Below are 72,089 nucleotides of genomic sequence, written 5' to 3' on the forward strand. Positions count from 1 at the left end.
ATGTAATACCCCTCGTGACTCTTCAAATGTGATGTTGTAAAACTCCACCATTCTCTTCTGTAATATCCGCAGGTCCATACAAATATTATTGAACTCATCATATGCCATGTTTGCTCCATGGCCACTGTAAGTTGCTTTAATATGAAAGGGCTGTCCAAGATAGTCTCCTTGTGCCTCGTTAAGCTGAAGCCTCTCTTTCCAAACACTTGAGGCTGATGGTAGAAGTTTGGATTTTATACCCTTTTAAACAAAGATGGATGAGACATACTTTGGATAGCCGAATATCCTCTTTTGCTTACACCAAGTGAATCAAGTGTGCCTTGTATCTCTTTTGCAGGCACTGAGTTCTCTGAAATAAAGCGGTCCACTACATTTCGTTGTAGGACCTTAAACTTCTTGTCATGTACTATATCTGCTGCCAGGCTTCTACTTATAAGTGGCTTTAATCTCTTTCCTATATTGGCTTTGTGGTCAATGTTTTCCTTGTTAGGATAGATTGAATCTCTACATGATGTCAATGCATAAGTAAATAACAGAAAATTTGCTTCACTAACACTATTTAGGCACATGAAAACAATGCATAACAAGAAAAAACAAAAAGATTACTTAACTAAGACAATGTAGCCAACCAAGAAGCATCACCTTAATGCTCGGATTCTTTTCTTGAGACCTCCTGATGCAACCTGCAATGTTTCAAGATTGCGCAATTTCTTCTTTCGGATACGACCACCCAAGATGGTGTCCTTCATTTGACAACTTTGCACCTTTCCTTTCAGTTCTTGTACCTCTGTTTTATGTTGCAAAATGGTAACCTGATCTGTAGAATGTAAATGTGAAAGGCGAACAATCTCACATTGTTGAGCTTGGAGAATGCCCTTGTAAGTTTCAGCTTCTCTTGTAAGAGATTTACAATAACCCAGAAGGCCCTTTTCTCCATCACCAGGAAAGGTCAATAAGCTTGTAGGATTGACAAACGGTGGAGATGCATTAGTCATTGGATTCTTAGGGTAGAGAGAGCCTCTCGTCCAGATATCTATGTGTTTAGCTCCCTGAGCTCTGAGCGTGTCTATGGAAGCGGGACGTATATGTGTGTTTGTTTTACTACGCTTAATCAATGGTTGGTACTCATTGTCCAAATCAATGTGAAGGTGATATTTGGCTCGTTTCTGGGTAACATTTGTGCCATTTGAGGAGTGCGCCATTAGCCAAATGTGCAGGTTTAATGGAAAGTGAATAGCGACTGCGCCTTCGTCCCTCCATGTTAGCATCATTCCCTCCATATTGACGAGGTTCATTCAATGCAACTGAAAAGAGGATTATCCCTCAATCACTACGAACGAATGTTCGGAAGAGTAAGGAATCTACTTAAAGTACACTTTTTGAACTTTTAGTATGAAAGACCCAGCTCTATTATTTTCCATTTTTTTTAGAGAGAGAGTGCAAAAAATACATTTTCTTAGAAGGCCCTCCAAATGAGCTCCGAAATTCCCTAATGGGTCTGCTTTGTGCTTGCTTAGCTACCTTTTTCTTATTTTTTGTGGGTTTTTGTATTTTGATTGCCCATTTTTTGGTTGTATAGATTGGAAGGCGGATGGAGGCCACTATGCTTGTTTACAAAGATTGGGCTACATACGAAATCATCTTGTCTAAGTGAATTGGCTTGTAACTTTAATCGTTTATATATTGGATATTTTATTAAAGATTTTGAAAAGTTTTAAGGTGTTGTACTTGATTTTGTACCTGAGTTTTAAGGTGGTGTAAATTTATTTTTTAAATACATATTTTTTATTTTTTTCGAGATGGAATATGTCTATATAAGGGGGACCACCTCCTCATTTCACCATTTTCATCCCAGCATTGCAGAGAGACCTAGCATACCCAATCACGCAAAGAGAAGAAATGGCTGCTACTAGTGCTTTAGATGCATTCCTTACTGAGGTTGGGCATGAAAATTGCCTTGAGCTTCAAGCATTTTTCACAACCCAACCCGATTTGGAAACCACCTTGACTCTCCACTCTCAATCTCTTGAGCACATTACTTCATACATTTCCACGTGCATGGGGAGATTCATTGTTGAGTTACCAAACCGGCCAAGGCAATGGGTCCCTGAAGGCCTTCTCCACCACATCTACCAAGGGGACAGGCCATTTCATCAGCGGCTTGCACGCTTTGCCACCATAGCACAACCCGTCGAATGATATGTGTGGCTTGAAGCTGTTGATGTGCGAGCGATGCGTAAGGGAAGGATCGGAAACACTTTTTTGTCTGTTCAGGCCATAATGATCTTCCTCCTTTACGAGTGCCCAGCAGGCCCTGACGTAGTGCTACCACACTTGCACATCGGTGGGGTACTGGCTGATGTGAAGTACCCCAAGCCACGGCCATTGACTCATCCGCAGAGGAGAGGACACTTGCCTTGACCTACCCTGTAGGGATTCAAGGCCTCTTGGAGGCCTCTCCATCTGTTGGTTCATCCTCGAGAACGCCAGAAGGAACCACCACTCGGGATGCCATCCCTAAGGTAGAGATTACCCGCTTCTCCTCCATTGTGGTGGGTGGGGAGGAGTTTGTGTTTATGCACAATCTAGAGAAATCCTTTGAGCTTCGCATGGATGAGTGTTTCGCCATCCTCGATGCCCATGGAAAGTTTGAGGTTGATACCACCACCTCCCATGACGATGATCTCCTAGTGCCCATGGGGAATACTTTGGCGGACACAGTGGCGATCACACAAGCCGAGGTGGGAGCAACCGAGCAGGCCAAGGTCTCTGAGGAGGAGTTTGTGGCTGTGCAAGCCATGTGTTTGGCTAAATGCGCAAGAGTGGATTCACCACCACCTGCTGCAACACCTGTTTTGCTTGATCCAAAGGGGAAGTCAAGTGTGGATCTTTACTTGCACCCGGATGCCGATGAGGAGGATTGTAGACAAGAGGTATAGATGCTCACTTACATTTGATTGTTACAAATGATTTTGTTAATGTTATATCATAATTCTATGCCATATCTCAGAAAACCTATGTTTTGCAGGATGTTCTGGAGGTTGGCGCCTGGGCGCAACGGTCAAGGGGGAGGAGGACGCCGTTCGGACCTCAAGCGGCACTTGCTCACTACCTCCACACACTTCCCACTGGTGTTGTGGTGTTTGTCCATGCTGATTACTCTCCCAATGGTCGCTACAATATTTTTTCTCTCCTTTCACTCTCCAAGGCGTTGTGTTTAACAACACTTGCCCAAACGGCCAACCTTGTAGTGCTTGTAAAGAAAGATTTTGCAATATCCACTTTCGGTGTTAACTTTCGCAGGCGCCTTATTGCCCATGTCGGCATGAACCAAGCTGTAGGGGTTAATGACACCCAAGAAATCACAACCACTTTACTTAACAGGGAGCCACCCCAAAAGGCCAAGCGCCAGAAAATTGTAATTCGAAAGATCCTAAAGCAAAAGCCGGATATCATGTAAAGCATTGATTTCTTTAATGAAACTACTTTTTGCTGTCTATGACTCTCTTTCTTGCAAGGTTTTGAATTTCTTATATGTTGGGCTTCCATTGTGTATGAGAAGCACCATAATTTCTGTTATGACTACTAAAGGGTTTGGCAGGCATTAAAATTAATAAAATGCATACTTTGTTATATCTAGGATTCCAAAGCTAAGGATGTGCCTAGTAAAGGGCTTGGAAGTCCCTAAAATATGTTGCCACAAGGGCGCGCATTGGGGCCTTCCAACAGCAGATGAAGTGTGCAAATGCGCGCCCTTGTGGAAGATGATTTTGGACCCATCTAGGAGCATAGCCTGGTGCAAAACAAAGTGACAAGACATTAATACCCAGTTGCAAAACAGAAAGACATGCATACCCAGGTAACCTTAAGCCCATCTTGCCCCAGATACCTAAAGTTGTATTAACAAACCACAAGAAGTGTGCAAATGCGCGCCCTTGTGGCAGCCAGTTTGGGGGCATTCCAAGCCATTTTCAACACTTTGTAAATGCTTTTGCCATGCAATAGTGAGTCACATAGCATGGATACATCAGGAAGTGCATGCCCCACTTAGCCAAGGTGCTAAACGTAGGCAATTTTTCACAATAACAAGCTAATGGCTACATACATACAATAGAAGGTAGACAAAACTTGGACCAATGCTACATCGCATGGTACAAAATTAAAACAATACAATGCGCAGTGGGGTATACAATAAAAGACGCTTATATTCAAATTATTCCCAATACAATGCACAGAGTGGGGTATACAATCAAAAGACACTTGTATTCAAATTCTTCCCAATCTTGGAGTTCCGTAAATACAAAAAGGTTTGATGCCTAATTACAAGCTACTCCTCATGGCTCAAACGGCGAGCAAGCTGCATATCCTTGGGCATAATGGTTACACGCTTTGCATGGATGGAACAAAGGTTAGAATCCTCGAATATGCTAGTTAAATATTGCTCTGCTGCCTCTTGGACTGCCTCTATGGTCACGGCACCCATCCGAAACTGAGTGTTGTACAATTGCAAAACCTCCCTGCATATCCTTGCAAAAGGGGCCCTCCGAATCAAGAGCTCGGTGCTCTTTTGATAGTGTCGAATCTCCGCAAAAGCACGGCTGTGCTTTCATACCTTCTGAGGTCGACGTGGAGGTGCATTTTTGGCACGAGTTGGAACAGCTTGCTTCCTCTTCTTGTAGGCAATGCTCTTTCTCTTTTTTTTTCTGCATAGGCACTTCCAACACCTCATAATCTGATTCCACCCACTCTCCATCTGATTCGTGCTCTTCACTATTGAGCGGATGTGATGGTGTAGGTCCACTCCCTGTAGGAAGTGTCTTACCCCCAATAGACATGTGAGCCTGATAAGTTTGTATTTGGACGCCAACCCATGGGGCATATTCATCCGTTTGCGTCTCTTCGGAGACTTCTCATGGTTGATTTTGGCTGTTTGTTTCTTTGCCTTGGTCGCTCTCATCCTCCTTGTTTCCATCAGAATCATTGGAGTCCAATAAATAGACAACAAGGCAATGCTTCTTTCTCTCTTTTGCAGCTGTAGAGGACTGGCCATGCTGATTTGAAGCGCCAGCTTCTTCTGTGTGGATTTCACCTTGAGCTTGTGAAGTTCTAGCTTCTGTTGCTGTACCTTTGAGTCGTTGGCCATCTGGCCCCTCTGGATATGCAATCCTAGCCGTTTTTTTTGTTCTTGCTATGGTAGCACCTAGCAGGGAAAAGGACAAAATGAGCGCCTTCAACCTTTAAATAGGTTTTTTTTGAGATTTGGGTCCTTTCACACTATGCGGCCAATTGAGTGAAACTCAAAAAAATCAATTGAATTTAACAACTAGCCCTGGATCATGCGGACGGCTGACGCGATGCCCAAACGCTGCCTTTTTTATACTTAGTTGCACGCCAAGCTTCATGGCCCAAGGACGCTCGCGAGCGTTTCCACTTCTCGGATGCTGCAGTACGGAAGACGTTGCGTAACTTCTTTGCTAACATCGACTCTCTCGCTTTCTCAATAGTACGAGTTCTCCCAAAGGTGTGCCTAAAAAACCAGTTAAACATCTCTTGGAGGTAGTTGGAGTGTGACCTACCACCACCATTCCGAGTATTTTTGAAGTAGACTCCTTTTGCTCGATAGTGGAACTTCTCCATGCCTTGTGTACTCCATATATCAAGCGAACCATAGCGGTCCATGAAGTATGCACCATGCGCATAGAGAATGTGCTAAAACAACAAAAAAGGAGATAAGCCAATAGAAAAGTTGCATTTTCAAACATTGCATATGTATTAAGTCCGTTAAAACAAACCATGTAGTGTGTAATCTTGCTTTCAAACCATCTGTCCTTAGTGGCCTTTGTGAATTCATAAAGCACCTTCTTGAACTCCTCTCGTTGCTCAACGGTGGTGCTTGAAAGATTCATCAATTGCACAACCTTTTGAAAGGATGACCATACTAGCTTGCGTTGGTTAGCAACCTCCACATTGGGATCTTTGTCCGTCGTGCATGAACACAAATCTTTCCACAACTCCCACCGCTTCTCACTTGCTAGATCGACACTTGCCTTGGATACCTGCATTGGAGACTTTGACATCTTCTTGAAAAATCGACGTGCCTTGGCTCCATTCATGGAAACCTTCTGTGCCACCTCATATATCTTCTCCCTACAAGTCTCTGCTACAATGTTCACCCTTGATCGGTGACATCAAATCTCATTAAGGAGCGTCTCCACCCCTTGAAAGGAGTCTTTTGACCGTTGAAGGGGCTTCATTGTGAAAGCATAATCAATGTGATGCTTTATGATCCTATCAAATATTCGTATAAACACATGCAATGTACAAAAGTGAACATTGTTGAGGGAGAAGGGAATTATGGGGTTCCACCCAGAATCTTTGCTATCCCTATTGGGCACTAGCAGCATATCACATGAAAGAACCGAAGTTTTCCACTCCCTATTTATATGGTCATCATTATCTTCGTCTTGACCTTCCACTTGAGTTGCTCGACTTGTCTTGTGCCCTTTCGTACAGAATGGAATGGGAAGTAAAGAATTTGCACCTTGTTTGCATCCAAGCATGCACTTTATGGTCTTTAGATCACCACCTAAATGCCATTCAACATCAAACTCCCTACGTCCTGGAACCATGAGCTTCTCACCGTTTATTTGAGCTTTAATGACCTCTGTGACCCATGGGATTCTACTGTAAATCCATGCAAGGACTTCATGTGTCTCTTTCGGAACTTCAATTGCACCAAGCCACCATATATCCTTCTCTGATTGCACACTAAAAGAGGGCTTTGTTGCTTCACTCAAACTGCAAGATTGCTTGGCATAAGCTAGGGCTTCATTCATAAGCGTGCTGCTCATTCTCTCCAACTTTCTCCCTTTAACAATTACAAACTCATCCAACTTCAGCACGAACACAAGCTTGCCTTCAAGAACTGCCAACAATATAAAGCCTCATAATGCATGTTATGACACATCATAGAGCATGTAGGCATCTCTAAACTAACCTGCATCACTCAAATTGTAGAAAACAGCCATGGATTGCTGCAATCGTATCAAGTCCACAAAGATATTGCTGAATTTGGTGTAAACAAACCCTTCGGTCCGCAACACACTATTAGAAACAGCACCGCTTCCCTTCCCGCGGCCCTTCCTTCCTTATGATTTGCTACGGAGCGGCTGAAGAGGCATCGTGTCTTCAGTATACAATTAGTCCCCTAATTGGTGAACAACATCTTCATTTGACACCTTCTTGGCAATCGCCACTCTGTGAGGAAGTGGGAATAGGTTTTTCGTGACTCCTCGAGTTCTTAATGCATCTTTTAACACTTGATGTATTGCTTGATAGCCCTTCGTAGTAATCCCAACAGCATCACAAATATCTTGAACATCTAGATCAGTGACAATATTAGAAAAATCACTAAGAACTCTCTTAGTGATTGCATCTTTCAAGTATTTTGCCTCTGGAGCATGAAGCATCCCAATAAAATCCTCTTTGTTGAAACAAGAATGAAGTAAAGTAGCCCTAGCTGACGCATTCTCGCCGCCGCACGTTTCTTGGATGAAGTTCCTATTGCCCAAAACAACAATGATGAGCGGTATTAGACTTAAACAACATGAGGGATAGAACATGTTACCTTATAGGTGTTGAAGCGGTCCGGGGCGGGCAACAAGAAGAGTGGCCTCTAGACACCCTTCAAGGCTCCCGTGCTGCTCAATGGGGCTGGGGCACAACACAACACAAACCAAAACAACAAACCCACCGCCAAATCCCAACTACACAAGGGGCACCACCTAGTTTAAGAGCGAACTAGGACGCAAAAGAGGAGAATCGTTAGAGCAACCCACAAACAAGCAAAGAATTTACACTAACCCTAACACCAATGGAATACTCTCACACACTAAAACACGAGAGAGAGAGAGATAGAGAGAGAGAGAGAGAGAGAGATAGTGCTCGGGCTGCTTTGAAACGTATCGGCAATGATCAAGCAAACACAACTATATATTTAAGAAAGAGAGAGAAAGGGGGAGGGGGTGCTTGTTGCATTAATACCTTCTTACAAATCTATCATGACAAATCAAAGTGAGATTAGTACTTGTTCAACATAGCTTGCGTAAATTTCACCACAACACATCACTAGAAAAGCCACCCCAATCACTGTCTTAAGGCCAGGGGAGTCCTCTCCACCCTGTCGCCCTCTTACAGTATGTGGGATTTATGGCTAGATTGATGACAACACCAGAGACAAGCTATCAAGAACTTAACAAAAAAAAACACCAAGACACTTACGCATCATTGTTGTCCATTACTTCACGTTGGAAGGGAGACAAAGTATCCAAGCTTAGTCCAAATCCACCCTCCTTGATTCAGCGAATGTTGGGCTTACACTAGTAGGAGAAATGATAGATTTCCTACTCTCAATTGAATGATCACTCTCTCTCTTACAATGGCATAGATTTCCCTTGCTAATCCCCTATTACAACATATGCACATGCATAAGACAATGAGCTTCCACTCAAGAGCTCCTTCTAGAGAGGTTGAGCTTGGCTTCTCAAGCTATAGCATAGTGCTCTTGCTTATGGCTCCCCCCTTCTTATGCTAGCTACACCCTCCTTTTATAGCAATTTTGAAGGCTAGGGTTACTCCTCTAACCATGGTTGGGTTAGATTTTCAGCAATTTATCTAATTTCTTTTGCTTGGGATTATCAAGAAGTTGGTGGGGAAAGAGAGAGGAGAGAAATGGAGGTGATAGGACTTTTCATAGTGGGTTAGTGTTAGTAGAGTTAGTATTAATTTACAAATGGAATTGGATATTTACAATGGGAGTATCCATGTAGGATACAAATAAGGAAGAAAAACTCTTAAGAGGTAAGAAAAGGTGGATTTCTTACAAGGTTGATGCTCCAAGTGTCTTGAGTAGGGCCAATTTTGACGCTTGTTGACGGTCCACTAGCTTTGACGGTACATTTTTTCTCCACTCTTGACCTTCCTTGAGAGACAAGGTAATTGAAGCTGAGTAATCAACCACCATGATGCTGTCTTTTAAGAGAAGAAGCTGAATTCTGGGGTTTTTTGATAGATATGGGTAATTTGGAGGAGGAAAAATGAGACTAGGTGGTCAATTTTGGAATGGAATTGTGTGTGGGAGGTATGAGTTCACCATGGTTTCTCTTATTCTTCAAGGTTGAGGAGAAGGTGAGTAGTGTGCAGAGAGGAGTGGTGAGAGAGATGGGGATGATGAGTGGAGAAGTGTGTGTGAAAGAGGAAAATGATAAAGTGGAAGAGAGAGTGTGGCTGCATAGCATGGGAAAACTGGGGTCCACTAAAAACATCATAGCTCACAGCTGGTAGCTCCAAAAATCATGAAAAAATTTGGGGTGATTATTCAGAGCGTGGGCTACAGTTTCTCTTTTGACCACCGCTCCAAATTCGGAGTGGAGATAGGTGCCAAAATTCTCACCAAAAAGCCTGTTTTTTATGCCTGCAAAAGTCTTTTAGTGGTCCCCTCCTTTGTTGAATTTGTACAATGCATCCAAGAGTGAGCCCCTCCTTTGTCATATTATAATACAAAGCATTCAAGTTGCCCTTGACCCATGCATGGAGGAGGATTATTGGTGAAATAAGAAATATATACATGGTGGGACTAGCGTATGGATTATTCATGGACTTTAGCTCAATGAGCACATGGTGTTAGAATAATGAGTAAAAATAATAATAAAAATATGGAGGAGTTATGGATATGAAAAGAGATTGGAATCATATGATATGGTCCCTCCTTGAATTATTTTGGGTGAAAGAGGAAAAGCTATGCAAGTAAATAATATAATAAAAGTAACCAATGAGTAGAAATCAATTTTTTGTTTTCACGAGGGTGAGGGTGAAAATGTGGGAGTGATTTGTATAAAGGAAAAATATGAGGTTAGAGTATGTACATATTGGCAAAAAAATAAAATTATGGTGTAAGAGGATGAAAGAAGGTGTACATAGGTTTAATAAAACACACACCTAAGTAGAAATATTTAAATAAAATACCAAAATAATTATAAAAAATCCCTATATTTAGGCCATATATACAATGAAATATTTACACACAAAGAGGCCATAATATACTATTATTTTTTTATTTTTTTTATTTTTTTTGGCTCACCTAGCCGAGTGACTAGCTAGCTGAGGGTTTTTAAGAAGATATGGGAAAAGTCCCGTGACTCACGCACGCCTATGTACAGTGAAATGGTAGGGATAGCCACAGTGTTTGGGTGATTTTTGTAGGGTGAGGTAACTCACTGTGGCAATTACAAAGAGCCGAAAAAACGGCTATCATTAGCCCTCCCCCTGGATGATGGTATATTCATGTACCATCATAGAGCATCTTTTCCAAAGAGAGTGCTTCAGAGTCCTTGACGAGATCTTCATTGTTTAGCCCCTCAGAATTTTGGCTGGAGTTACACTCATGCTTCATGTAACAATACTTACATAAGACAGCGGCCTTTGGACAGATCTTTGGTAGATCCTTTGGTAGAAGGCGACTCAAATAGGGCTTCAAGCGATACCCGTTTACTTTCCTGGAGTGCTCTTTACCATTCAAGTCCATAAGCTGATAGTAACTTGAATTGAAAGCCTTCTTGACTATGTATGGCCCTTGCCATCTTGTTTCAAACTTGGCATCAAAACGATTGTCAAGTCGATTGTCATACCTTAGCACAAGCTCTCCTTTCTTGATGCCTTTGTCCTTCAGTTTCTTGTCGTGCGTTTCTTTCGCTTGTGTGGCTTTCCTCTTGTAGCACTCATATGCTGCTTCTCTTTTCCACTCAAGCTCCACTAACGTAAGAAGTCGATCCATCCATACCTCTTGATCATCTTGTGCTCCTTTGCAATGAAGTCGCATTGTTGGAATGTTGAGCTCGATAGGCTGCAAAGCCTCTTGACCATAGACCAAGTGAAATGGTGTGAACTCCGTGGCTTCCCTATATGTGGTTCGATATGCCCACAAGGCACCATCCAAGAAGTCATCCCATAATTTTGTCTTGTTTTGCACCATCTTTCTAATGATTCCTGCAATGACACCATTAGCCTTCTCCACCAAACCATTTGACTGTGGGTAGTATGGTGTGCTATGACGATGTAGAATGTGAAGCTCTTCACAAACTTCTGTGAGCAATCCTTTTCTAAACCCTGGACCATTATCAGAAACAATCTCCAAAGGTGTGCCAAATCTACAACAAATGTGAGTGTAGACGAATTTGCTCACTGTCTTCTCATTTACCTTTGCCACACTTTGTGCTTCCACCCACCTAGTCATATAGTCTACAGCCACTAGAATGTAGAGTTTACCATTTTTTGTCCTAGGCAGAGGACCCATAGCATCAATGCCCCACTTTTCAAAGGGTCCATTTGCAAGCACTATTTGCCTCGGGCCATGCACCAACCTTGTATTTCCATTTATCTGACAAGTGTGACAACTTTTACACCAATGTTGAACATCCACATGCAAACTTGGCCAAACATACCCCGAAAGCAAAATCTTCTTCACAGTTAATTCTTGGGCAAAATGACCACCACATGCCTCTTCATGCAAACCTTTTAGAATGGCTGGAATTTCCTTGATAGTTGGTACTCGTCTGCACACTTGATCCTTCCCTCTTTGATAGAGGGAGCCTTCTAGGAAGAGATATACGCTTGCCTTCTTCATGAGTCTCCTCTTCTGAGCTTTTGTGAAGTCTGGTGGAAACTCACCCTCCAAAATGTAGCCAATGATGGGAGCCAATGACTCCAATCCCTGGTACCTCGGTTGCTTCACAGCAGCCGCCACCATGATGACCTGCACTTCTTTCTTTACACATGCAACGGCTTGTTGTGCAAGTAAATCAGCATCTTCATTCTGTTTCCTAGGAATATGATATAGTTGCACTTCTTCAAATTGATTAAACAATCTACGAATGGCATGAACTTTTGTCCGTAAGCTCTCATTCTTGCATGCCCAAATGCCTAAAATCTGTTTAACAATGAGAAGTGCATCTCCCTTTACCATGAGGCGTTGTATCCCTTGGCCAATGCACATCTTCAAACCTTGAAGTAGAGTGTCATATTCTGCTTCATTGTTGCTAGCTGAACTTGGTAGATTGAACTTCTCTTTCATGACCACCTCTCCACTTGGGTTGAGCAACACTAGCCCTCCCCCTGCTTTTCCTGTGGCTCGACGAAAAGCTCCATCAAAGAACAAAGTAAAAGCATTAGGAATACTTTTTGGTGGTGGCAATGGTAGGGTCTTTACTTCAGGCACCTTAATCTCCTTTTCCTGCACCCTATAAGTGAGAATCCCTGCCAATTGTGCACGCACACTATCTTCTACCTTGAAAGAGTATTGAAACTCATGCAACTCCATAATCCACTTTGAGATCCTAGTACTAAGATTCATTTGAGATGACACCCAAGGGAACAAATTTTCTGCAGTGAGAATTACAAAAGGTTTTGGTAGCAGGTAGGATCTAAACTTTCTCACCGCAAACATGAGAGAAAGCATCATGAGTTCTGCTTCTGTGTAGTCTCTCTCCAAAGCATTCATGACCCTACTAGCAAAGTAGATGGGTCGCATCCTTGTACTGTGGGGATCTTGTTGTAGCAACACAGCACCAATTGTCTCTTTCCCAGCACTAGAGCTAACAAAGAATGTGTACTCCCAACAAGGAGGCATGAGTGTTGGTAGCTCTGACAAAATGACTTTAATGTTACAAAAGTACTCTTCAAGCTCATCAAACCATGCAAATTCTACTTGTTGTGTCAACTTTTGCAAAGGGTGAAGTAACTCCGAGGCTAAGTGAATGAAGCGTGACATATACTTCACCTTTTGAATGAATGAGATGACCTCCTTAAGACTCTTGGGTGATGGTAGCTCAATAAGAGCCTTTGCCTTCGAAGGATCCACTTCAATGCCTTTGTAAGAAACTTTATGACCAAGCAAGATTACTTCATCCTCACCTATATGGCACTTGTCGGGGTTGAGTTGACCTCCCATGTCGTAGAGCTTCTTTAAACCTTCTTCTACCCTTTGTAGATGCAATGATTTTGAGCTATAAATACAGAAATCATCAATGAACACCCTAATTGACTTTCCAAAGAATGCTTGAAACACCATATTCATGAAACGTTGGAATGTTGCAGGAGCATTTGTTAGACCAAATGGCATGACTCTAAAAGCATAACAACCCCAAGGAGTGATAAAGGTTGTTTCTCAATTGATCCTCCAGTGCAATCCCTATTTGAAAGTAACCTGAGTAACCATCGCACATAGTGTACTTCTCATGACCAACTACCTCATTTAGTATCTCATCCTGGAATGGGAGGGGAAAGTGATCTCTCTTTGTTGCCTCATTGAGGGGACGGTAATCCACACACACCCTTCACTTGCCGTTCTTCTTAGGAGTGACAACAACAGGAGAGACCCACTCTGAATTCTCCACTGGATAAATGAACCCTGCTGCTAGAAGCTTTCTTACCTCCTTGAGTAGAGCCTGCTCTTTAATGACTCCTAGCCTTCGTAGCTTTTGAGCCTTAGGTGTGGCCTCTGGCTTCAACTCAATCTTGTGTTGAACAACATCTACTCCATGCACGTCGGTGTAGTCTTTCGCAAAAAGCCTAGGAAACTTCCTTAGCACACATTTGAACTCCTCTCTTTCATCCTTTGTAAGTGTTGTTGATAGCATACCTTCCAACATCCCTTCATCTTGATCACCTTCGTTCTCTTGAGGACCTACCTCCTCCAAGCCTTGACAAGAGGTCTCTTGGTTGCTTGGCTTAAACCTTACCCCCATGACTTCGATGGAAGACTCCTCTTCAGTAATGTTGCCGCTACTTTCTTCTTCTGAAGTGCTATCGGTCCAACCTTCTTCCGTCTCACTTTGAGATGATTCTTCATGGAGCTCCTCTTGGCGTTGCTCCTTCATGTCAAAGACAACCTTCTTGTGATTGTCATTCCTGCAAATTAGCTTTCCACTCTCCCAATCCTGCAAAGCTCGCATTTTCATTAGCCATGGTCTTCCTAGGATAAATGGGTAACCATTTCCCTTGGTAGACATGACATAGAAATCCACTGCCTTCTTAATGCCAAAGGCCTCCACAAAAACATTTTTACAAATGCCTACGCACCTAGCCTTGCTATTGTTTGCCATCTTGACCCTAATTTCAGGTGTCTCATGGATGTGCATGCGTAGTTTTTGCATGAGTCCCTCTGTCATGATGCAAATTTGTGCACCCCCATCCACTAGACCTTTCCTAACCAATCTCCCTTTGATGTAACAGTCTAGCACCGGTGTAATGTCCTCATTCATTTCAGCTTGTGCAATTTTTACAACAGGCACACTCTCTTTTACCTTTCTCCTAGTGCTAACTGCCCTTGTTAAATCCCTCCTAACTTGTGGACATAATGCAAGAAATTGAGGCCATGAAATATCAGGACCCTTACCTCTCATGTCTTCCAACAAGTTGTACGGAGCCATACCATGTCCAAGAGGGAAGTCTTGGAGATTGATACGACGTCGAGTCCTCTTAGCTTCCTTGGTCTCTTTTGCCTTCTTGCCTTGTCCATGGTCACTTTGTGATGTGACTCCTTCTTTCTCTTTACCTTTTCCTCGGCCACGCTTAATTCCATTGGCTTCCATGTCAACCTCATTTGAATTTGTCACCTCTACCACATGCACATTTGGATCTGGCAAAGGTGGAACTCCTTCTACCCCTTGTGGAGGTGGTCTTGGTCCATTTGGCCTTTGTAGAAGCCTTGGTTGTTGACCAGTTCCTTCACCTGCATTCATCACTGGGTAATTCAAGTTAGGCCTCCCTGGCTCCCCACGGGGCCAAGGACAATTATACATCCCATGTCCAGACTCTCCGCAATTCCAACATTGCAAGACTCTCCTAGGTCGTGGATCTCGCTCTTCAGACTTCTTTGCTTGTCCCTTTGGACCTACAGCTTGTGCAAGGTGAATTGACAGGCTGCTTAAAGATTCGTTTAACTTCTCAATTACTTCCGCCGTTACCTCAGGAAGCTCCCTCGATGTTGATGCTTGTGACTTACCTTTGGGTCTAAGACCTTCTATTGGAACCTCTCCCCTTAAGCACTTGAGTTTCCTATACTTCTCAGCAGCCCTAGTTTCAGCTGCATCAAAAGTAGCAGGTGCACCCGCCTCAACTTTTACCTTAAGGTCAGGAAAGAGTCCGGCTATGAACCTCTCCTTCTTTAAAAATTCTGCACCATCACCAGGGTTAGCAACATTTCGTATCCATAGAGCCCAAAGACGTAGAAACTCTTGCTTGTACAAGTAGTAGTCATCTAAGTCTTTTTGCTTATGAGAAACAATGTCTTGCCATAGTTTTTGAGTGTTTTGGGGATCAAAGAAGTATCTCTTAAAACGATTCAAAACTTCTGTGTAATTCCCCTTAACTTCCTCAGGCAAAGAGTCAAACCAAGTACTAGCATCTTTCCTAAGGACCACCTCAAACATTTCTACACGTTCTTGATCGTTACTATCCTCTTGATACGGCAAGACATCTTGAAATTTGCTAAAAATAATTCTGCATCCTCTCCAGGCTCTCCAAAGAAAAGAGGATATCCAGACATTTGGCGTTGGCTCTCCATTATTATGAAAGATTACAACACGAGTTACAATAAGGGATACAATAGAGATCTAGAACCACTCGCCTGCAAATGAAGAAGTGAGAAAATACCACTCTAGGTTTTCTTCTTCAGCTATCCAAGCTTCAATAAGGTCTCGATTTGTTTGATCAAAACAAAAGGGTAGACTATTGATGAGCTCTAAGAAGGGTTGAAATTCTTCAAAGCTAAGGCGATAAACAGAAATCTCTAGAACTTCATTTTTGGATCCAAAAGAGCAACCACGTCCCAAGTGATAAATTGCACTTGCTCTACAATTCCCAATGCACAAGCGGTTTGTATAAAAACTAGATCTTCATGCTCGTCGAAGGCCGTGAGAAAGTAGCAATTGACTAGGAGCTCCTTTCCTTCGAGTTCCACACAGTCGGAGTGAGGCAACCTTCTCACAATTTCATAAAGAACATCCTCATCAAGTCCAATCAAGTTTGCAAGATTTAAAGACTCCACTTGTGCTACAAAATTCCTGGACAAAAACTCCTTAGGATTATGGTTAAATCATTCAAAAGCATAAAGAGATTTACAATGTCTCTATGAACAAAGTGTCATAGAAAGTAGAGAAGGATGAGAATTTATACAAATTTGCAATCTTCTCTATGCTCTCTTTATTAAGACAAGCTCTGAATAGCTCCCTATCTCCTTTGTTGAAAGCGAAAGGAAGACTATTAATAAGACGCAAATGAGGGAAAAATTCACCAAATGTGAGTCTATGAAGCATGAACTCTGGCCGCAAGTTTCCTGAAGAGTCTTCCTCAATGGTGAAATGCACTCGCCAAACACCAAATTTCACTCTATTTACCAATCTTAGGGCACACGCTAGTTGGATGAATGCGCGGTCTTCCTTAGTGCCCAACAACAAGAGGAAAATGGAATCAACGTGTAGGACCTTCCGTCTTAACTTCACCACCCTCTTGTTATGAGGGAGACGCCTTACTACTTGCTCCTGCAACTCAATTGGTAATAGAGCTAGATCTCTAAGGATTGAACTTTCACTGCACACACATTCCCAGTTAGAACAAATGATCGTTTTTTTGTTTCTTGTAACAACTTGGACAAAGAAAAAACAAACATACACACTACTTTGCCGGGCTGCACTTCATTTTAAAATAAAATCAACACATGTACATCAAAAGAAGTGTGGTAGTTGATGAGAGGTAGAATGACAGGGTTTGGTGATGCAAGAATTTCTCCTGCTCTTTGGGCACCAAACATGAACACCATTCGTTGTTGAAAATGGATCTTTCTACTAATTACAACGTTTATTCTAATGTGTGGAGTAAAATGAAAGGGAAAAACCTCTATTCCTGGGCCATTATCCATGGCCTATGCATGTCCTAATGCTTAAAACAAAACAAAAATATAGACGTCCAAACTAAGGTCGTACCTAATGAGAGGCAAAATAAAAGGATTTACTGAAGCGTTTATCTCGGCCAACCTAAGAGGACCTAAAATTCTACGAATGACACGTTGAAATTGCAACTTAGTACTAACAATTATGTGTACCTTTTGCCTTGCAATGGGAATGAAGGGATCATACAAAGCTTCGTGATTCATGCAAACTACTTGACTATGCTAAAGGTTGATTCTACACAAAAATACACAAGCCGTCCTCAGTGGGGGCACCAATTTGAGGCGGTCCGGGGCGGGCAACAAGAAGAGTGGCCTCTAGACACCCTTCAAGGCTCCCGTGCTGCTCAATGGGGCTGGGGCACAACACAACACAAACCAAAACAACAAACCCACCGCCAAATCCCAACTACACAATGGGCACCACCTAGTTTAAGAGCGAACTAGGACGCAAAAGAGGAGAATCGTTAGAGCAACCCACAAACAAGCAAGGAATTACACTAACCCTAACACCAATGGAATACTCTCACACACTAAAACACGAGAGAGAGAGATAGAGAGAGAGAGAGAGAGAGAGAGAGAGAGAGTGCTCGGGCTACTTTGAAACGTATCGGCAATGATCAAGCAAACACAACTATATATTTAAGAAAGAGAGAGAAAGGGGGAGGGGGTGCTTGTTGCATTAATACCTTCTTACAAATCTATCATGACAAATCAAAGTGAGATTAGTACTTGTTCAACATAGCTTGCGTAAATTTCACCACAACACATCACAAGAAAAGCCACCCCAATCACTGTCTTAAGGCCAGGGGAGTCCTCTCCACCCTGTCGCCCTCTTACAGTATGTGGGATTTATGGCTAGATTGATGAACAACACCAGAGACAAGCTATCAAGAACTTAAAAAAAAAACACCAAGACACTTACGCATCATTGTTGTCCATTAATTCACGTTGGAAGGGAGACAAAATATCCAAGCTTAGTCCAAATCCACCCTCCTTGATTCAGCGAATGTTGGGCTTACACTAGTAGGAGAAATGATAGATTTCCTACTCTCAATTGAATGATCACTCTCTCTCTTACAATGGCATAGAATCCCTTGCTAATCCCCTATTACAACATGCACATGCATAAGACAATGAGCTTCCACTCAAGAGCTCCTTCTAGAGAGGTTGAGCTTGGCTTCTCAAGCTATAGCATAGTGCTCTTGCTTATGGCTCCCCCCTTCTTATGCTAGCTACACCCTCCTTTTATAGCAATTTTGAAGGCTAGGGTTACTCCTCTAACCATGGTTGGGTTAGATTTTCAGCAATTTATCTAATTTCTTTTGCTTGGGATTATCAAGAAGTTGGTGGGGAAAGAGAGAGGAGAGAAATGGAGGTGATAGGACTTTTCATAGTGGGTTAGTGTTAGTAGAGTTAGTATTAATTTACAAATGGAATTGGATATTTACAATGGGAGTATCCATGTAGGATACAAATAAGGAAGAAAAACTCTTAAGAGGTAAGAAAAGGTGGATTTCTTACAAGGTTGATGCTCCAAGTGTCTTGAGTAGGGCCAATTTTGACGCTTGTTGACGGTCCACTAGCTTTGACGGTACATTTTTTCTCCACTCTTGACCTTCCTTGAGAGACAAGGTAATTGAAGCTGAGTAATCAACCACCATGATGCTGTCTTTTAAGAGAAGAGGCTGAATTTTGGGGTTTTTTGATAGATATGGGTAATTTGGAAGAGGAAAAATGAGACTAGGTGGTCAATTTTGGAATGGAATTGTGTGTGGGAGGTATGAGTTCACCATGGTTTCTCTTATTCTTCAAGGTTGAGGAGAAGGTGAGTAGTGTGCAGAGAGGAGTTGTGAGAGAGATGGGGATGATGAGTGGAGAAGTGTGTGTGAAAGAGGAAAATGATAAAGTGGAAGAGAGAGTGTGGCTGCATAGCATGGGAAAACTGGGGTCCACTAAAAAATCATAGCTCACAGCTGGTAGCTCCAAAAATCATGAAAACATTTGGGGTGATTATTCAGAGCGTGGGCTACATTTTCTCTTTTGACCACCGCTCCAAATTCGGAGTGGAGATAGGTGCCAAAATTCTCACCAAAAAGCCTGTTTTTTTAGGCTGCAAAAGTCTTTTAGTGGTCCCCTCCTTTGTTGAATTTGTACAATGCATCCAAGAGTGAGCCCCTCCTTTGTCATATTATAATACAAAGCATTCAAGTTGCCCTTGACCCATGCATGGAGGAGGATTATTGGTGAAATAAGAAATATAACATGGTGGGACTAGTGTATGGACTATTCATGGACTTTAGCTCAATGAGCACATGGTGTTAGAATAATGAGTAAAAATAATAATAAAAATATGGAGGAGTTATGGATATGAAAAGATATTGGAATCATATGATATGGTCCCTCCTTGAATTATTTTGGGTGAAAGAGGAAAAGGTATGCAAGTAAATAATATAATAAAAGTAACCAATGAGTAGAAATCAATTTTTTGTTTTCACGAGGGTGAGGGTGAAAATGTGGGAGTGATTTGTATAAAGGAAAAATATGAGGTTAGAGTATGTACATATTGGCAAAAAAATAAAATTATGGTGTAAGAGGATGAAAGAAGGTGTACATAGGTTTAATAAAACACACACCTAAGTAGAAATATTTAAATAAAATACCAAAATAATTATAAAAAATCCCTATATTTAGGCCATATATACAATGAAATATTTACACACAAAGAGGCCATAATATACTTTTATTTTTTTATTTTTTTTATTTTTTTATGGCTCACCTAGCCCAGTGACTAGCTAGCTGAGGGTTTTTAAGAAGATATGGGAAAAGTCCCGTGACTCACGCACGCCTATGTACAGTGAAATGGTAGGGATAGCCACAGTGTTTGGGTGATTTTTGTAGGGTGAGGTAACTTACTGTGGCAATTACAAAGAGCCGAAAAAACGGCTATCAGTGTCACCCTTTGTTTTTCTTGCACCATGTGACATTTGAGCTTCCTGAGAATCTCGCTTACCTCAAACGCACCAAGCCACCATATGTTAGATTCTGATTGAACACTAAAATATAAAGATCCTCACTGGACACTTTGAGAGGGCTCTATTCATTAAAGTAATAGTAAACACACTCTAGCTTTTTCTCTTTAACAAGCTCACACTCATCCAGTTTTAATACAAAATGTAATACCCCTCGTGACTCTTCAAATGTGATGTTGTAAAACTCCACCATTCTCTTCTGTAATATCCGCAGTCCATACAAATATTATTGAACTCATCATATGCCATGTTTGCTCCATGGCCACTGTAAGTTGCTTTAATATGAAAGGGCTGTCCAAGATAGTCTCCTTGTGCCTCGTTAAGCTGAAGCCTCTCTTTCAAACACTTGAGGCTGATGGTAGAAGTTTGATTTTATACCCTTTTAAACAAAGATGGATGAGACATACTTTGGATGGCGAATATCCTCTTTTGCTTACACCAAGTGAATCAAGTGTGCCTTGTATCTCTTTTGCAGGCACTGAGTTCTCTGAAATAAAGCAGTCCACTACATTTCGTTGTAGGACCTTAAACTTCTTGTCATGTACTATATCTGCTGCCCAGAGGCTTCTACTTATAAGTGGCTTTAATCTCTTTCCTATATTGGCTTTGTGTCAATGTTTTTCCTTGTTAGGATAGATTGAATCTCTACATGATGTCAATGCATAAGTAAATAACAGAAAATTTGCTTCACTAACACTATTTAGGCACATGAAAACAATGCATAACAAGAAAAAAACAAAAAGATTACTTAACTAAGACAATGTAGCCAACCAAGAAGCATCACCTTAATGCTCGGATTCTTTTCTTGAGACCTCCTTGATGCAACCTGCAATGTTTCAAAGATTGCGCAATTTCTTCTTTCGGGATACGACCACCCAGGATGGTGTCCTTCATTTGACAACTACTTTTCAAATGGTTTACCCCCCCCTTCCTACTTTTTAATGGTTACCCCTCCCCTTCCCCTACTTTTTAGGGGTCAAAGGTGGAGGAGACCCTACCAAAATAGCACCATTCAAAGCCTTTGTCCCCATTAATCTTGGCAGGCTTCCTTGAAATTAGGGATTCTTACAAGGCCCATGGAGAGTCCATTTTTTTTCCTAATGTGAGGTGCCATGAGGAGATGAAATCTCCTCTAGGGTGAGCTCCCAACACACGGTTGATAGCAGATCCGATGGCTCTAAGGTGATTGTGATAATATAAGGGGAGGTTGGGAAACTCCACCCATACAGGAAAGGTGGTCAATGCATCTCGCTCGGGATTGTAGTTTTTATTCGATTTGAGCACATTCAAGGGGGACATCCGAATGAGCCATTGCCCTAAACTACAGACCTTGAAGGCCATCTCCTAGGCCTTGAAGATGATTACATATTGGTTCTTAGACAACACTTGGAGTGTCTCAACTTCTACTCCAATGCTACCCTAATGGTTTCTTATCCAGTCTTTAAGGAATTCTACTAGCCGCCTGGGCTAGCTATCATTCCAATGACGGCCCGTCGACTTTCAAGATTTGACTGCGTTTTCTTGATTTGTACACATGGCAGAATAACAGTGAGCTTACCTCTTTCATCTGGTTGATGCCTTTAATTCCTTGACTCGAAGAACCTCCGCAACCTCCGTGTTGATCACTCCGGGGAGGACTAGTAGAAAATCCAGCGGGAGACTCTTGATGGTATTCATGATCCATTGTTCGGTAGTCTAAGATGGGTGGTTGCTCGAAGAAAAAGCCTGCTCTGTATCGAAGAGCCGTGGCTCCTTCTATGTGAGCAATGACTTCTTCTAGGAGCGCCTGCAGTGCGTCTTGAAAGAGGTCTTCGGGGCTTCGTTGTAGGAACTACAAGGGGAAAGGTCCAATGTCTCCCGCGGGGAAGTTATTGTTATTCTAAACTAATTAAGATCATTGAGGAGGAAAACTTGAATGCGAGCGGTTAGGGGGAGGTGACGTGAGGTCTGGCACAAGAGCTTGGGAGGGTGGCGGAGTGGACATCTCACTCGTTGGGGCTAGGAGTGGTCATTACAGAGTAGCGGGAGTAATGGCGAGCACTAGAAGAGGAGATGGGTGTTGTCAAATTGCCATAGCTAGGGTTTCTCTAAGTCTCTCTCATGTCTTCCATGAGAATAGCTTTTTTTTTAAATTTACCAGCAAAGCAGAGATTTGTATTCATAGAAATCCAAAGAAAAAAGTACAGAGTTATAGACCATTGAGTGTCACAAACAGGGGACGTGGCGTGCCCACAGTACACACACAACACACCTGTCCCCGACAGCAGATTGGGCTCCTAGAAATTCTGACCGACTGCTGACGTGTCACTGTCGTACGGACATCACCAAAAAATGTGGCGCTTTTTGCGGAATTGTATGGACAGATGACGTGGCACCAACGTTCGGAACTTTTTCTTTTTGGCTACGTATGGCAAGGCTAAAATCCTACGTAAATTAAGGGGCAGCTTTTGGGAATAAGATGCTTTATTTTAAAAAGCTTTTATTTTTCAAGCTTTTGGGCTGTGCTTTTGGCATCCCTTGTAAACTCTTTAAATATGTGGGTAGGCTTCCCACTTCTCAGAGCATCTGGATGCAGAGTCTGAGAGTGAGAGCTTGCCTACTGCTTGGAGATGATTTACAAGAAGGAGAGAGGTCTATTTATAGGTTGAATACTCCTCATTATGGTTATTGATAACCTTATTTACACGCTAATCTAATCAAGATTAGGATTTCTTTTGAATAACAAAGCATTGCGGCCCTTCTTTGTCTGCTTGAGTCATGGATGTGGGCTACAGAGAAAGGAATTATTAATGATAGATAAATGAAATTAGAGTGTTAAGGAAGGAAAGAGAGAGAGAGAGAGAGAGAGAGAGAGAGAGAGAGAGAGTGAGAGAGAGAGATTTTACTATGTACATGTCTTGAGGTGAGGTTCCTTTTATGGTTAGGTCAATGGCTATTTTTTGTTAGTAGGTTAGTGATTCGTGTTAGTAATCACTAAAATCTTTCACAGCAACTAACTCTAAGCAGTGATCGGGAGACTCTCCCATACAACATACCATTCGACATAGTTACAAATGAGATAAATAAGATAAATACAAGAACAAACACCTATCCCACCCCAAGAAGAGTGTCGACCATGTCCTGCAATTTTTCCATAAAATCTCCCCCCTTGGATACCACTGCATATGGTTCTTTGATAGCTTCACTTTAAGTCAAAAACTTCTTCAAGCTTCACAATCACAAGGATTTCCTCACTTCATTCAACCATCCACCTCATTCTACTCATTGTAAATATAACATTAACTTTCTAGTGATTACTAACACTAACCACGAACATACTAACACAAAATAGCCATTGACTAACCATAAAAGACACCTCACCTCAATACATGTGTAGAGTAACTCTCTCTCTCTCTCTCTCTCTCTCTCTCTCTCTCTCGTTACTTAGAACTCTACTTTCACCTTATCTACCATCAATAATTCTCTCTTTTGAGCCCACATCCATTACTCAAGCAGACAAAGAAGGCCCGCAATGTTTTGATATTCAAAAAAAATCATAATCCTGATTTGTTAGCTTGTAATTGAGGATTTCCAATAATCTTAATGAGGGGTCTCCAACCTATAAATAGGCCCCTCTCCTTCTTGTAAAACAACCTGCAATATCTCACACAACACCCCAACACCCCATGCGTGAGGAGAGACTTAGACGTAGCAACCACTTTTGAGCTTCACTCTTGGTGTGAGAGAAGCTTTTCAAGCTACAAATTGCAAGTGAGAGAGTGTGAGTTCAAAATCTCAAAACCACTATTTTATATGTTCCTCCATCAGTTAATGATACATGTACAATGGGTAGAATGAGGTGGATGGTTGAAGGAATATGAGTAAATGAAGCAAGGGAGTGCTTGTTACGGTGAAGCTTTGAAGAAGTTTGAACTTACTTGTTTAGGTTCTCAAATATGACTAACAATCCTCTTCTTCTTCTTCTCTTCTTACGTTGTGAGTGGGAGGAAAACACACACAGTGCCTCTATAATGACCCGACACACACTCTTGGAATGATACACACACACACACTAGGGGGCACCACTCGGCTAACACAACACACCTGGCCGAGACAGGGAACACACCTATGGAGTGAGAGGAGAGAGACGATTCGTTTACCCACTCCACACAGAGAGATACACACACACACACACACCCAAAAAACTCAGATCAAAAGGGGAGAATTTCTGATGTTTAGATACAAATGAGCTTGGGCCAACACCAATGGGGCAAACAGCTCACACAATATGGGTAAATTAAGCCAGATACAATCACAAACTAGAGAAGAAGCTTCGCTCATAGAAGAAACTTACACGGCCAAAACAGTAAAAAAACAGTGAGGAATTTGGAAAAATGGACAGCGCCATCACGTCCGGAACGGCCCAAAACCCCAATCTACAATGTTAAAGTGCTCAAATCCGACCTCAGATGAGCAGTTTACGGCCAAAACAGGCTCCAAAAACCCCAAAAACATAGTTGCGGCTGTTGCTCCTCTTCTCTCCATGTTTTTTCAGGTCTTCTCTCAGTTTTTTCAGTTCCCACACTTAGCTTTATTAGTTGGGCACCCTTGGCCTTTCAGATGACCTCAAACGGACCCCGAACAGGCCAAAAACTAACCTCGCAGTGCATAGTTGTCACCTTTTTGCATCATCCACACACCTGGCACTCAGTTTTTCCCAATAATGCATCCCGCAACCATGTGACGTGGCCCCAAAAAGTGGTCCTCATGATGAACTTTCTGCATAAGTATCACAAGAAAACACCCACGTCGTGTTCGTACTTCTCTGTGTGCAAGTATTGACCCCGTTCGACCTCCTGACGCCACTCGATGCCATCTGGCAAACCTGCTTACCTCATGTTGTCGGCCTGCGGATAGCTTCCTCGAGAAGTTTTACGCGCTACCAACTCCTCCTTATTGTAGAAAAAACACACTAGTACTGATAATAGTGAAAATCGTTGCACTATGTACACCCTGTCCTACCTGTACACACATGGGCCCCACGTAACCCCCTGGCTATGGAAATTGGGCAATCCTTTATTCGATGCACCATGCATGTGTATGTACATATGCGCAATCCCCTACTCCAAAAAACTCCTGACATAATTTGCCCATCCCCTAGCCTGCTAGATCATTCATGATCAGCAGCAGCAAAAAGCGATATGAGACTCACAGCGTCACAAGTCTCCTCATCCTTCACCAACACTCCTTGATCCACATCCAGCTCATCTTGCTCGACCATCATCAACCTGGCATGATACAATTTAAGACGCAAGCCATTTACCCTTGACTTATGTAGAAACCCATCCAGGTTAGCCAACTGATATGTACCATTCGGGAAACACTCCACTACCTTGAAAGGGCCTTCCCACTTAATTTGAAACTTACTGTTGTAGCGCAAAACCAAGTCATTCTTCTTGATACCCTTACTTTTGACCTTTTCATTTATCTTTGCCAAAGCCCTATCTTGCATCTGCCCATAATGTTCCAATGCACTCATCCTATCCAGCTAAACCTCTTGTAGCTGTAAGAGCCTCTCTTCGAATGCATCACTAGGTGGCCCAAGCAACTTCTCTAACATCTTGACCGCAGGCAACTCTACTTCCACAGGCAATAGTGCTTCTTTTCCATACACCAAATGAAATGGAGTAAACCCTGTACCTGTCTTCACCGAAGTACGGTAAGCCCATAATGCACTAGGCAATTCCAAATCCCAATTCTTTCCTTGGTGCTCTGTCACTTTCGAAAGAATCTGTACCAACTCACCATTGAATCTTTCATTTAAGCCATTACACTGTGGGTAATAAGGAGTGGTATGCTGGTGCCTAATCTTCATCTTTGCACATAAAAAATCTAGCAGTTTAGCTCTAAAGCCAGGCCCCTTATCTGAAAGTAGCTCCATTGGCACCCCAAACTTGCAACATATTTCATCATACAAAAATTTTTCCACATCCTTTGCAGTGATCTGTTTTATTGCTATAGGCTTTGCCCATCTAGAGAGATAGTCCACTGCAGTCAAAATATAGCTTTTGCCCCTGCTTGTGATAGGTAACGGGCCTATTGCATCAATCCCCCACTTTTCAAACACATCAAACGCCATAATGGTTTTTCGTAGCTCTGGCTTCAACACTCTCTTCCCAAATGCTTGACACCTATTGCAAGACCTACACCAATGGTGAACATCCTTGTGCAAACTAGGCCATACATACCCCTCTTGTAAATTCTTATGCAAGGTGATCTTTAGAGCAAAATGTCCACCACATGCGCCTTCATGATTCTCTTCCAACACTCTATAAAGCTCCTCCCGCCAAGGTACACGTCTCAACAAGAGATCAGCCCCTTTCATGTATAAGACATCACCAATCAATTTGTACCTGTATGCTCTACGCACAAAACCATACTTCTTAGACTTCTGAATCTCCTTTGGAATGATTTCTGTTAGCAAAAACTCCTCTTCTTGAGCCAAACTTTCCCGGCCATGATAAAGAGGTAAAGTGGTCCTCAACACAAATAGCTCCCCAATCATGCCTTGAGCTGCTTCATGTGCCTCTCTATTTAGAGCACGTTCAATGTGTCTGATGCTCCATGCTTCGAAATTTTTTAACAGGCCTTTAATTCTGAAGCACATTTCCTTCAATGAGGTGTTCTTGGATTCCACACACCCAGCACTTGCTTCACCACTAACAAGGCATCACCTTTTATGCTCAACCTTCGAACCCCATGCTTCAAACAAATGTGTAATCCGGCTTCCAGAGTAGCATATTCAGCCTCATTGTTACTATGAGCATCCAATTTGAACCCTGTCTTGCATACTAGCTTCCCCTCTGGATCATAAAGTACTATACCCCCTGAAGCTGCATCATGGCTCTTTCTGTATGAACCATCAAAGAACAACACATGTGCATTGCTGATCTGTGGCACTTCTTCAACTACCTTTCTCACCACCTCTTCCTTAACAATAAGGGGATTCTCCTTGTAGGTCAACAAATCAGCTAGGGTAGCCCTTGTACTATCTTCCACTAGAAAAGAGAACTCAAACTCTTGTAGCTCAATTACCCATTTCTTCACCACATTTGACATGTTAGTGCCATTAATTAACTGAGGCAAAAAGGCATAACTCGTCAAGAAAACAAAAGGTCGTGGTAGCAAGTAATGACGAAATCATCGACAAGCAAATATTACACTAGCCATCACTAGCTCTACTTCCGAGAACTTTCTCTCCGCTACCAACTTCACTCGGCTTGCACAATACACTGGCCTCATATAATGGCTGCCCTTCCTCTTTTGCAATATCATGGCTCCAATGGCATCATCCCCTACTGAGGGATTTACATAAAAAACTTTCTCCCAATCAGGAGCCTGCATGGCTGACAACCCCCCTAACACCTCTTTCACCTCTTGAAACACTTCTTCGCACTTTTCATCCCATTGCAATGGATCATGCTTTGCCACTTGTTGTAATGGATAAAGAATCTGAGAAGACAATGGAATAAACCTTTCCATGTACTTCACTTTGTGTATAAAGGTTGACAATTGCTTCGTACTCGTAGGTGATGGAAGAAGAATAATAGACTTAACCTTGTATGGATCAGCCTCAATGCCATTTTCTGACACCATGAGGCCCAATAACTTCACCCTTGGCTGTGCTAGATGACATTTCTTTGGATTTAGTTGTCCTCCACATTCATCATATCGAGCCAATACCATCTGCAGCTTCTCATGGTGTTCAGCCCTACTGCTATAAACACAGAAGTCATCCATAAAAGCTTTAACACAACTACCAATGAATGGTTCCAACACCCAATTTGCTCTCTCTTAATAGAAGGAAGGTCCATTTGACAACCGAAATGGCAATACTGTGTAGCAAAAGTAGCCCCATGGCATAATAAAAGTGGTCTTTGTGCGGTCTTTAAGAGCAATCTTCAATTGAAAATAGCCTGAAAAAGCATCACACACACTGTACCTCTCACAACCTGCCACTGAATCCAAGATCTGATCGTTGAATGGAAGAGGATATGGGTTCTTCTTAGTGGCTGCGTTTAAGGGTTTAAAATCTACACAACTTCTCCACTTCCCATCCTTCTTTGGGCTGACTACAACTGGACTCACCCATTCTGTGGTCTCCACAGGGACTATGAACCCTGCCTTCAATAACTTGTCCACCTCTTCTCGCAAGGCTTCTTAGCCTTTGCCGCACTGGCTTAGCACCTTCTTTCAGCTTTATATGCATCTCTTCGCCCTTGAACCCTCTGATCTTTTCATATGAAGTAATGAACAAATCAGGAAAACTAGCGAGCATGTGCAAATATATATCCTTCTTCATAGCTAAGAGGTCTCCACTGATCATTTGTGTCATCAATTCCTGCTTCTTTGACAACTCAACCTTGGTTTGCATCAGCCCTTCAATCACTTCATAAGGCCCTTCACTTTCATCTTCAACCTCATTCGCAAATGCAACTAAACCAAACTCCTGGATTTCTTTGTCCATCAAAAGAAATGCAACATCAGCATCCTCATCACGGCTGGTAGTGCTATCACTGTCCTCATCTGTCACCGTGGAAGTGTCTTCATCACTAGACTCATCCTCATCTTCATAAATCTCTTCTAATCGTTTCCTTGTGTCCATATAAGAGAGAAGGGTAATGGTGAAGAGGGTGAGAGAAGCCATGGAGATTGCAGGTTTGAGTGAGGGAAGGAGAGGGAGGGATGTGTAAGAGTGAGTAGGTGTGTGGAAGGGTGAGAGAAGACTAAGGGCTACTTGTGAGAAAAGTGGGCAGACTGGGGTCCACTCAAAAAATCATAGCTCACCGCTGGTAGCTCCAAACATCATGAAAAAGTTTGAGGTGATTATTCTGAGTGTGGGCTACATTTTCTCTTTTGACCACTGCTCCAAATTCGGAGTGGAGATAGGTGCCAAAATTCTCACCAAAAAGCCTGTTTTTTATGCTGTAAAAGTCTTTTAGTGGCCCCCTCCTTTGTTGAATTTGTACAATGCATCCAAGAGTGAGCCCCTCCTTTGTCATATTATAATACAAAGCATCCAAGTTGCCCTTGACCCATGCATGGAGGAGGATTATTGGTGAATAAAGAAATATATACATGGTGGGACTAGTGTATGGACTATTCATGGACTTTAGCTCAATGAGCACATGGTGTTAGAATAATGAGTAAAAATAATAATAAAAATATGGAGGAGTTATGGATATGGAAAGATATTGGAATCATATGATATGGTCCCTCCTTGAATTATTTTGGGTGAAAGAGGAAAAGGTATGCAAGTAAATAATATAATAAAAGTAACCAATGAGTAGAAATCAATTTTTTGTTTTCACGAGTGTGAGGGTGAAAATGTGGGAGTGATTTGTATAAAGGAAAAATATGAGGTTAGAGTATGTACAATATTGGCAAAAAATATAATTATGGTGTAAGAGAATGAAAGAAGGTGTACATAGGTTTAATAAAACTCACACCTAAGTAGAATATTTAAATAAAATACCAAAATAATTATAAAAAATCCCTATATTTAGGCCATATATACAATGAAATATTTACACGCAAAGAGGCCATAATATACCTTTTTTTTTTTTTGGGCTCAACTAGCCCAGTGACTAGCTAGCTGAGGGTTTTTAAGAAGATATGGGAAAAGCTCCCTAACTCACACACGCCTATGTACAGTGAAATGGTAGGGATAGCCATAGCGTTTGTGTGAATTTGGTAGGGTGGAGTAACTTACTATGGCAATTATGGAGAGCCTAAAAACGGCTATCATTAGCCCTCTCCCCAGGATGATGGTATATTCATGTACCATCATAGAGCATCTTTTCCAAAGAGAGTGCTTCAGAGTCCTTGACGAGATCTTCATTGTTTGGCCCCTCAGAATTTTGGTTTGTGTTACACTCATGCTTCATGGAACAGTACTTACATGAGATAGTTGCCTTTTGCTCTGGTAGATCCTTTGGTAGAAGGCGACTCAAGTAAGGCTTCAAGCGATAGCCGTTTACCTTCCTGGAGTGCTCTTTCCCATTCAAGTCCATAAGTTGATAGTAACTTGAATTGAAAGCCTTCTTGACTATGTATGGCCCCTGCCATCTTATTTCAAATTTGGCATCAAAACGATTATCGAGTCGATTGTCATACCTTAGCACAAGATCTCCTTCATTGATGCCTTTGTCCTTCAGTTTCTTGTCAAGCTTCTCCTTTGTCTGTGTGGCTTTCCTCTTATAGCACTCGTATGTTGCTTCTCATTTCCACTCAAGCTCAGCTAAGGTAAGAAGTCGATCCATCCATGCTTCTTGATCATCTTGTGATGATTTGCCATGAAGTCGCATTGTTGGAATGTTTAGCTCAATTGGCTGTAAAGCCTCTTGACCATAGACCAAGTGAAATGGTGTGAACTCCGTGGCTTCCCTATATGTGGTTCGATACGCCCACAAGGCACCATCCAAGAAGTCATCCCACAACTTTGTCTTGTTTTTCACCATCTTTCTAATGATGCCTGCAATGACACCATTAGCTTTTTCTACCAAACCATTTGATTGGGGATAGTAGGGTGTACTGTGACGATGTAGAATGTGAAGTTCTTCACAGACTTCTGTGAGCAATCCCTTTCTAAACCCTGGACCATTATCAGAAACAATCTCCAAAGGTGTGCCAAATCTACAACAAATGTGAGTGTAGACGAATTTGCTCACTGTCCTCTCATTTACCTTTGCCACACTTTGTGCTTCCACCCACCTAGTCATATAGTCTACAGCCACTAGAATGTAGAGTTTACCATTTTTTGTCCTAGGCAGAGGACCCATAGCATCAATGCCCCACTTTTCAAAGGGTCCATTTGCAAGCACGATTTGCCTTGGACCATAAATCAATCTTCTCTTCCCATTTACCTGACAATTGTGACAGCTTTTACACCAATGTTGAACATCCACATGCAAGCTTGGCCAAACATACCCCGCAAGCAAAATCTTCTTCACAGTTGATTCTTGGGCAAAATGACCACCACATGCCTCTTCATGAAAACCTTTTAGAATGGCTGGAATTTCCTCGATAGTTGGTACTCTTCTGCACACTTGATCTTTCCCTCTTTGATAGAGGGAGCCTTCTAGGAAGAGATAGAAACTTGCCTTCTTCATGAGTCTCCTTTTCTGAGCCTTCGTGAAGTCTTGTGGAAACTCACCCTCCAAAATGTAGCCAATAATGGGAGCCAATGACTCCAATCCCTAGTATCTCGGTTGCTTGACAGCTGCTGCCACCATGATGACCTGCACTTCTCTCTCAACACATGTAACTGCCTGTTGTGCAAGTAAATCGGCATCTTCATTTTGTTTCCTCGGAATATGATATAGTTGCACTTCTTCAAACTGATTAAACATCCTACGAATGGCATGAACTTTTGTCCTTAAGCTTTCTTTCTTGCATGCCCAAATGCCTAAAATCTGTTTAACAATGAGAAGTGCATCTCCTTTTACCATGAGACGTTTTATCCCTTGGCCAATGCACATCTTCAAACCATGAAGTAGTGTGTCCTATTCTCCTTCATTGTTGCTAGTTGAACCTGGTAGATTGACCTTCTCTTTCATGACCACCTCTCCACTTGCGTTGAGCCACACTAGCCCTCCCCCTGCTTTCCCTGTGGTTCGTCGAAAAGCTCCATCAAAGAGCAAGGTAAAAGCATTGGGAATACTTTTTGGTGGTGGCAATGGTAGGGTCTTTACTTGAGGCACCTTAATTTCCTTCTCATGTACCCTATAAGTGAGAATGCCTACCAATTGTGCACGCACACTATCTTCTACCTTGAAAGAGTATTGGAACTCTTGCAAATCCATATTCCACTTTGAGATCCTATTACTAAGATTCATTTGAGATGACACCCAAGGAACAAATTTTCTGCAGTGAGAATTACAAAAGGTTTTGGTAGTAGGTACGATCTAAACTTTCTCACCGCAAACATGAGAGAAAGCATCATGAGTTCTGCTTCTGTGTAGTCTCTCTCCAAAGCATTCATGACCCTACTAACAAAGTAGATGCGTCGCATCCTTGTACTGTGGGGATCTTGTTGTAGCAACACAGCACCAATTGTTTCTTTCCCAGCACTAGAGCTAACAAAGAATGTGTACTCCCAACAAGGAGGCATGAGTGTTGGTAGCTCTGACAAAATGGCTTTAATGTTACAAAAGTACTCTTCAAGCTCATCAGACCATGCAAATTCTACTTGTTGTGTCAACTTTTGCAAAGGATGAAGCAACTCCGAGGCTAAGTGAATGAAGTGTGACATATACTTCACCTTCTTAATGAAAGAGATGACCTCCTTAAGACTCTTCGGTGATGGGAGCTCAATAAGAGCCTTTGCCTTTGAAGGATCCACCTCAATGCCTTTATAGGAAACCTTGTGACCGAGCAAGATCACTTCATCCTCACCTATGTGGCACTTTTCGGGGTTGAGTTGACCTCCCATGTCATAGAGCTTCTTTAAACCTTCTTCTACCATTTGTAGATGCAATGATTTTGAGCTATAAATACAGAAATCATCAATGAATACCCTAATTGACTTTCCAAAGAATGCTTGAAACACCATATTCATGAAACGTTGGAATGTTGCAGGAGCATTTGTCAGACCAAATGGCATGACTCTAAAAGCATAACAACCCCAAGGAGTGATAAAGGTTGTTTTCAATTGATCCTCCAATGCAATCCCTATTTGAAAGTAACCTGAGTAACCATCGCACACAGTTTACTTCTCATGACCAGCTACCTCATTTAGTATCTCATCCTGGAATGGGAGGGGAAAGTGATCTCTTTTTGTTGCCTCATTGAGGGGACGTTAATCCACACACACCCTCCACTTGCCATTTTTCTTAGGAGTGACAACAACGGGAGAGACCCACTCTGAATTCTCCACTGGATAAATGAAACCTGCTGCTAGAAGCTTTCTTACCTCCTTGAGTAAAGCCTGCTCCTTGATGACTCCTAGCCTTCGTAGCTTCTGAGCCTTAGGTGTGGCCTCTGGCTTCCACTCAATTTTGTGTTGAACAGCATCTTCTAGCATTCTTTCATCTTCCACTTTTTGGTTCTCTTGGGAACCTACCTCCTCCAAACCTTGACAAGAGGTCTCTTGGTTGGTTGGCTTAAACCTTACCCCCATGACTTCGATGGAAGACTCCTCTTCAGTAATGCTGCCGCTACTTTCTTCTTCTGAAGTGTTATCGGTCCAACCTTCTTCCGTCTCACTTTGCGATGATTCTTCATGGAGCTCCTCTTGGCGTTGCTCCTTCATGTCAAAGACAACCTTCTTATGATTGTCGTTCCTGCAAATTAGCTTTCCACTCTCCCAATCCTGCAAAGCTCGCATTTTCATTAGCCATGGTCTCCCTAGGATAAATGGGTAACCATTTCCTTTGGTAGACATGACATAGAAATCCACTGCCTTCTTAATGCCAAAGGCCTCCACAAAAACATTTTTACAAATGCCTACGCACCTAGCCTTGCTATTGTTTGCCATCTTGACCTTAATTTCAAGTGTCTCATGGATGTGCATGCCTAGTTTTTGCATGAGTCCCTCTGTCATGATGCAAATTTGTGCACCCCCATCCACTAGACCTTTCCTAACCAATCTCCCTTTTATGTAACAATCTAGCACAGGTGTAATGTCCTCATTCATTTCAGCTTGTGCAATTTTTACAACAGGCACACTCTCTTTTACCTTTCTCCTAGTGCTAACAGCCCTTGTTAAATCCCTCTTAACTTGTGGACATAATGCAAGAAATTGAGGCCATGAGATATCAGGAACCTTACCTCTCATGTCTTCCAATAGGTTGTATGGAGCCATTCCATGTCCAAGAGGAAAGTCTTGGAGGTTGATATGACGTCGAGTCCTCTTAGCTTCCTTGGTCTCCTTTGCCTTCTTTTCTCGTCCATGGTCACTTTGTGATGTAACTCCTTCTTTCTCCTTACCTTTCCCTTGGCCACGCTTAATGCCATTTTCTTCCATGTCAACCTCATTTGAGTTTGTCACCTCTACCACATGCACGTTTGGGTCTGGCAAAGGTGGAACTCCTTCCACTCCTTGTGGAGGTGGTCTTGCTCCATTTGGCCTTTGTATAAGCCGTGGTTGCTGACTAGTTTCTTCACCTGCATTCATCACTGGGTAATTCAAGTTAGGTCTCCCTGGCTCCCCACTTGGCCAAGGACAATTATACATCCCATGTTTAGACTCACCGCAATTCCAACATTGCAAGACTCTCCTAGGTCGTGGGTCTCGCTCTTCAGACTTCTTTGCTTGTCCCTTTGGACCTACGGCTTGTGCAAGGTGAATTGACAAGCTGCTTAAAGATTCATTTAACTTCTCAATCACTTCTGCCGTTACCTCAGGAAGCTCCTTAGATGTTGATGCTTGTGACTTACCTTTGGGTCTAAGACCTTCTATTGGAACCTCCCCCCTTAAGCACTTGAGTTTCCTATATTTCTCAGCAGCCCTAGTTTCAGCTGCATCAAAGGTAGCAGGTGCACCCGCCTCAACTTTTACCTTAAGGTCAGGAAAGAGTCCGGCTATGAACCTCTCCTTCTTTAGAAATTCTGCACCATCACCAGGGTTAGCAACATTTCGTATCCATAGAGCCCAAAGACGTAGGAACTCTTGCTTGTACAAGTAGTAGTCATCTAAGTCTTTTTGCTTATGAGAAACAATGTCTTGCCATAATTTCTGAGTGTTTTGGGGATCAAAGAAGTATTTCTTGAAACGATTCAAAACTTCCGTGTAATTCCCTTTAACTTCCTCAGGGAAAGAGTCAAACCAAGTGCTAGCATCTTTTCTAAGGACCACCTCAAACATTTCTACACGTTCTTGATCAGTTACTATCCTCTTGATACGGCAAGACATCTTGAAATTCGCTAGAAATAATTCTGCATCCTCTCCAGGCTCTCCAAAGAAAAGAGGATATCCAGACATTTGGCGTTGGCTCTCCATTGAATTGATTTCAAAGTGACGCGTTTTTGTTTTTTCTTTCTTTAAAAGATTTACACAATAATATTTTCTAAATTGCAATCTATTCTACAACAAAATAAAAATATTCACATCAAATGACCTATGATAATCAATAAGAGGTAGAATGACAGGGTTTGGTGATGCGAGAATTTCTCCTACTCTTTGGGCACCAAACATGAATACCATACGTTGTTGAAAATGGATTTTTCTACTAATTGCAATGTTTACTCTAATGTGTGGAGTGAAATGAAAGGGAAAAACCTGTATTCCTGGGCCATTATCCATGGTCTATGCATGACCTAATTCTTAAAACAAAACAAAAATATAGACGTCCAAACTAAGGTCGTACCTAATGAGAGGAAAAATAAAAGGATTTACTGATGCGTTTATCTCTACCAACCTAAGAGGACCTAAAATTCTACGAATTACTCGCTGAAATTGCAACTTAGTACTAACAATTATTTGTACCTTTCGCCTTGCAATGGGAATGAAGGGATCATACCAAATTCTCGTGATTCATGCAAGCTACTTGATTATGCTAAAGGTTGAGCCTTCACAAAACATACACAAGCCTGTCCTCCGTGGGGGCACCAAAATTGAGGCGGTCCGGGGTGGGCAACAAGAAGAGCAACTTCTAGACACCCTTCAAGGCTCCCGTGCTGCTCAATGGGGCTGGGGCACAACACAACACAAACCAAAACAACAAACCCACAGCCAAATCCCAACTACACAAGGGGCACCACTTAGTTTAAGAGCGAACTAGGACGCAAAAGAGGAGAATCGTTAGAGCAACCCACAAACAAGCAAGGAATTTACACTAACCCTAACACCAATGGAACACTCTCACACACTAAAACACGAGAGAGAGAGAGAGAGAGAGAGAGAGAGAGAGAGAGAGAGATGGTGTACAACTTAGCTTCAACTTTATATTTTTTACAAAAAGGAACTTAGAGCTTGCGGAATCAAGTGACAAGATTTGGTTATAGCATCACTAGCACATTGTCTTAGGGTTATGGGAGCCCTCTCACCATCCACCCTCTTACAATGGTAGCCAAACAATAGCCAATGAATCACAAGCAACAAAACAACAACCTTCAATGAAACAAGTCACCTTATGAAGCTGAATGAGTTTGCCAAGCCAAATTGGAGGAGAAGCGTGAGCCTTTGGACATGAATTGCACCCAAAACTACCAATTCATTGATGTTGGGGTAGATACAACAATGGTAGTGATGCATGGTTTTTAGGACCCCTTCTGAAGATGCAATAAAGGCACAGTCAGTTGTTGGGGAGATGAGGATGCTCTAGTCCAAGGGATCTCGAAAGAGAAGAAAAATCTACTTCACAAGCACCAAAGAGTAAAAAGTGCCATGGACAGAAGATACGTGGGAACGAGCTCTTCTGCATGCCTACAACCTATATCTTACAGAATAGCCTATTCTAGGTGTGAATTTCTAGTGAAATTTACATGAGGATGTTCGTGTGGACTCACAGCACAGCATACTCCGTTTTCACTTTTTTACCGACAGTAAATATTTTTTACTACAGTAAATATTTTTTACCTACAGTAAATATTTTTCACCTACATGGTAAATACAAATCACTTTTTACCTACAGTAACTTTTTTTACCCATGGTAATATTTTTTACTGCACCATAAGTATTTGGTAAGTAACAGTTCACTGTTACTAGAAGCAGTGATTGGGCATCAACAATGCAGTTACAGGAGGAGAAAAGGGGAAAATCTTATGGTAAAGGTGAGTCAACAGGGATAAAGACTTTTGAGTTGAAAAGAGACATGCTGATTTTTTCAAAGAACACATGTCAAAAGAAGCCATGGTTGAGGATTTTTTGAGAATTTGATATTCAGGAGGACCCACCTGCCACCTCCCCCCCGCAGGTCCCCCCCTGACATGTGCAGAACCTCCAGTTTCAACAGCCACCTTACCTGCTCTTAAATGCTGGTCAAGGCCTTATCCCCATGTGTCACAATCAGAAAAATCAGCATTTACCCTCCCCTCTCACATCACTCTAGAGAATATCTTGATGGTGACATATCAGGTGACCTCAATCTGTTGACCACCCTAAGCAAAAAGTAACCCCAATCAGCGGATTTAAGCATGTTTATCCCTAATCCTAAACCCTCTCAGAAACCTATATAAGGAGGCCTTCTCTCACTCAAAACCAACACTTCACCCACTTCACCAAGCAACGAAGCTATGACGACATTGCTCACAACGAGGAGCTATGGATGGAGCTCTACTCTCTCTCCCTCTCTCTCTCTCTCCCTCTAGTATGCTACATTACTGGCCCTAAAACCTAAATAAGGAGTCTTCTCTCATGCTCCATGGCCACCATCCTCGCCATCATTCTCTAAGGTATTGATGTGTTGCTAGTAGGATCATACCTACTTGCTGGGTTGATTGTTTTTGACAAGGGATTATGCCATCCTTGGCTTGCTTCTCTATATCCTTGTTATGTATGATCAGATGCCGTTGTATTATTAAACTGATGTCTTGTGTATATATATGCTACATAAGGTCCCTAAGCTTCATTTCTATGTGTTTTGCCATATGTTTTGATGCCATCATAATGCCATAAGTCTCACTTGCCTATGTGCACTATGTGTGAGGTCCCTAAACCTCTTAATTTAGGGTGGTGCCCCCTTTGTTTTGTTCTTTGCTTGTTTGCATGAGGCGTGGTTTGTGGAGTGTGCATGAGTACAGAGGCCACCCGATTGCACTTCTCTTTTTCCCGCTATCATTTTGGTGCCCCCACGGAGGAGGGCTACACAGACCTTCAGTCCACAAGCAATGAAGATGTGCAATCTACAACATGGACGAATGGCGTGAGGAGTTTGCAAATTGGATAACAGAAGAGGAGCAAGCTTTAGAGGCCTTAAAAGCTTTCATCGAGGTCTTGTTACCAGGTTGCAGTGTCATTGAAATTCAAGAAGTAAGTTCTTCTACATGCCTTGTTCGTGATCGTCGCCAACGAAGGAGAGTAAGAAGAAGAGCTTGCTATACCTCTCCTCTCAACCTATGAGTGCTCTAGAAACCTCCAACGCACACGAGCTTGAAATATTCTACATCAACATACACGAAGGTACTGTGACACACATTAAGGGAAGAGAAAGAATCACCAGACCTCTCTTTCCTGAGGAGCCGACTAAGAGGAGGAAGATCACCTCTACACCTAAGTGGTCCAAGGCCGCAGCGAGTGCTCAAGTGTAAGGTAACATTTGGCTTAATCTCATTAATAAGGGATTACATGACCACTACAGGCAAGAAAAAGGCTAGTGAGCAACCAACTTCAACCTCCAACTTGCAACCACGACTCTCACCCCTAAATCCTCCTGAAGCAAAGAGGCGAAGGCTTGCCTACAAGATTGTCGCCCGTCTGCGAGTGCTCCCAGTGCACTTTGTGAATCCAGACACCACCAATCCCAAGCCAACCTCCTATCCGCGTGAAGATCACTTTGGATATTGTCCAAAGTGCTTTGGAGACCGGGTGAAAAGCCTCCCTGCCCTACCTTTGCTGCTAATTTTCAAGAAGTTATCTCAATCTAAGGAAACTATCTTAGTTGATGATGTGTTGCACATTAATGGTGTCACTTTCATTCGTCATGCTGATTATGGTAATAGCATCCAATTGTTGCTTGCTAAAAGGCTCAGCATTGTACAAAGTGTTGCCATCACACCTTACGTCTTCACAGATGCATCAGGAAGAGTCGAAGTGATCCGAGGTGCTGACCTTCTGTGGCTGATCAGGCTCATTGGTCCCAAGGTGGTGCAACTAAGCTAGGCTCTTGTGTGTATGTATGGATGCCAATAATGAGAATGATGATCCCCGCATGTTTCCTTTCCATTTTGTGCGTCATATCCGTGTGAATATTTGTATTGATAGAAAAATCTTTTATCAGCAAAGAATAGCCCTGTTGTTTGGAGCCGAGAGACTTGGGGAAATCTTGCGCTCTCCTCATCCTGTCATTCTACCCTTACTAGACTATTACCATTCCTTTGATGTGTCGATCTTCATCCTATTTTGAGCTAAGTTGTGCTAAAGCTCCAAATTGTAATTACCATACTCTATTTTAAAATAAATTGGAGCTGTTTGTGTAATTGTTTACTCTCTCACTTATGGCCTTCCCTAATTTTTATGGTAAGCCTGGGGAGGTTGCTCCAGACTTTTTGGATAATTTGGAAATGGCCTTTCTGGTATCGGGAAGGGATGACGAAGCTACTAAGTTAAGGGCCTTTCCTTTGGTCTTGAGGGAAGGTGCAAAATTATGGTATCAAACTTTGGCACCTGAAGAAAGAAGAGAGTGGGAGTCCTTAAAGATGGCCTTCATCGAAGAATTTCGCCGCCATGAGCCTCCATAGGAGATATGGAGACAGCTCTTAGAGCTACGCCAAACATCACCCAATGACTATAGAAGCTATGAAGGAAAGTTTTCCAACCTGTGGGAGAAATGGTGTGCATCACTAGGTGAAGGAGAAAGGGCGCCAGAATGCCTAAAGAAGGACTGTTTCCTAGCAAGGATTTACCCCATCCTTCGAGAAAAGGTAAAAGGTAAATTCCCAGATACCTTTGATAAAGCTATGACTTATGCAAGGGAGAAGGATAGGAAGTTAAAATTCCAAGCTCAACTACAAGGGGGAATGGAGCCTCCATCGCTAGCTCAACCTACAGCAAGGGTAGTAGCAGGGACAGGAGCAATAGACCAAGAGTCCTCTCAACAAGAATTACTTCAACAAATCACCAATCAACTAAAGAGCCTGTCCATCAATCTGGTTCAAGGTGTAAGTGCTCCCCAGCCAGGAAATGAATGAAATAGACAAGAAGGACAAAGGCAAGCACATGAGTACATTTGCTACAACTGTGGAGAGGTAGATCACGGCATGTATTATTGCCCCCATCCACGACGCTATCAAGGAAATGGTAATCAAAGATGGCCTCCTCACCAGCAAGTCACTCCTCCTCGAGCTAGGCCACTAAATGGACAAAATGCACACGTGGCTCCACCAATACAAATATTGAGACCCCCTCCTCCACCACCACAAGCTCCAGCAGAGATCCTTCCACTACCATCGGGAGGGGAGGACAGGGCTGTCTCTGTCATAAGTCTTGACAATGGTAAGGATAAAGGGAAAGAAAAAATGGAGGAAGCTTTTGCCATGCCAATAAAGAGATTTAGGAGACAAAGAACTGATGAAATGGAAGCTTCAGAGCCGGATAAAGGGAATGAGGGTTCCTCCCAAGTGATAGGAGACAAGAAAAGGAAGAGTAGGTCAAGGAGGCACATAGGAGTAGAAGACTTTCCACTTGGGGTAGGATCCATACCTTACGACCTGGTAGCAGATGTGAGTAAGCAAGGACCAAAGATTTCATGGCAGAAACTCCTCCACCTTTCCCCAAAGATGCATAGAACCTAGTCTAAGATGGTCAGCACCAAGAGGGCTAAGGCAAAGTCAGTTGGGTCTATTAGTGCAAGAGGCATGAAGGATATCGTGCCAGTCATTGATGCAGAGATTAAGAGTCAGCGAGTCTCCAATGTGTACGTAGATGGTGGAGCCGAGATTTGTGTTATGACAGAGAAATTAATTCACAGGTTGGGTTTGGAAGTAAACGAGCAAAATTCCTTACAAGCTAAGATGGCAAATAATGTAAGGGTGGCTTGTGTGGGAAAGGTTAATGGAGTGAAGGTTTCAGCTTTTGGTGTGGCAATCTCAATTGATGCTTATGTGATCCCAACTAAGGGGGAGGGCTATCCGCTAATCCGTGGAAGACCTTGGCTTATGGCAATGAAAGCTAGGCAAGATTGGGAGACAGGTTCCCTTGAGTTGCGACCAGATCATAAGGTAGGTGGCAAGCAACAAAAAATTGTGTATGACATGAAGCAGGGTAGACAACAAGACCTAGAGATGGAGACTTCTATGGATGAATGGAACACAAGCAGCTGCTCTTCATCTGAGGATGAGTCATCTGAGGAGGATGCTAGCTCTTTGGAAGTCATGGGTATAATACTGCGAAACCTAGAAGGAGAAGGTGGTCAAGACTCTCTAAACAAGGAAGAAGCCACAGGCCTAGAGGAGATGCTAGCTAAGGACCTACTAGAAGAAGAGAGACAACCCTATTTGCAAGTACTAAAGAAGCATGCTGGCCTCTTTATAACTGATTACGAGCACATTAAAGGAGTGACGGTAACCCAACACCATATCCAATTAAAGGAAGGTGCCAAACCAGTGGTGCAAAGGCTAAGGAGATTAGGGCTAGTGCAACAAGATGCACTCTTAAAAGAAGTAAAAAGATTACTCAAGGCAGGATTTATCTACCCAGTGGAAGATTCTGAGTGGGTGTCTCCAGTTGTGGTAGCACCAAAGAAAAATGGGAAGTGGAGGGTATGTGTGGATTACAAGCCTCTAAACGCAGCCACAAAAAGGGACCATTTTCCTTTGCCTTTTCAAGATGAAATACTAAATGAAGTGGCTGGTCATGAAAGGTACACAGTGTGTGATGGGTACTCAGGCTACTTCCAAATCAGAATTGCAGATGAAGACCAAAGAAAGACTACCTTCATAACACCTTGGGGGTGTTTTGCTTATAGAGTTATGCCTTTTGGTTTAACTAATGCCCCAGCTACTTTCCAGAGGTTTATGAACTTGGTGTTTCAACCTTACTTTGGTAAGTCCATATGAGTCTTCATTGATGATTTTTGCATTTACAGCTCTAGGGAAGTACATCTGTCCAAGGTTGATGAAGGTTTCACCCGTCTGGCCCAATTGGGCGGGCAATTGAATAAAGAAAAGTGCCACATAGGTGAGAGGAAGGTCACTCTACTGGGCCATGTTGTGTCTCAAGATGATATTGAGGCTGACCCTGAAAAGGTAAAGACATTGTTAGCTTTACCTACTCCTTCAAACGTGAAGCAACTAGTCTCCTTCATTCAAAAGGTTCTCTACATGGGACGATTCATACATCTCCTTTCGCAGGCAATCTATCCTTTGCAGCAGCTCACTAAACACACTACATTGACACGGAGTGAGGAGGGTGAAAGGTGCTTTCAAGAAGTTAAAACCATTTTGAGCTCATTTCCTGTCGTCCTACAACCCACATGGGGTGAATTATTCTATGTAAATCCTAGTGTATGTCCAGAAGCTCTAGGAGCTGTCTTGATGCAAAAAGACCCAAAGACATCTCTCATGAAACCAGTCTACTTCTCTAGTAGAGTGATGACAGCTGCTGAAAAGGGTTTCAGCGCAACTGAGCAATTGGTGCTAGCTCTTAAGTTTGCAGTGGAGAAGTTTCGGGCTTACTTACTTCCGAGACAATTTGTGGTGATCACAACTGAGGAGGTTTTTCCATATACCCTACAACACATGGAATTGTCTCAAAGAATAGCAAAGTGGGTGGTGCAGCTTCAAGAGTTTGACTACACACTACAAGTAGAGGATTCCACCCGTGCTTGTTTGGCAGATGTCCTCACACAAAGGTGTTATGAGAAGGCCAAGAAAGAGGCACCTAGTAAGGTACTGCCTATCCCGGAGCCTGAAGTTCTACTGGGAGCACACAGTTTGTATTTTGATGGGGCTTACAAGAGGACCAAAGACAAGGCATCAGCAGGCATAGTAATATTAGGTCTAGAGAAGGAGAAGATATTTACAAAAGGGTTTCATCTAAAAGAGGTTCATTCTAACAATGAGGCTGAGTACCATGCCCTTGTTTTAGGGTTGCAATGTTGTCTTTCTCAGGGCATCACAAAGCTAAATGTTTTTGGTGACTCCATGTTGATTGTTAAGCAAATGGTTGGTGTATGGGCCTGTAAAAATGACAAATTGTCTGTTAAGATGAGGGAAGCAAAGGCCTTGTTGAAGGGTTTTAAAGAAGTTCGAGTGCACTTTGTACCTAGAGATCAAAATCGAGAAGCAGATGCCTTAGCAGGTGAAGAACTACAAACTCTCATAGTAGGTGCTATCCTTGTGAAAAGTCCTTTATACGAGGGAAAGGAGGAGCTGCATGATTTACTTTACTTTCTTGAGCATTGTGAAGCACCCTCTGGTATGAGTAAAAGTGAACGTAGGTGGTTGGCAAAAAAGGCTACCAGCTATAGCTTAGTGAATGAGGACTTGTATTGTAGAGGGAAAGATGCTGTCTTAAGGAGAGTTCCTGCATCCCAAGAGATAAAGGATATTTTGTTTAGTTGTCATGAAGGTGTGTGTGGTGGCCACTTTGCACAAGAGATTACTAGCAGAAAGATTTTACAAGCAGGGTTCACGTGGCCAAGCCTCCATCGAGATGTACAACATTGGTGCCGCACATGTGAGGTTTGCCAAAAAGCTGGACCAAGGCGTCTTACCCATGAAAATCAGCATCCAATCAAAACCTATGGGCCATTTGAAAAATGGGGGATAGATGCAATAGGGCCACTACCTTGCACTCAATCAGGGAAGGAATTTATCATTATGGGGGTGGAGTACATGACCAGATGGGCAGAAGCTCGTCCCACAAAGCGCATCACAGCCAAGGACGTGAGTGATTTCATTTTTGAATGCCTTTGTTGCCGTTTTGGCACACCTTTGGAGATTCTCTCGGATAGGGGACCGGGATTTCGAGCTGATTTAGTCAGGCAATTGATGAGCAAGTTAAAAATCAAGCGCAGGCACTCTACACCATACTACCCTCAGTGCAATGGTCTTGTGGAAAAGGTAAATGGGCTTATATGTAAAATCATCACTAAGCAAGTGCATTTACATACTAAGGCATGGGACAAACACCTAGATGCAGCACTTTGGGCCTACAGAACATCCTTTAAAACATCCTTGGGGTATACACCTTTTCACTTGGTTTACGGGCAAGAGGCACTATTGCCTATAGAAGTGGAGATAGCGAGCCTCCGAGTTCTAAAAGCACATCAAGAGGATAGTCAAGAGAAGCAGGTCGAAGGAAGAATCATCGATTTGGAGAGGTTAGGGCTAGATCGAGAGTCAGCAGTGAAGTACTATGCAGCCCAGGCAGAGAAGAAACGAAAGAAGTTCAATCGCAACCTTGTCAAGAAAGGTATCAAGGAAGGTTCTTTAGTGCTCAGATACGACAATCGCTTTGATCGCAGGAAGGATGGTAAGTTCTTGCTTAAGTGGGAAGGCCCTTTTGTAGTGATACAGAGGTTCTCAAATGGTAGTTACCAACTAGGTGACCTAGATGGTAAGGTACATCAGACCCCGGTAAATGGTTGGCGATTGAAGGCTTACCAATGTCGTCTTTCACATCCATATGCTGGTGAAATCAATGCTAAGGATGGTTCAGAGGAGAGCTCATCATATTCGAGCTCCAACTAAGGTAACAATCATGTACATAGTCGTTTCAAAAAAAAAAAAAAGAGAAGACAAAAAAAAAAAAAGGAAAAAAAGAGAAGAAAAAAAGAAACAAAGAGAATGCTACCAGTGAAAACGGATATTGACAATGGATGGGGTATGGCTTTCAAGGGTCTAGGAGACCAGTTGTTAGTCATGTATGGATACAATTATTCATCAGAAAGGACTAAACAGGGTGCATCAGCCAAGAAAGCAGTAACATGGTCAATAACTTGTCCACCTCTTCTCGCAAGGCTTCTTAGCCTTTGCCGCACTGGCTTAGCACCTTCTTTCAGCTTTATATGCATCTCTTCGCCCTTGAACCCTCTGATCTTTTCATATGAAGTAATGAACAAATCAGGAAAACTAGCCAGCATGTGCAAATATATATCCTTCTTCATAGCTGAGAGGTCTCCACTGATCATTTGTGTCATCAATTCCTGCTTCTTTGACAACTCAACCTTGGTTTGCATCAGCCCTTCAATCACTTCATAAGGCCCTTCACTTTCATCTTCAACCTCATTCGCAAATGCAACTAAACCAAACTCCTGGATTTCTTTGTCCATCAAAAGAAATGCAACATCAGCATCCTCATCACTGCTGGTAGTGCTATCACTGTCCTCATCTGTCACCGTGGAAGAGTCTTCATCACTAGACTCATCCTCATCTTCATAAATCTCTTCTAATCGTTTCCTTGTGTCCATATTATAAATCTTCTTGGTACCTGTCTTTCCATAGAGGATAATCGTACCATGTCGCCAATCTTGATCAGCTCCCACTGCACGTAACCATGGTCTGCCCATTATAATAGGATATGCTCCCAACCCTGCTGGCATCACATGAAAATCAACCACTGCCTTTGCATCATATGCCTCCACTTCTAAGCTCTTTACAACACCCAAGCATTTTACTTTTTGATGGTTTGCCAATCTGATCCGAAAACCTGACACCCCAGCCACTGTGAGACCCATCTTCTCAACGCATGAGTGTGTTATGACGCATATTTGGGCTCCGCCATCCACATAACCTTGTCCCAAATTTTTCCTTTTATGCCACACATCTACTATTGGACAAATGTTTGGTAGCTCATCCATTGCCAACACCTTTACTGAACCTCTCTCTGGCTCTTTCTCCATTGGGTTAACCATCCTCTTCCACTGTCGCTTTAGCTTAGGCACCATCTCTATAAGCTTCCCAAAAGTAACATCTGCCTTCGTGCTCATCAGATCCTCCTTCAAGTCATAGCTTAATTGCCCATCCCCTAGTGGAAAATATGAAACATGAAGCTTTTGACGAGCTCTCCTTTTCCTCTTGGCCTTGACATCCTCGCCTTCATGGCTCTTTTCGTTCTTCTTACTAGGACCTGGGGCACTTCTTCCTTCCTTATCCTCTATGGTCCTCTTCCCAATAGGCATCACTAATGTATCCTCTAGCTTTGATGCCTTCTCCAAGGTGACTACACTTAGCACTTTTGTCTTTCCCTTTTCCTCTTGGGTTAATCCATTGGTTCCTTCATCTCCCTTATTTTCAATGCCATAATCATTTGACCTAGTTAACACCTGTCTTGGCAATGGATACATGTCTCCCCCCATCCTTGGTGGCTTATCACATTGCGGGCTGATGTGATCCAACTCTCCACAATTGTAACATGTGGGCGTCTCCCTCCAAAACCTACCATTGCTTTGTCCAACACCATTCCTAGGTCTTTCTTCACCTCCTGGCTGATTTGCATACCTCCCTCGACCTCGATTATTTCCCACTTGACCTAGCATGTTTAGGCTGAGATTCTTCATTAAATCTACCACTTGCCTCATGTCTTGCCTTAGCCCATCATCTTGCACTACTGTAGTGACCACTGCTGGCATAACTTGAGGAGTAACAGAAACCACTGGTTCATGATGAACCCCTGGCATGCGTCCTTGCGAAGAATCCATAGGCTAGAATTCAGACCTCATGGGCAAAGACTCCACCCCTAACTGGCTCATTTTCCTCAGCTGCCACTCTTTGTTCCTTGCTACCTCTAGTGCATCTTCATATGTCCTAGGCTTCTTTAGCTCCACTCTCCAACGTATATTCTCCCAAAGACCAGCCAAGAACCTATCCTTCTTCATCATCTCAGGCGAGGGTACCTGTGGTGCTAAGGCCTTGCACATTCGCTCCCATGCCAATGAAAACTTACGTATGTACGGATCTACTGGCTCACCTTCCTTTTGCACCAAAGCCTGTACTTCTTGCCACACTTTGTCAGGATCTTCTATCTTCACAAACTCCACTTCCAACCCATGTCGTAGATTGTCCCAACTCAACCTTACAGGTGGATCAGCCACACGCAACTCCTCTTCAAATGCTTTACACCAAACTCGTGCATCACTCTTCAAACAAATTTGGAGAAGGTGTAACATTTGCGCAGGGTCATGAATCTGGTTGCTAATGCAGGCAATCTCCATCTTTTTCAAAAATTATTTCACATCTTCATCACTTCTTCCATGCAACTCCGGATAAGAGAAAGCCTTGGTTACCCAAGTTATAATGCTTTGAGAACCCCTTCGAATACACGTGCAAGAACCCAAAACTTCCTACTACCCAATCCCCAGAAACTTCAATGGAGCTCAACTTTAGATAAGGACAAACACATGCACATCAAATGAGTTTTTATAGTGAGGCGATCTGGGGCGGGCAACAAGAAGAGCAACCTCTAGACACCCTTCAAGGCTCCCGTGCTGCTCAATGGGGCTGGGGCACAACACAACACAAACTAAAACAACAAACCCACAGCCAAATCCCAACTACACAAGGGGCACCACCTAGTTTAAGAGCGAACTAGGACGCAAAAGAGAAGAATCGTTAGAGCAACCCACAAACAAGCAAGGAATTTACACTAACCCTAACACCAATGGAACACTCTCACACACTAAAACACGAGAGAGAGAGAGAGAGAGAGAGAGAGAGAGAGAGAGAGAGAGAGAGAGAGAGAGATGGTGTACAACTTAGCTTCAACTTTATATTTTGCACAAAAAGGAACTTAGAGCTTGCGGAATCAAGTGACAAGATTTGGTTATAGCATCACTAGCACATTGTCTTAGGGTTATGGGCGCCCTCTCACCATCCACCCTCTTACAATGGTAGCCAAACAATAGCCAATGAATCACAAGCAACAAAACAACCACCTTCAATGAAACAAGTCACCTTATGAAGCTGAATGAGTTTGCCAAGCCAAATTGGAGGAGAAGCGTGAGCCTTTGGACATGAATTGCACCCAAAACTACCAATTCATTGATGTTGGGGTAGATACAATAATGGTAGGAAGAATATCTTCTACTCGCACTCACTCAAACTAGCTCAAGCTTTTCTATGCACCAAGGTGATGGTGTATAGAAAGCTTACTCTCTCTTTACAACCAAGATAGAACTGGCGTGTGGTACGCTCAATCTAGTGTGCAATGGTATAGTGATGTCTTTTACAAGGAGTAATGGGTTCTATTTATAGGTTTTAGGAGCCTTGATTAGGATTAAGCCTAATCAATTTTATTAGGAAAGATCAAGGATTATGAATTTTTATGAATTTCAAATGAGAATGGGGTCTCTCTTTTCTCTTGAGTCACATGGATGTGGGCTCAAGTAAGAGAATTATTGATGTGGTGAAAGGAGAGAAATTTCCATGGGAGTGAGTGAATTTGTTTTACTTGTGCGGTTGCCTACTCCATATGTTGATAGTGTGGGTGCATTTTTACAAGAGAAGTTAGTTGTTAGTGGTAATAAACACTAGAATTGTTAGTGATACATTTACAATGGGTAGGATGAGTTGATTTGATGAAGGAAGAGGGGTGAATTTAAAGAGAATCATTGAGATGGTGAAGCTTTGAAGAAGCTTGAACTCACCCTTGTGTAGATTGTGGAAAAAATGACCGCTGGTCTTCTTCTTCTTCTTCGCTTCTTTACGCCACCGCCACGGTTGACCACCACGATGAAAAGAGGATTTGTTGATGCTGAATTTTAGATATTTTTAGGAGAGGTAAATGAAATTGTAACATAGAAGCAATAGAGAGAGACATGGAGAGGGTGTATGTATGTAGAGGTTCATAAAAGAACTTTAGGGATGAGAGAGAAGGGTAATGGTGAAGAGGGTGGGAGAAGCCATGGAAATTGTAGGTTTGAGTGAGGGAAGGAGAGGGAGGGATGTGTAAGAGTGAGTAGGTGTGTGGAAGGGTGAGAGAAGACTAAGGGCTACTTGTGAGAAAAGTGGGCAGACTGGGGTCCACTCAAAAAATCATAGCTCACCGCTGGTAGCTCCAGAAATCATGAAAAAATTTGAGGTGATTATTATGAGTGTGGGCTACATTTTCTCTTTTGACCACTGCTCCAAATTTGGAGTGGAGATAGGTGCCAAAATTCTCACCAAAAAGCCTGTTTTTTATGCCTGCAAAAGTCTTTTAGTGGCCCCCTCCTTTGTTGAATTTGTACAATGCATCCAAGAGTGAGCCCCTCCTTTGTCATATTATAATACAAAGCATCCAAGTTGCCCTTGACCCATGCATGAAGGAGGATTATTGGTGAATACAAAAATATATACATGGTGGGACTAGTGTATGGACTATTCATGGACTTTAGCTCAATGAGCACATGGTGTTAGAATAATGAGTAAAAATAATAATAAAAATATGGAGGAGTTATGGATATGGAAAGATATTGGAATCATATGATATGGTCACTCCTTGAATTATTTTGGGTGAAAGAGGAAAAGGTATGCAAGTAAATAATATAATAAAAGTAACCAATAAGTAGAAATCAATTTTTTGTTTTCACGAGGGTGAGGGTGAAAATGTGGGAGTGATTTGTATAAAGGAAAAATATGAGATTAGAGTATGTACAATATTGGCAAAAAATATAATTATGGTGTAAGAGAATGAAAGAAGGTGTACATAGGTTTAATAAAACACACACCTAAGTAGAATATTTAAATAAAATACCAAAATAATTATAAAAAATCCCTATATTTAGGCCATATATACAATGAAATATTTACACACAAAGAGGCCATAATATACTTTTTTTTTTTTGGCTCAACTAGCCCAGTGACTAGCTAGCTGAGGGTTTTTAAGAAGATATGGGAAAAGCCCCCTAACTCACACACGCCTATGTACAGTGAAATGGTAGGGATAGCCATAGCGTTTGGGTGAATTTGGTAGGGTGGAGTAACTTACTATGGCAATTATGGAGAGCCGAAAAACGGCTATCAATAGTTAATCATCGGAATGACAACAGGCAAAGGACATTCCAGGATCTCTCGTAATCTTCTTGGCCCGAACATAAAGACTATGCGCTGCTGGAAAAAAATCTTCCTAGACACATGAACATTTATCTGGATTCTTTGAGTTTAATGAAAAGGAGTGAATTGAGGGCCATTTTGATCATCCATTAAAGCCAACCATGAAGCTCCCAAGAAGGCACACCTGACTTAACCTCTGATTTTGCCAAAATTTCAGCAGCATAATAGCATAAATGGCTCAAAAGACCAAGAGACCAGCCATCATAACTTGGAAAAATTTTGACAGAGTTTCCCCAAAAGTAGAGCAGTAGAAACCCAAAATATAGACTGTATATATATGCATAAACTGTCAACAATAGAACCCGAGCATCAAAAAGGACCCACTAGTACATATCCTATGGCGAGGTCACAAAAAGGGTGCTCCAGCTACCTGTATCACCGAAAGGATCGCCACATTTGAGAATCCCCCAGCTCAATAAAACCTCACGCTATCGACCCTCACACGAAGGCTAATAGAAATCGCATATAGTCAAGTCTCAAAAATGACTATCTTCCAGACCAAGTCTCAGAAATGGCTGGGACTGCCAAATAAAACCCAAGTATGGCTCCACAAAGGCGTACAATGGCAGTTTCCACAAGTAACGTACAATCCAACAGGCAATGCGCTCAAACAGGCGCCAAGTGATGCATACCCACAACAACTGCAAGTGACACCACTGCTAGTATATCACTATACTCCAGCTACCTGTACCTGTCCCTGTAACCTGTAACCTATAACCTGTAGTCTGCAACCTGTAATCCCGAATCTCAAAGCTTGAAGCTCAAAGCAGAAGGTACTCGAAGAAGATCCTCAGTGGGGGCACCAAAAGAATGTGAGCGGGAGAAAAACACACACAGCGCCTCTATAATGACCCAACACACACTCTTGGAATGATACACACACACACACTAGGGGGCACCACTCGGCTTACACAACACACCTGGCCGACACAGGGAACACACCTATGGAGTGAGAGGAGAGAGACGATTCGTTTACCCACTCCACACACAGAGATACACACACACACACACCCAAAAAACTCAGATCAAAAGGGGATAATTTATGATGTTTAGATACAAATGAGCTTGGGCCAACACCAATGGGGCAAATAACTCACACAATATGGGTAAAATAAGCCAGATACAATCACAAACTGGAGAAGAAGCTTCGCTCATAGGAGAAACTTACACAGCCAAAACAGAAAAAAAACAATGAGGAATTTGGCAAAATGGATAGCGCCATCGCGTCCGGAACGGCCCAAAACCCCAGTCTACAATGTCAAAGTGCTCAAATCCGACCTCAGATGAGCAGTTTACGACCAAAACAGGCTCCAAAAACCCCAAAAACACAGTTGCGGTTGTTCCTCCTCTCCTCTCCACATTTTTTCTAGTCTTCTCTCAGTTTTTTCAGTTCCCACACTTAGCTTTATTAGTTGGGCACCCTTGGCTTTTTAGATGACCTCAAACGGACCCCGAACAGGCCAAAAACTGACCTCACAGTGCATAGTTGTCACCTTTTTGCATCATCCGCACACCTGGCACTCAGTTTTTCCCAATAATGCATCCCGCAACCACGTGAAGTGGCCCCAAACATTGGTCCTCATGATGACCTTTCTGCATAATTATCACAAGAAAACACCCACGTTGTGTCCATACTTCTCCGCGTGCAAGTATTGACCCCATTCGACCTCCTGACGCCACTCGATGCCATCTGACGCACCTACTTACCTCATGTCGTCGGCCCGCGGATAGCTTCCTCGAGAAGTTTTACGCGCTACCAACTCCTCCTTATTGTAGAAAAAACACACTGGTACTGATAATAGTGAAAATCGTTGCACTATGTACACCCTGTCCTACCTGTACACACGTGGGGCCCACGTAACCACCTAGCTATGGAAATTGGGCAATCCTTTATTCAATGCACCATGCATGTGTATGTACATATGTGCAATCCCTTGCTCCAAAAAACTCCTGACAACGTCATCACCGCAAAGATTGAACACCATGATGAAAGGGACGATGGTAATTGATGAGATTTTCTTAATTTGTAAAGATTAATCATGTTGATTGATGCTCAATTTGATGTATATAGAAAAGAGGTAAAAGGAATTGTAATCTAAAGCTAATAGAGACAGACACAGAGATGGTGTATGTACATGTAAAGTTCATATGAGAGTTATGGAAGTGAGAAGGGAGGTTAATGGTGAAGAGGGTGAGAGAAACAATGGAAGATGAAGGTTTAAGTGAGATATGGAGAGGAATGAGTTTGTGTGTGTGTGTGTGGAAGTGAATGGAGGTGAGAGAAGACTAGTGTGACTTGTGAGAAAACGTGGGCAGAATGGGGTCCACAAAAAAATCATATCTCACAGATGGTAGTTCCACAAATTATGAAACACTTTGAGGTGATTAATCAGCTTGTGAGAAAAATTTATCATTTTGATCACCTCATCAAATTTGGAGTGGAGGTGGACGCCAAAAACTCACCAAAATGCATGTTTGTCCTCCTATAAAACTCTTCAATGGCCTCCCTTTTGTTGAATTGGCATAATCCTCCAAGAGTAAGCTCCTCCTTGGATGAAAACATGACCTAATAGATTCTTGAGGGTTTGAAAATATGCATGAATTAGAATATATATATATATATATATATATATATATATATATATATATATATGTGTGTGTGTGTGTGTGTATATATGTATAGGGAATCAAACGACAAGGACCTCCTTTGTTTTATTGATTAAGGAGTATTTACGAGAAGTAAGAAAACGTGCATGTAGAAAAATGGTAATTTAGTAAAAGGGAATGACTGGGTGATAGATATTTTTGTGATTTTTTCTCAGAGTGGGTTCGCACCAAGATTTGGAAAGGCTTTTATGAAAATATGTATTGATATAATAAAGAGTATTCACAATGATAAGAAAATTATGGTAAGGGTGAGTCAATGTACTTAGCATACTTAGGCAAATAATGTACACCTATATATAAATATTTAAATAAATACCAAAATAATAACAATTTAAAAAACCCTATATTTATGCCCTATATAAAATGAAATATTTATACGCATATGACCCATAATATATTTTATTTTTTTACTTATATATATATATATATTTGCTCAACTAGCGAGCGACTAGTTAGTAGAGGGTTTTTAAGGACACGTGGAGAAAGTCCCCTAACTAACACACGCTTATGTACAATGAAACTCTAGGGATAGCCATAGTGTTTGGGTGATTTTGGTAGGTTAAGGTAGCTCACTATGGAAATTTAAGATATCCAAAAAATATATATCATTAACTCTCCCTGAGGAGGATGATACATTCATGTACCATCATAAGGTATTTTTTCCAAAGAGAGTGGTTCTGAGTCCTCTGTGATACTTGGTATCTTGACAAGATTCTCATTGTGTAGCTCCTTGTCACTTTGGCTTGAGTTATACACATGCATTGTGAAACAAACCTTACACAAGATAGTAGCTCTATGACAATTCCTTGGTAGATCCTTTGGTAGAAGGTGACTCAAGTAGGGCTTTAACCAATACCCATTTACCTTCCTGGAGTGCTCCTTACCATTGAAGTCCATGAGCTAGTAGTAACTTGAAGTGATATCCTTTTTAACAATGTATGGCCCCTACCATCTAGTCTCAAACTTGGCATCAAAAGGATTATCAAGTCAATTGTCATACCTTAGCACAAGATCTCCTTCCTTGATGCCTTTATGCTTTAGTTTCTTTTTGAGCTTCTCTTTTGCTTGTGTAGCTTTACTCAGAGTAAAGATTCCTAACTATGTGTGCCAAGGCATGTGGATTGGCAATGTAAATGAAGAGAAGATTGAAGAGCCAAAGCCTGTGAAATAGGATATGCACGTAAAAGTGGTGTGTGGTACCCTGCTAATGGTTGTGCTCCTAACGGTAGCCATAGAGTATACTACAGTGGTGCAACACGTATGAGGATTTGCACGAAGAGTGCTACTGAGGTGATCAGTCCACCTTGTGATGAAGATGAAGTGGGACCATGTTCAAGTTTGGCAGAGATAGATGGTGATGAATTTGAACAAAGTGGATATGTCTACTCCTATGAGGAGAAGGAGTTCGTTGATGCTATGCTCCAGGATGAAATGGTATGGGGTGAGCTTCCTTTTTTTTGTCTAAAAATATGGCAGTAGAGCGTGTATTAGAAGAATTGGTTCACGAAGATGACATACAAGAGGAGTTAGTGGAGCCATATGGATCTACTTTCTTGGATAGTCTTGAAGAGGACGTGCTTGAGGTTGCAACACCTATGGAAGAGAAGATGAAGTTATTGCAGGTAGAGAAGCCTTTGGTTGAAGATAAGATGTATTCGATTGTGCCAAGTGATGAGCCACAAGCTTTGGATATGGAAAAGCTTATAAAAGAGGTATGTGCTTCACAGGTGATGAGTAATGCTTGTGGATATAGATATGCAGTGGACTATTCAATAGGTACAAGAGTTCTTGGAAGAGATTTCCATCTTCTATGGTTGGGAAGGTCTACCAGACCGGTTCGAGGCGGGTGATGATATGAATGATTCATCTGTTGAACGAGATGGTGAGCATGATCGTGATCAGTTTGAAGTGGACTAGATACTTCTGGATGCATGGAGCAACGAAGGAGTGATATGTGCATTCTAAATGCACCATTGGTTGATGGGCATTGGGGGGGCTCTTGTTACCTGCGTCGGGGTATTTGACAAGGCACTCTCTGATGAAGTGTCCCTTAGTACCGCAATGAAAGCAGGCATTAGGGAGATACTTGTGGGATACTGGTTGTTCCATGCATTCTCTATCATCCAGAGTGATGGTGATGCTCTCGGGAAGCTCTACCGACAGGTCCATTTCAATAAGGGCTTGAGGTGCCATGAGGGGATGAAATCTCCTCTAGGGTGCGCTCCCAACATGCGGTTGATAGTAGATCCGATGGCTCTAAGGTGATTGTGATAATATAGGGGGAGGTTGGGAAACTCCACCCATATAGGAAAGGTGGTCAATGCATCTCGCTCGGGATTGTACTTTTTATTCCATTTGAGCACACTCAAGGGGGATGTCCGAATGAGCCATTGCCCTAAACTATAGACCCTGAAGGCCATCTCATGGGTCTTGAAGATGAATACATATTGGTTCTTAGGCAGCGCCCGGACTGTCTCAACTTTTGCTCCAATGCTGCCCTAATGGTTTCTTATCCAGTCTTTAAGGAATTCTACAGGGGGCCTGGACTAGCTATCATTCCAATGACGGCCCGTCGACCTTCAGGATCTGACTGCGTTTTCCTGATTTGTGCAGATGGCAGAATAACAGTGAGCTTACCTCTTGCATCTGGTTGATGTATTTAATTCCTTGACTCGAAGAACCTCAACAACCTCCCTGTTGATCACTCCGGGCAGGACCGGTAGAAAATCCAACAGGAGACTCTTGATGGTATTCATGATCCGTTGTTCGGAAGTCTAAGATGGGTGGCTGCTTGAAGAAAAAGCCTGCTCCGTATCGAAGAGCCGTGGGTCCCTCTGTGCGAGCAATGACTTCTTCTAGGAGCGCCTCTGTAATGCGTCTTGAAAGAGGTCTTCGGGGCTTCATTGTAGGAACTACAAGGGGGAAGGTCCAATGTTTCCCGCGGGGAAGTTATTGTTATTCTGAACTAATTAAGAGCGGTGAGGAGGAAAATCTAAATGCCAGGAGGTGACGTGAGGTCTGGCACAACAGCTTGGGAGGGTGGCAGAGTGGACATGTCACTCGTTGGGGCTGGGAGTGGTCGTCACAGAGTAGCGGGAGTAATGGCGAGCGCTAGAAGAGGAGATGGGTGTTGTCAAATCGCCATAGCCAGGGTTTCGGTAAGGCTCTCTCATGTCTTTTGTGCGAATTGCTTTTTATACACCATCTGATGAAAGTAGCATTTAATCTAAATTTATAAAGAAAGAACACTTTAAGTGTCGTGTTTTGATACCAACGAGTGCTGAAAATAAAGGCTGAAAAAAACACTTTTTTTTCAAGCGGTGGTTTAACCATTCCATCGGGACTTGAAGGATGTAACGAAATAATCTATAGGGCAAAACAATAGAGAAAGACAGAGGGAGGAACGTGTGTGTGGTAGGTACACCCACAAATAAAAAGAATCATTGGGACAAGGTGTATTAAATGGAGAGGAGATGGATTCGGTAAACTTGCTTTTGGGTTTTTTAAGATTTCTGGACAGGAGAAGCAGAATGGCCCATGGTACCCGACCACGAGGCCATGCGTGTCAGCTTTCAGGCTACATCAGCACTACGTCTGAGTAGCGCCAGGGCTTCTTCTTCTTCTATTATATAAAGCCCGCACGCATGACTGCAGTAGAAGTACTACTAGTACTAGTATATTATATAATCAGCTGCAGCCATGGCCGTTTCTTCTTCCCTAGCTCCTGTGCAGGGGGGAATTATTACTAGAGCTTTATTTGTGGCAGCTATTCTACTAGCCTTAGCTGCTGTGCTTATTCCTGCCACTCCCGCGTTGGGGCAAGGTAGTTGCTTGTGCATCGCTATAGTCCAAGGCAAATGCGGGGTTTATCGGCAGTACTGCACCGCCGGCTACTCGGGTGTATGCGAGTCTGAGGATCCTCCGTGTGGTCAGTATATCATCATTGCGACTTATTATTTACCTCTCTTCTACTCTCGCTATTTCTAGCTTTAACATTATTTGACGTCCAGCTTCGACTAACCACAGCTCCCTGCTTTCATTTCTTCTTCTTATTGCAGTTTGTAACTGTGTCGCAACCACTTCGCTCCTCGAGCTACTTCCCAAGAACGTGTAGCTAGTATCTGTACTAGCTAGCTGTCGCTGCCTTGCGTACAGCTATATTATACCAGACAGTACACCTACAGCTTGTATAAATATAATGTATCCATGAATATTTACTCTTCCGTGCAGCTTTCATAGCGCTGTTTTGCGGCCTCTTGTAAGCATCGCTTCATGTATTGTAAGCTTGTACCTTAAATAACAAGGGGGCTACTAGTACTTCCTGAATCCTGCTAGTAGTGTCCATCCTCAGCGTTGCTCTGGATCTACTTAACATAATATGGTGGAAGGGAAAACCCTTTACATGTGTCTCAATCTACGACCTGAATGTTAAAGTCCAAAACAAAAACAAACCCCTTTGCACGCGATAAAGAGGGAGAGAGAGAGACCGTCGAAGGCGACCGGCCGTACTAGTGTCCATTATTTTTTAAGCGAAAGATATTCTCAGCCAAGTATTATCCTCTACTGCATTCAAGTGGCTTGAGCTTTCTTTGCAATATAGATAAAAAAAAATAGCCTGTCAATGCTGCTTTTTTCCCCTCGATCGATCAATACAGAAGGTGCTATCCCTCAGCGGCACACCCGTCTTAGTGTTTCTTGTCTGTGCTCAATGCTGGTTGGCCCATAGCTCTCCATTTTCTTCTTTTTTTTTCATTTGCGCTTTGCTTTCCCACTCCCTGCACGCCACCTCTCAATTCCCCCTTCTTTTCTTTTCATTTCCTTTATGTTTTTCACTACCCCAAGCAAGGTATCTTGCAATCAACAGCAATGCGAAGACCCGCTCAAGTGTGGCTCCGACTAATATTATATTCAATCATTAGCGAGTTTCCTCCCACTGCAACCTCCCTCGGATTCTCTCTCACCCTTTCTCTTAACCTCACAAAAGGCACGGCAAGAACATGAACCCTTGCCCTCACCAAATTGCAGCGACTTTAGGCCAAGTCGGTAAAGCCATCTAGATAGACGCCCATGTTGTCGACTACATGCACTCTAGACTTAAACCAAACCATCCCCCCCTCCCCCCCCTCCCTCTGTCCGAGTGTGTCAACTATCGTGCACGCACCCACCATCTCATCTTTCCTCTACTAGCTACGCGCGACATTCTCTTTTCATTTCCTGCACAGCGCGACTGGTATCGCCTCAGATTCGTTTCTTTTTCCAATTTAATGCCATCTGGTTGCCCCTATTGTCTGCAATCCAAAAAAATCTCTCTACCCGCTCGCCTTGACATAAGGCTACATGTCTCTCTCTCTGTCCTCCCATAATTTCGAGTGTGCTAACTATCGTGCACGCACCCACCATCGCATCTTTCCTCTACTGGCTACACGCGACATTCTCTTTTCATTTCCTGCACATCGACCAGTATCACCTCAAATTTGTTTCTTTTTCCAATTTTACGCCATCTCATCGCCGCTATTGTCTGTAATCCAAAAAAATCTCTCTACCCGTTCGTCTTGCCATAGGCTACATGCCTCTCTCTCTCTCTCTCTCTCTCTCTCTCTCTCTCTCTCTCTCTCTCTCTCTCTCTCTCTCTCTCTCTCCCCTCCCATAATTCAAGGTTTAAAAAATCCTAACCAAAGAAAATATGGGCAAACTTGAACAGGTCAAAAGTTGAAGCTTTTGCCACTAGATTCCCCCACTTTCAAAAGAAGGTAAAATTTTGAAAAGACATGCAGTATTCCACGAGAATCAAACTATAAGATGGAAGAGGAACAATCCCTTAGAGCTTGCTAGCTGCACAGCGCGACTGGTATCACCTCAGATTCGTTTCTTTTTCCAATTTAATGCCATCTGGTTGCCCCTATTGTCTGCAATCCAAAAAAATCTCTCTACCCGCTCGCCTTGACATAAGGCTACATGTCTCTCTCTCTGTCCTCCCATAATTTCGAGTGTGCTAACTATCGTGCACGCACCAACCATCGCATCTTTCCTCTACTGGCTACACGCGACATTCTCTTTTCATTTCTTGCACAGCGACCAGTATCACCTCAAATTTGTTTCTTTTTCCAATTTTACGCCATCTCATCGCCGCTATTGTCTGTAATCCAAAAAAATCTCTCTACCCGTTCGTCTTGCCATAGGCTACATGCCTCTCTCTCTCTCTCTCTCTCTCTCTCTCTCTCTCTCTCTCTCTCTCTCTCTCTCCTCCCATAATTCAAGGTTTAAAAAATCCTAACCAAAGAAAATATGGGCAAACTTGAACAGGTCAAAAGTTGAAGCTTTTGCCACTAGATTCCCCCACTTTCAAAAGAAGGTAAAATTTTGAAAAGACATGCAGTATTCCACGAGAATCAAACTATAAGATGGAAGAGGAACAATCCCTTAGAGCTTGCTAGCTCCTCTAGTGTTCCTCTTACATTCTACTACCTCGGAATCTTCGCCAGATCTTTCCCATTAGTAAACTCACATGTACGTTCAGAATCGAACTTTCACGCATAGCCTGTGGCTTTGAACACACTTATATACACTAAGCCACTTCTCCACAAAAAGTTTGTTGACACAGGTGCCACCTCTTCAATATAGAAAAAAGATCGCATGTCAATGCTACATTTCCCCCCTCGATCGATCAATATAGGAGGTGCTTACCCTCAGTTGCGCACCCAGCCTTGATGTTTCTTGTCTGTGTTCAATGGTGGTTGGCATGCTCCCCCCTCAAACTCATGTACTGCTCTAGCGATGTGTGCCTAGCTTGCACATATACAATATCACATAATTTACAAAAAAGAAGAATTCTATTCATCTCAAGACTTGAACCCACCACTCCTAAGCAATCACTCATTTTCTATAACCACTATACTAACACTACTCATGTCCACACAATTTACAAAATTAGAGATAGTATAGGTTTTTATCTACTTCTAGTAAACTATACTTCTTGGAGGACAAACCCACTTAAGCACTCAAACACATGTTCACCGCCCAATAGCCAAGGGCATTTCAAATGTAACCTTTTATACATTATAAAATTGTACCACTTAATCAATCAAACACAAACACGTAAATGCTCTTTCAACGTCACCCTCCTCTCTCTCTCTCTCTCTCTCTCTCTCTCTCTCTCACTCACACACACACACACACACACACACACATGCGTGTGTCCCCCTCTCTTTGTGTGTGGACAAGCATGGAGTGCCCCTCTTCAAAACGTCAACATGGTATCTGAGCCGCCTTCTTAGTAGCCTGGTGGACCCATCCCACCGTTCCGTTTTTCAACCTCATGGCAGTTCCAGAATTCATGGGGCTGCTGCTTGCCTTCCCTCTTCTCAAATTTTTTTTAACCATTTATCCGTACCAAGTCTTGTTTTAACTTAATCATTGATTGGTGCTTTCAATTTGCTGCTTAAAGAAGCGACGATGCCTAGAGCATGCATAAAAGCTAGGAGAATGGTGCCAAATTCATCGCGCGAGTTTCAGGAAAGATGTGGGAAGGGGACGTTGTCATGCAGCTCCGCTTCCATGCTAAAAAAGATGCCAGAAAAATGCACGCCGAGCTTATTTGAGTTCAAGGCTTGGTAACAAGCTATTTTTACGTTTAATGTATACCAGATGCTGCTTTAAAGTGCCAACAAATTCCTAAATGATACTAAAAAAGAGTATGTTTGAAGTGAGCATAGTGAGAGGTTATGATCTAGAACTGTAGTGCTTGAAAAGCTCTACCGGCATGTCTTTATGGCTTGTCGATTGGAGTTGCGATGCAAAAGTTATGGCAGTTTGAAGTTTGAGTCAATTGCAGATCCGTACCGAATTGGGCAACTACAGATGAGGGTATAGAAATGAAATGAATGCATGGGCCTCAAGTGCTCACTTTGTGGAGCACGTCGATCTTTTCAGATCAGTGATCGGATTTACGGTTGCCAAGATATTGGCCGTTAAAGATTCACCGAGGGCCGGTCCTGTATCAGTCCAGTCCGCTCGGTTGGTGTGCCATCTGGGAATTTTACAACCTCAGTAGGGTTGTATGCGTTCTATGCAGCTTGAAAAGTCTATGGAAATTTACAGCTTGCCAATCGGAGTCCGGAGCTGTAAGATATTGATGATTGAGTTCGGCTACAATGACTAACGGCAGTGAGGTTCGTTCAGAATGTCATCCTATGCTGAACAATGATTGCAAGATATACCCATCCTAGTTGCAGCAAGGAATCCCTAGGGAAATTAACTATATGTGAAGGAAATGCTTTCCGACGAATGCAATCACCTATACCTATATCTTAACGGCATGTAGGATCATACGAGAAATGGATACGGTCCGCGAAATTCACGATGATAATGTTAGTCAAGGACTGTTGAAGAAAAATTTTATGCTTGGCAATGCTTTAGTCCTTATGTATGCCAAATGGGGCACCCTTTAAGGGCCGCCCACCCAAATGAAGCCAAAGACCGCCCATTAACTTATTTAAAGCCGCCCATAAGCCTTAAGCCGACTGCCCGAGGTTGAATGGCCAAGGGCCAATGACTGCCCATTGGGAAAGAAAATAGGGCTTTTAGTGTGTAAGGGGAAGAAAAAAGGGAGATGGCACAAGCAAGCAGCGGACAGCAGCTCTAGAGATCAAGTGAGACTCGCGTCAGGCACCATGAGGCTCAGACGGCGACAGTGAAGAAGGAAAAATTGGAGAGGGAGCTAGGGCGAATCTTTTTGGGGCCGATTTTGCCGCGAGCAGCATAGTTGAAAAAGATCGCTACCACATCATCAAGGGGTAGTTTTTGCCCTCCCTAGCAAGGATGGTGCTATCGTTGCTAAGGGAGGGGGCAAGCTTAAAATAGAGGGGTTTTTTTTAGGGCATGGAAAGGAGGAGAAAGAGAACGTGTAGAGAAAAGAGAGAAATGAACAAGGGCATGCGGGGGCAAGACATGAGGAGCATGAGCGTGAGGTGGTAACGGAGGGAGAAGCAAGGAAGGAGGAAGAGGAGCTCGGCTCTCTCTCTCTCTCTCTCTCTCTCTCTATATATATATATATATATATATATATATATATTTATATTTATATTTATATTTATATTTATATATATATCGATCTCTCTCTCGTCCTCGGTGAGCAAGAAGGGAGAGAAGGGAGGACGGGTCTCTCAGCTCTCTCTCTTTTGCTCTCTCTCGTCCTCGACCTCAACCTCGACCAAACTAACGAGGGAAGGAGAAGGCGGGGAATAGCTTGAGAAGAAGAAGAAGGGCTCAGGATCTCTTGCTCTCGACATTCAAGTAAGAAGAGAAAATCGAACGAGTGAAAGGTATTGAGCAGAAGAAGGTAAGCAAGAAAGAAAGAGAGGAAAAACAGGTCACTAACGGAAATGGCACGATGTATAGTCAAAAGTCAAGCTTTTCCGCGTTCTTTTTGGCTTGAGGCCATTATGTGTGCCACTTATGTACTTAACAGGTGTCCTACGAAAGCTTTGCAGTCTATTACTCCATATGAAGCATGGCATGATAGAAAACCTTCTATTGAGCACATGCGTGTTTTTGGCTGTTTGGCATATGCTTTGGTGCCACAAGTGCAGCATAGAAAATTGGATGATAAGGCTGTCAAATGTATTTTTGTTGGTTATAGTGCTGAAAGCAAAGGTTACAGTTTGTATCATCCGCAAACAAAACGTATTCTGGTTTCTCGGGATGTAGTGTTTGTGGAAGATTCTGTTCAGCCCTTGTTGTCATGTACTAGAGACAGTAATGTAAGCTCACAGGACATTTATGACACTTTGTTGCCTCTTTTCAGTGGTGGAAATACGAATGTAAGTTCCAATGAGGCAAATGTATAGCCTATGGGGGTTTCTGAAAATGTTCTAGATCAACCTATTACTGATGCACATGTACATGATGTACTTGATGAGGAAAGGGCTGAAAATGAGCATGCTAGAGGTATGCCAAAATGGCTGGTGCACACTTTGCGTGACAGTAAATTGGATGCACCTTTGTCTAGTCGTACGCGTTCAGGCTCTCGCCATGCATCTTATGCATCAGATTGTTATGCTTTGGCTGTGTCTAGCTTACATGATGTTGAGGAGCCTCTGACTTTTGATGAAGCACAAAATTCAGAAAATTGGATGGCTTCCATGCAATCAGAATATGATGCACTTATAGAAAATGACACGTGGACTTTATGTGATTTTCCTCCTGGCAAAAAGGCCATTGGTACGAAGTGGGTTTACAAGTTGAAACGCAAGCCGGATGGTGAGATCGATCGCCATAAGGCTCGACTTGTTGCAAAGGGTTATGCACAGCAAAAAGGCATAGATTATGAAGAGACTTTTGCTCCCACTTGTCGTATGACTACTGTGCATTTTCTATGTGCATTGGCAGCTCATTTTGGTTGGGATGTACATCAATCAGACATTGTTACTTCTTTCTTGAATGGTGACATATTTGAGGAAGTTTATGTAACGCAGCCTCGTGGTTTTGTCATAAAAGTACAAGAGGACAAAGTGTGCAAATGTAACAAGGCTTTGTATGGGTTGAAGCAATCTCCTCGTGCTTGGTATGAGAAAGCTGACACTCATTTTGTCAAACAAGGCTTTCGTAATAGTCCAACAGAAAGCACATTGTATGTAAACCGTGAGGGTGATGTACTTCTCATTGTGGTTCTTTATGTTGATGATTTGTTGATCACTGGACCAAATGAGAGACATATTGCTGAATTTAAGGCTGATTTGAATGCTACTTTCAAGATGAAAGATTTGGGGCTGTTGCATCATTATTTGGGTATACAGTTTAAGCAGTGTGATGGTGGTATTGCCTTGTGTCAGAAAAGTTACATAGAGACATTGCTATGTAAGTTTGGACTTGAGGATTGCAAACCTATTTCCACTCCCATGGAAGCAGGTTTGAAGTTGAGTCTACATGATGCTGGTGATCCTGCTGATGTCACTCTTTACCAAACTGCTATTGGCTGCCTCATTTATGTATGCAACACGAGGCCGGATATTCAGTTTGCAGTCTCACAGGTCAGCAGATTTATGCATAGCCCAGGGTCTAAGCATTGGCAGGCTGTCAAGAGGATTTTCCGCTACCTTAGTGGCACTTTACATCTTGGCTTGTTTTATCCCAAGGGGGCATCGTTTCCGCCAGACCTACATGCTTTTTCGGACTCAGATTGGGCTGGTTGTTTTGACACGCGAGTGTCCACAAGTGGTTTTTGTTTCATGCTTAGCAGTTCATGTATATCATGGTTGAGAAAGAAGCAACCTACTGTGGCCACTTCGAGTTGTGAGGCTGAGTACAGGGCAGTCTTCACAGCTAAGGTTGAGTGTGTATGGCTCAGACACCTTATGGCTGATTTGGGTGTTGGACAGGACACTGCCAGCACTATCTACACTGACAGTCAGAGCGCATTGGCAGTTGCGAGGAACCCAGTTTTTCATGCTCGCACAAAGCACATTGAGGTGCATTACCACTATGTCAGGGAGAGGCTCTCAGCAAGAGAGATCATCTTGGCTTATGTGCCAACACAGGACAACCTTGCAGATCTTTTCACAAAGGCATTGTCTCGTGAGAAGCTTGAAGCTTCCGCAAAGCTTTGGGCTTACTCCCCTTTGTGGACTGATCCTGTCCTCAGGGCATGGCACTTCCCTTTACTCATGTGCCAGCTCTCGTTCACCGCATCACTCCAGGGGGGATTTGTTACCATATACATGTGGTAGTGATGTGTGTGAACACACTAGGACTGCCGGGGCATTTTTTCCCTCTTTAGGAGGTTTTTTCCCCCGTGCATTGTATATACGCCCATCACTCTAGGGCTATCTATCTTTCCATTACACACTAAGTAACACACTCTCTATTGTGTGCCTTGAGCTTCCTTCGTCTTCTCCAAGCTGTGTGTGTTTCTCTGCAACCCTAATTAATTCCATCACTCTAGGGCTATCTATCTTTCCATTACACACTAAGTAACACACTCTCTATTGTGTGCCTTGAGCTTCCTTCGTCTTCTCCAAGTTGTGTGTGTTTCTCTGCAACCCTAATTCCAACACTCGTGTGATCTACCCTGAACTCGAACTTGACCTCTTGCAGCTCCAACACCCACTTCATAATCCTCCTTCCTCGCTTCAAATGTATCACTACTTTTGGCAATATATTATTAGTTGTTAACACAAAAAACTTGCGTACAATTAAATGCCCTTTCAATTTCCGTCAAGACAAGACTAGAGCCATCACCCATTGCTCTGCCTCGGTGTAGGTAGCTTCTCCTGGGCTAATCACCCTGCTCTCAAAATATATCGGCTTGTAGCTTCTCCCTACTTTTTGCAGTAGAACCGCTTCAATAGCAACTATGCCCACTGTTATAGAAACATAAAATTCGTCCTCTCGATTGGAGGACATACCGGTGGCAGCTGGCATAAAATTTCTTTAACCCTATCAAAAGCCTCTTGAGCTTCCCCATCCCACTCATAACTGTGCACTTGTTGAGCCCTCTTTTAAAGAGCATTCACATATTGCAACAACATCCAGAAGAAATGTGATAGATACTTCAGCTTATGAACAAAGGAAGCCAAACCTTGAGCATCTGATGGTGGCTCCATCAACACCAACACTTTCACCTTCTTGGGATTAGCCTCTATACCATTTTGCAACACCACATGACCCAACATCTGCACTCGAGCGTGTGCTAGCTTGCACTTCTTGGGGTTCAACTGACCTCCTTCTTCATCAAGCCTTTGAAAGCATAACTGCAGCTTCGATAGGTGCTCCAATCTGGAACTGTAACAGCCTATATCATCCATGAAGACCCTGATAAAACGGCCCAGGTATGGACCAAATATCCTGTTCATCCAATCTTGGAAGGTGGCATATGCATTCACCAATCCAAATGGCATCCTACAACCCCATGGATAAATGAATGTGGTCTTCAATTGGTCTTCAAGTGCAATCCCTATCTAAAAGTACCCCGAAAAGCCATCCATAATCGAGTATCTCTCGTGTCTAGCCAACTGGTTTAGGATCTCGTCTTGAAATGGTAATGGATAGTGATTCCTCCTGGTCGTGACATTCAGTGGCTTGTAGTCGACACGCACTCTCCATTTCCCATTATTTTTAGGGGTTACAACCATTGGTGAGACCCACTCTGACTCTTTCACAGGATATATGATGAATGCCTCCAGCAACTTATTGATCTCCTACCAAAGGGCCTCCTTTTGAATTTCCCCAAGTCTTCTCAGGTTCTGTGCTTTAGGCCTATGTCCCTCCTTAAGAACAATCTTGTGCTCTACCCCATTTGCACCACACAAATGTTTGTACTCCGTCGCAAAAAAATTTGGATAGGACTTACACAGCTGAACATAACCCTCCTTTTCACCTTTGGTCAAATCTTCACTTAACATGCTTGAAACCTCTTCTATGCTTAAACCATGAGCTTGAGGATGCATACCTTCTTCTTTAGGTGCGGAGTCGCCTATGGTGACTCCGAATAAATCTGCATCTATCTTCAGCATGTCGTCCTCGCTCTCCTCTTCCTTTGTGATAGTGTAGCCTTCATCATAGCCCTTCTCTGTCTCGTACTCGTAGCTCGTTGTGTTGCCCTCATCTTTAACTGCCATAGGACAAGAACCGCTCTCCTTGGTCTTCAAATCCAGCACAATTTGTCTTCCTCTCTCTTTGTCAGGCAAGGTGAACACTTTGCTCTCCCAATCTTGCTTAGCACCTATTGCCAAAAGCCATGGCCTACCCAAAATGATTGGATAAGCATTATCTCTTGCCTTCATCATTAAAAAATCTATCAGGCACTCTATGCTCATCACCTTGACCTTCACATCCTAAGCCACACCGAGACACCTGGCTTTAGTATGGTTGGCCATCATCATGCGTACATTCGACTTGACTACTGCCTTGACTCCTGTCTCTTTCATGGCTGCTTCCGTCATGACACAAACCTGCACCCCACTGTCTATGTAGGCTTGGACCTGCATCCTCTTTTCTATAATCACATCCACTAGCGGAAGAACATCAGTGGGGTTACCTACCCTCAAAGCCATATTTCGTACTACTTGCACATTCCCCTTAGCTCTTGGCAGCCTAGTCCTAACACTTGTGGACCACTGTCTCCTTAACTTTCGGTTTAAAGCTAACAGTTCACCAAAATTAATGTTTGCTTTTTGATTTTGAACATCACTTACCACATTGTACTTGGGATAGCGATGCCCTAATTGAAAATCTGCTTGTTTAATTTTGCGATGCCTCCTTCTTTTGCTAGGCTCGGGCTGCTCTCTACCTTCATACACTTTCTCTTTGCCTTTGCGAGCTCTAGTTTCCCGCTCTGTCTCTGTATCCCTCTCAACTCTCGCTCTCTTATTAACCAAAACTTAGACATCTTGCTTATCCATCCCAATAATATTTACTCTTGGGACATCACCTCCGTTTGGCACACTACAAGAGGCTATTCATATTAGAGACGCTCACACAGCGACGCTCAAAAAAAAATATCCCGGCGTCGCTATGAGCGCCACAAATTTCTTTGGACATTTGCGACGCTCATAGCGACGCCGACTGGGCTAAAAAAATAACAAAGCGCTCCCAAAAACTCAGATCTCAAATCTGAGTTTTTCCGTATCCTCAAGCAAGGAGCAGGTAACGCTCTCCCTCTCTCTCTCTCTCTCTCTCTCTCTCTCTCTCTCTCTCTTTTTTCTTCTCCACACAAACACACACACACACGAGGAGAGGAAGGAGAGCCAGGTATGCTCCTTTCCTCTCCTCACTCTCATGTTCCCTTCCCCTCTTTCTCTCTCCCTCTCTCTCTCTCTCTCACACACACACATACACACACACACATAGTGTTTTTGAGAGAGAGAGAGAGAGAGAGAGAGAGAGTAAACATAAACAAAAACGCACACACACATACATAAACAAAGAATGCACACACACATTGAGAGAGGAAAAGAGAGAGAGAGCATGTATAAACAAAAAACGCACGCATTGAGAGAGGAAAAGAGAGAGAGAACATGCATAAACAAAAAACGCACACATTGAGAGAGGAAAAGAGAGAGAAAACATGCATACGATCCAAAAAAACGCACACACATTGAGAGAGAAAGAGAGAGAAACTAATTTAACGTCGTAGGAAACTAATTAAAATTAAAAGACCTAAAGATCTAGCCGACGAGGAGTTGAACTCAAGACCTATTATTCAAGAGGGAAATGGCATAACCAATCTATCATACTTGGCATGGGTGATAGAAAGGTTATACCATTTATCTCTTTTTATTGGCACACACATCCACACACGCGCACACACACAAGAAGAAGAGAGTTATAACGTCGTAGGAAACTATCCTAAAAGACGTTAAAGATTAGGTTAGATGTAGACTTACGTTAAATTAGATTTAGGTTTATTTAAGTTAAATTAGATTAGATTTAGGTTTATTTTTAATTAGATTTACGTTTATTTACGCTAGATTTAGATTTACGTTATATTAGATTAGATTTAGGTCTCCATAGACTGCGATGCCTGCATGAAGCGGGTGAAGAAAGCCCTCAATGGAATATAGGGTATTGCTGCCTTCACTCATGGTGGGCTCCGTCGATCCAAAAGTACTGGTGAAATGTCTTCAGAAGATAGGGAAGAAGGTGGATCTTCAGGGCGGCAAGAGTCACTACATCCCCGACACAATGACCATCTAGACAACCTCTAGTCATTCAACAGCAACTTCAAAGTTAGTAACAAGAGCAAGAACGGTCTAAAGGGCCAATTGTTGTCGTCAGATGTGGATGGAGATGAGGCAGCGTCACCGCCGGAAGTTAACTCTCACATCTTTAGTGATGAGAATGCCAACTCTTGCCGAATTATGTGAAAAATTATGTGTTAAATCAGTTTTAAGGTTCTTATAATCCCTGTTAGTTTAGTTCTTTGTTTTTAATATAACATAATTTACGTTAGATTTAGATTTATGTTATATTAGATTAGACTTAGGCTTATTTAGGTTTACCCACACACACACACACACACACACACACACACACACACACACACAAGAAGAAGAGAGTTTTAACGTTGTAGGAAACTATCCCAAAAGACGTTAAAGATTAGGTTAGATGTAGACTTACGTTAAATTAGATTTAGGTTTATTTTTAGTTAGATTTACGTTTATTTAGATTTACGCTTATTTACGTTAGATCGAGTCCACGCAAGAATTACTTACGGTTTAGGGTTTAGAGTTAGACGAACAGTGAAAAGATCTACTGTGAAAAGATGTTAAGATGCTGTGAAGTGCTACAGCTAGAGAAGAGGCAAAGGGGTTTTGTCCACTACATGCATATCATGTAGACGTGGGTCTGTAGATTTCTTGTACCCACAAATATAGGTATTGACCAATAAAGACGAGATTATAACCCAGTGGTTCTGATCTCCGTGCACCTCTAGACCGAGGTGTGCGGGGATTGGACATGACTAGAGAATGTGAGGTAAAGAGAGAGAGAGAGAGAGAGAGAGAGAGAGAGAGAGAGAGAGAGAGAGAGAGAGAGATAAGACGAAGAATGCCAATAGAATATTAAATTTGTTGTCCAGGTTATAAGATTTTTATCCTCATTATGAGTAGTGACGAGGATGTGGGACCGTCCAACCGAAACACCTATCTCTCAACGAGGGTCTTATGTCCTTGTAATCAATGCAAGCATGATGTGCGACGGACAAGACGTGTTTCTTTGCAGCACGTTCGGGAATTTGGCGAGTTCGATCCATCTATTATAGATCGAGTTAATGCCAATTATAACTTGTCGGACTCTAACGCTGGCCAACAAGCAGCAATCTTGCAACCCAATAGACGTGTCCGCAGGCGCTTTCGTCAAGCAGCATATGTGAGGCCACAAGATGTAGCCTCTGACAGCTCGGGGGATGATCATGCAGAGCACATTCCCAACGAGGCAATGTTTGAGCCCGAGATTGATGAAATGATCGAGACGATCATGGATTCAGAAAGGCTTATCTATGATGATATGAAAAGTGAAGCTGATACGCCATTGTATAATGGAGCACGTATGTCTAGATTGAAAGCACTCTTGGTTCTTCTCAACATGCAGGCAAAGTTTGGATGGAGTGACACTAGCGTCACAACGCTTTTCAGGTGATCTATTACAATTAGTTTACTTTAATAAAACTCTAAATGTATAATGATCTGATAGATTTTTACACGACTGTATCGTATTTTTATGTTGTGTAGATTTCTTAAAGAGCACATACTACCAGCTGACAATGTGATGCCAGATTCCCGAGATGAAGCAAGAAATATTTTGCGAAACTTGGGGATGGATTACAATTCTATCCACGCTTGTCCTAATGACTGCATTCTTTTCAGAGGGGAATACATAGACATGGAGAAGTGTCCGAAATGTGATTCCGAAAGATATCGAGTAGATCTCCACGGGACAAAAATTCCACAAAAGGTTTTGCAACATGTTCCTCTCCTTCCTCGCATCAAGCATTTCTTCGAATGTAAGTCCATGGCTGCCCTAGCATCATGGCATGAGGAGAATAAATCTTCGGATGGTGTGCTACGAATTCCTGCAGATTGCGCAGCCTGGAAACATTTAGATGGAACATGGTCGGATTTTGCCAGGGAAGCTCGAAATTTGCGCTTAGGCCTGGCTATGGATGGCGTAAATCCATTTGGTCAAAGATCAACATCTTACAGTGTATGGCCCGTTGTCATCGTCAACTACAACATTCCCCCGTGGTTGACTACGAAGAAGGGGCACCTATGGCTAAGCTTGATTGTGCTAGGGCGATATAAAGTGGAGAATATGGATGTGTATCTTCGTCCACTATTGGAAGAGCTACAACAATTGTGGATTGGCATAGAGGTGGTGGATATGAGCCGACACACAGGACGACGGAATGCTTTGATTAGAGGCATTCTAATGTGGACCATGCATGACTATCCCGGGCTAACAGAATGCTCAGGTGATCTATTGACACTCCTCACTCAGACACTGTAAATCTTGTTTTTTCCCATAGTTGATCTATTATCATGTGTATACATACAGGGCTTCAAACAAGCGGATACAGAGCATGTGTCACATGTGGACCTAGACTGAATGCACGTAGGGCGCCCTCACTGAAGAAGCAAATCTACGAAGGTCATCAAGCGTATCTTCCAGAGAATCATGTGTTACGCGACGGCTTTTTGGGAAGAGAGCCACCAAGGATGTCTGCACAAGCATGGTTAGAGCAGAAGGAGATGTGCGATGACAGATTGCCTCCAGGGATGAAGAGACTATCTCTATGGTACGAGTTACCATACTGGCCCCGACTCATGATTAATCACTTGCTCGATCCAATGCATATATTCAAGAATGTGGGTAATCTACTATTGGACCATCCGTAACACAATCTACAAACTTGCAAAGCTGGTGCAATGGATCTCACAAAAGGAGATCAACGTAGACTCCATACCATTCGCCAGACGAAATGCTGCGGAGCTTGTGTGCATGTTTGAGAAACATTTTCCTACTATCATGCTAACCATTCAGGTGCATCTTCTTGTTCACATAGTTGATGAGGTGGAAATAGCTGGCACAGTTCATTCCAGATGGATGTTCTTCTTAGAACGTTTCATGAAAACGCTTAAGGGATATGTGCGCCAAAAGGCACGTCCAGAGGGTAGCATGGCAAAAGGTTGGTTGGTATCAGAGTCCCTAGTGTACATTGGTGAGTGGCTAGACGGATTTGATAAAGCCTGGGACACGCTATGGCGAACCATAGATGATGAGCGCATATCTGGGATTGTCATGTGCAATCTCGGTGTTGAGAAGAAGATGACGGAAGATCTAGAGGCTAAAATCAACCGATTTTGCATGCTTCACAATCCAGTGATGCAAAAGTGGATTTCACAATATGAGGATGCAAAGCAAGAGCGACAAAGGGCACGAATCGAGTGGAGACGGGGAAGACGACCACCGATGCACTATCCGACGGGTCTGGAGAGCCTACCAACCTTCATGAGCTTAAGATGGTTGCACAACCAATTGAAAAGCGCACAACAATGCGGTGACGAAGTGACTGAGGAAGAGTGGGAGTACTCTCAGGGTTGCGTGACCAAGGTAAGTTTGCAATGTACGACATGCTAGTGACTTTATTTCTAAACGTTTGAACGGCCACTCATAATCTTTGTTCGTTGTAGTATAAGTCATACACATCAGCATGGTGTAAAGGTCGACATTTTAGGGTGGAACGGATCGACAAAAAGTGTTTTACTCAAGATTGTGGAATCATGGCAAAATTTGAACAGTCTAGTCGACGACGTTCCTCTGAAGCAGATCCTGTGGTGGCGGAACTCACTTACTTCGGCACGCTGCAAGAGATTTTGAGGATCGATTACAGAGGATTTTTTGTCGACTTGTTCGACGTGCAATGGTTCAAGATAATCATGGAGGGTCGCAACGCTACTGTGCGTAGAGGAGAGTCTGGTTTTCTTGAGGTGGATTCTACTAAGAAATGGACTGACCTAAGAGACACTTTCGTACTACCAGATCATTGTGAACAAGTAAGTATGTAAATAGTTAACATCCCCCTTTTACAAGTTATGTGCTTGAAAGCTCTCATGTAAGTTATGTGGCTCTGGCAGGTAATATTTCATCCTACAAAGTCTACATCAAACTGGTGGTACGTCATAGAGGTAGCCCCTCGTAGTGCAAGGAAGTATGAAGGCTACCATGTG

The sequence above is a fragment of the Adiantum capillus-veneris genome, chromosome 8 (assembly GCF_014529385.1).
Source record: "Adiantum capillus-veneris isolate H3 chromosome 8, ASM1452938v2, whole genome shotgun sequence".
Lineage (NCBI taxonomy): Eukaryota > Viridiplantae > Streptophyta > Polypodiopsida > Polypodiales > Pteridaceae > Adiantum > Adiantum capillus-veneris.